This window comes from Ascaphus truei, chromosome 1 (genome assembly GCF_040206685.1).
Source record: "Ascaphus truei isolate aAscTru1 chromosome 1, aAscTru1.hap1, whole genome shotgun sequence".
NCBI lineage: Eukaryota > Metazoa > Chordata > Amphibia > Anura > Ascaphidae > Ascaphus > Ascaphus truei.
Genome location: NC_134483.1, coordinates 46,691,568 through 46,763,656, shown reverse-complemented (window position 1 = coordinate 46,763,656; position 72,089 = coordinate 46,691,568). Strand labels below are relative to the sequence as shown.

Sequence of the window (72,089 nt, the reverse complement as noted above, 5' to 3'; positions counted from 1 at the left end):
AAGTATTTTACTGCGTATTTTTGTCATATTGGATGTAGCATTGGGCTTCTCTGTCGCTTGTTGTGTGTGTGTGTGTGTGTGTGTGTAAATATACATTTATAAAGTGCCCACAGCTCGCACAAATAAAAGCATTTCGTTAGTCACAGAACGGTATTGTCTATTTGTTTTTGATTATTAAGGTCGGCTAACACGGTACAGATACCACTACATCAATATATACACGTGTGTGTGTGTGTGTGTGTGTGTGTGTGTGTGTGTGTGTGTGTGTGTGTGTGTATTGTAAATATGAGCATAACCAGGTGTGTGAAATCGGAGCCTACCCGGAACCTTACATTCCAAAACACAAATCCTTAAGATTTTTAGAACCAAAACCTAAGAAATATTTAGAGCCAAAAACAGAACCCACAGCCAAGTGCCCATTTCTAGGTGTTTCTTGCCTTATCTTTTTTTAATATTTAAATGTTTCCGTTATTTTTTAGTTTCTTATTTTTTTTTAAATAAGTTGATACTTATTTTAAGCATTTTCCATGTGTTATTATGCGATTTCAGCATTTTCCTCCTCGTTTTGAAATATTTTCCATAATCTGGTACAAATCCCAAATCAAAATCAAGCAAATCTGGTTCTGGTTCTGGTTTTGTCAAAACTTGAACTAGAACCAAAATCCAACCCCACATTTGTTTTAGAAACAAAACACGAGTGAAAGTGCCCCCTCTTGTGGTCACATATATAAATGGCATATATGTTTAGCATCTACAATTACAGTCCTTTCATCTTTACAGCTGTTACGTAATAATGTAAAACAGCACAGCATGGTTTCAAAACTGCCTAGCTTTATATGTTGTTTGACAGAACTAACTCAGACCTTTCGGCAAGAACACACACAAAAACAATATTTGTTATGTTTTGCAGTTCTGGTTGTCTTTCTACTTCCTTTCATACAAGTAAATGAATTAATATGCAATATGTGTCAAGGTTTCATAGCTTCATACAGTACACGCATGAATGCAGTTAAACTGTTTTCACTTAATAACAAAAAAAAAAAAACTAACATACACATCAGCCCTCTATCTATTTGTTACCATGTAATGCGTGATCAGCCAGTGACAAGTACTATGTAACACTAGAAAATAACAATTATATACAGTGCAACAGTCAATCAAGGAAGTCTCTGTGAAAGCTTGCAGCTTAGGGAACCTGTACATTGTCCCAGACCCCCATTTTCTATTTACGGAGAGCATCAAGAGGCTTAATATGAAGAACTAAAGTGACCCGAGACAGAGGGTAGAAGCCTACGTACCTTCCTAGTGTAGGAGTGATAGCTACCAGGGGAAGAAGCACAGAGTAACTATATTGTTTGACACCAGTTCATGTCTATGTGATACCTGCCCTTGTATGTGGAGCATTATCAACGGATGGGAATAAAGCTCTTTGTTTGTACTATAAAGAATCCTGGCGCCCATCATTCTAACATGTACATATCTACTCCCAGCCTGCATGGATCCAACACCCTGCAAAGGTGTGAGACACTGAGCACAGCCATGCTAATAGTCTCTCTGATGCAAACTCCTTAAGAGCCGGGCAAAGAGGGTTACACTAGCAAATTGAAAGGTACTCTGTATTTGGCGCAAATTGCACTATTTCTGATACGAATCCCACATAGTGCCCTATACACATTAAACTTCAACACACTCAGGCACACTGATACGTATCCACTAACTTTGGGGCACAAATGCACACACATTACTGCTATAGCTCAGTAACCACACACTTTTGAAAAAGAACAGTAGACGCAAATGTCTATATGTGTTAATCAGTATTGGCCGCACACACTGGCACTGCCAATAATGTAAAACAGCACAGCATGGTTTCAAAACTGCCTGCATATTTGGCATGCTGTCGCCCCATTACTGATCTGCAAATGTTATATTTTCATTACCAGACTCCCTGAATAATGTTTGGCCTTGAACTACCTGATTTGTGGTCATGTGTTCTGAAATTTACTGTGCTGTAGATGCAAGGGAGAGAAAGTGTCGTGGACAGGACAGTGTTATGTGTTACAGAGATGTCTGGGGCGATGTCATGAGCTCATTATAGATGTTAAGGAGTTCAACTCAACTCAAGCTGGCGTGCAGTATACTGGAGCCAACGAGCAGAAAATATTAGTCCATACGCTAAGCTAAGCTGAGAATGATGGTGATGATGGAGACCCATATCTGGGATGAGGTAGGGGATTGCTGCTGCAGGCAGGTGGAGGAGTTTCCATGCTTTGTTGGACCCATACAGGTGCGTGGCCTTTGGCGGCCGCCTCTGCGTTGCAGAGCTGTACCAGTCCCCAGAATTCTGTGCATTCCGGTGAGGTCGGATTGATGGAATGTGAATCCAGGTGACTCATGGAAAAAAATCTGTGAGAGTTGAAAGGTTTGTAGAAGACGCCTTCATAGTTGGATGCAAAATATTGAGAAACCGTTTGCATGCCTCGTGATGGAAACTTTAGCCATTTCAGTCAACAATACAGACACAATGGTAATCAGGAAATGTAATGATCACACAGAGCTCGTTTCACAACTGTACACACGTGTTCCTATTAACCTGTAAAATTAAAAACAATACTGCATTTCTTCATTTATTGATGCTAAAGGATAATACATATACCACACGGATCCCTTTGCTGAATAACTGCTGTAGCTTTTTGATGATTTAGTACCATTCAAAAGCAAACATTTTAAAACTAACACAAAGGGGAATATTTTAAATGGAGTGTCATCCTACTAAAACAGGGAGCACTGTTTATAATAGGCTCATTGTAAATCTGTGATAAAACAGCAGAATGTCAGCTACTGAAAGAAAATAAAGAAAGAAGAAGCCCCTTTGGAGAATGAGTGCAGGATTATATTTTGACTAAAAAGCAAGTGTTATTCATCGCCACCTAATTTTAAGGGACCCCCTTAAAATTAGAGGTGCACGATTGAGGGATTACTTGTACAGTATCAAGGAGATTTTAGGACATGAAAACAAACCGATATATTTAGGTACTGTTTCCAATGGGGAATGGTGGCCGCCAACGGAATTACATACAGTTGCTCAAATGTTTTTACAACATCTTCGCATTTGAATATTCATCTGCATATTACATTTTGCCTAATACTCCGCAAATAATTTGACACATTCACCCATCTCTAATTACTAGTGTAGAAAGCGAGGATCTGGTGCTCAAACAAACATCTGTCCAATGTAAATGTGGGAAGAATAATGAAGATAAGGCACCTCCTTCTAATTCCTTAGGAAACGACAATGTCCTTTATGTAGTGTGGGGAGAATGGTGCCTAGTGTCTCCCGTGGGGTTAACACATATATCTAAGTACTAGTGAGCTGATGATATACAACCCTGGGACCACCTGCAGTCCAGCCCCACGGTCTCCAGGACCCAGGTACTGTACCACAAACCCTAGGAATCCATCCAAAATACAATAAGGACTACAAGACCATGGGACTGAATGATCAGGTGAAACCCTGTTACTGTAGGCCAGTTATTGAATAAACCCTCAAATGGATAAGCTGGAGTACAGTTGTAACCAGGTACCCCCTGGGCTACTAATTTCCCTGCCTAACATATAAACCCTGGTACCAGCACAGGCACTGTTAGGGTTAATCGATGCCCTGCTGCAGTAAACAGCTCCCTATAGTGACAGGGGGTGTGTGCCTAAGGCCTAGGTACTGCCCACACCGGGGATAAGACCCGGAACCCTGGTAACAAAAAGTCGCTGCAGCTCCAAATTTAGGTTCTCTGTCTCTCTCACTCCTCAGTGAGAGAGGTGTGTTCTCTCTTCCTTCCACCTTTGGGGGAGGAGGTGTGTTATTCTGTGCTGGACCAGCGACCTGGTTTCAGGCCTTCCCTCCCGCTGGGGAGTGGAAGCTTCTACCCCATACTCAACAAGGGAGTGTGGGAGTCAAGGAGACGCGTGGGGACTCAAGCTCATGGTGTTGACTCCAGGGACACAGAAGAAGAAAGTGTGCTGATGTATGCTGTAGGATGTCAGTGTGGATTTCAAGAATGAAGATGGACAAAGTGTTGTAGCACGGTTCAGCCCTTTATTATTCCCACCGTTCTGCAGCCCGGAGTTTCTGTGCTGTGAAGAATAAAGATCACCGTTATGTTTTACTCCTGCCTGAGTCTGCAGTCTTTCAGGGGAGGGAGAGGTTTTTCCTGCAGCGACTGCACCTATCTCTGATAGGCCCTGTTTGAATGGAGGCGCTGCACCAAAGATGAGAGCTACAGATCCAAAAGCCAGTGCTGTCTATCCCTACTAACACCGGCGGACACTCAGAATCCTGTAAGCCTAAGGCCTCGGGCTAAGCGCTGACCCGTGCTCAGGTGCGCTGCTGCTCAGCAGTGAGCCCCTGCAGCCGCAATGAGAGCGGCTTTAGCCGGGGCTCCCGCACGCTTCCGCAAGCGTGTGTCTTATTACATTTTTAGATTTGGCGCTCACGGGAGCGCAGGGCCGGTCCACGAGCGGTTCTCCCAATGAGGGCGAACCAGCTCCGTGATGTCATAGCCCCCCCCCCCCGACACACCCCCGGACGGCGCGCGGACCAAGGCCAGGGAAAGCAGCCTAACAGGTGAGCAGCACTACACCGGTAACCAGAACCGAATCTCCCTTCGGGTGGGGAAAAGGGGTTACACAGTCATTCTGCATCGCATCCTGGTCTGAATCCTGAGCAAGTACCAATCCTGACACCATAGTGTCCACAATTAGGCTACATACACATGCACACACAGGTGTACAGGGTTAAATATATATAAAATATATTGTTTAGACTGCGCCTAGGAGTGTATTGTAATATACCCAAATGTGCCCCAATGTTATAGGGGTTTTCAAAAGTGAATCAATATGTTGAAAGATAACAAATAAATCAATAAATAATTATCAGTACCAGAGACTAGAAACAGATGTTTATATAAAATATATTGCTACTAAGCTTATAAAGTATATAAAAAATCAATATAAAAAAATGTGATAAATAAATAAAAAGTCTAAAAAAACGTAAAAATAGTTCGGTACCACTGTGACCCCAATGGGTCAATCTTCATAAATGTTTAGGATGTTGGCAGCCTTCTTCATGGGTACAACTACCTCCCATCATGTAACCTAAAGAGAAGATAAAACGCCCGATCCCAGTGTAATACCAGTGAGTAAAATGTGATATTCTTGGACAATAACAATTTAAAACTCACAAGTAGTGTCAATTTAGAGCGTTGTATGAGAACTCAGGCCACAACATGTTTTCCAGGACGCCGCCCCGCTCGATCCGTCATGGAATATCCTCCCCGGGAATCCATTCAGTGAGTGTTGCCCTTCAGAAAGTCCACCGGCAACCCGCAGTGATTGGACAGCGTTCCGAGTTTAGAGTTCCTGATACTCTAAGGCAGAGCGTTACCTCCTTCTCCGAAATCTTCACACACAGCTATTTGCAGCACGTGACCCTACGCGTTTCATCAGACCAGGCTGATTTCATCAGGGGATCCTCAGGTAAAAAATAATTCAGGGCCCCATTAATATTAATAACGACTGCAATTTCCCCCCCTCCTCCACATCCTCTATCTCATCATCCCTCCTCATCTTTCCCCACCCCTCCTCGTCATCATCCATCATCATCATCTCTCCCCCTCCTCATCTATCCCCCTCCTCCTCATCTCTCCCCCTCCTCAGCTCTCTGCCACTCCTCTTCGGCTCTCTCCCACTCATCATCATCATCATCCTCTCTCCTCCTCCTTAGGGTGACCAGATTTTCAAATGTAAAACCCCCTTCCCCTTTCTTGCTTTCCTCCCTCTCCCCTATCCTCTCTCTTTCCCCCCCCATCCTCACTCTCTTCCCCATCCTCTCCTCTCCCCTCATCCTCTCCTCCCTCCCATCCTCTCTCCTCCCTCAACCAACCCCCATCCTCTCTTCTAACTCTGCCCCATTCTTTCTCCTCCCTCTCCCCCTCCTCTGTCCTCCCTTCCCCATCTTCTCTATGTCCTCCCTTCCCCCATTTTCTCTCTCTCCTCCCTCCACCCTCTCCTCCCTTTCCCCCATCCTCTCCTTCCCTCCTCCATCCTCTCTCTCCTCCCCATCCTCTCTCTTCTCCCTCCCCCATCCTCTCTCCTCACTCTCCCCCATCCTCTCTCTTCTCCCTCCACCCATCCACTTTCTCCCCAATCTTCTATCCTTCCTCTCTGCTAATTCTCCCCCCCCATCCACTCTTCTCCCTTCCATCCTCTCTCCTCCCTTCCATCCTCTCTCCTCCCTCAACCCCCATCCTCTCCTACCTAACTCCCATCCTCTCTCCTCCCAATCCCCCCTCCTCTCTCCTTCCTCACCCCCTGCTCTCTCCTCCCTTCCCCACCTTCTTTCTCCTCCCTCCATCCTCTCTCCCTCTCCTCCCTCTCCCTCCTCATCTCTCCTCCCTCTCCGTCCTCCTCTCTTGTACCTTCCCCATTCTCTCCCCTCCATCCCCCCCATCCTCTCCCTCCTCCCTCCTCCCCCATTCTCTCTGCTGCAGTGGTTAACCAGACAGCCCTGTTCTCCTCCTCCCTCCTACCGGCTACAGCTATTCTGTGATCAGCACCGCATACCGCATCCGGCATCTGCCTCTGATCTCCTCCAACCTCCACTCTCCTCCTACCCACCCAAACCTGTCTCTATCTGAAGAGAGACACATGGGCCACCGACAGGGGGGGAGGGAGCGAGGCCCCCAAGAGTGGGGGCCCCCGGGCTTAGCCAGGGCTGCCCAGGCTATAGCTATGCCCCTGTATGTATGTATGTATGTCTTTATTCATACGCAGTAGCACCATTAATAGACATAGCGCTTCACAGTAGTAATACATGTGACAATCATATAAATAACAAATAATACAAATAACACATAATGGGAATAAGTGCTTCAGACATAAAAGTAACATTTAGCAAAAGGAGTCCCTGCTCCTCAGAGCTTACAATCTAATTATAATGCCACATCCACGATTAGATTACATGAAGATATAGTACAAGCAAGATAAGCATCTGCAAGGGTATGTGATAGGGTGACACTATGTCAGCAAAGCTTTCACAGCAACACTAGAAGAATTATTCAAGACATTGAATTGGGTAGAAAAATTAATCAAAATCAATGATGAATACTTGAGTCACCTACAATTTGCAGACATCATTATTATTATTATAAGTCCAGAAGATCACCAGCAACAAACTAGAGAACTCGCCAGAGCAAGTAAGGAGTGGAGGTGGGCCTCCATATGAATCTCAGCAAGGCGCCAGTGATGTTGAACAAGTATGTGAATAGAACTAGAAGAAGTTGAAAACGATACCTTGGCCAGCAAGTATCAATGGAAGGGAACCTTTTTGAATGAAATCAAGATAGTCTATTAAGGAAACATTTCACTGTGCCTCAAGAGGAAAGTGTTCAGCCAGTTTAGTCTTCCTATGCCCACATAAGATCTTGGACCCTAAATGAAAGATAATTCAGACTCTTCAGGCAACTCAGAGAAGTATGGAGATGTATGGTATGCTGGGTTTTACCAGAAGTGACAGGGGAAAAAATTAATGGGTTCAAAAGCAAACAAAAGTCATCACAAAGGTGAAGGAATTAAAAGAACAGTGGGCCAGACATATCATAAGAAAATATTACAATAGTTGGATGAAGATGATACTCAACTGGATTTCAAGAGATATCAAGAGACCAAGGCGATGACCACAATTAAAATGGAAGCATGAAAGTAGAATATTTGCTGGAACAAAGTGAAAAGGTGAGGCTTGAAGATAATTGGGGAAGGCTGTTGTGACAGGGTAAATAAAAGCCACCAGCTATATGCCTGGCAGACATATGTTTAGTCTGCAGTGCAGCAGTGATGGGGTTAACTTCAGCTGGGAAGCTCATGGCAATTAGTTGAATCCCAGCTGCCTAATCAAGGTGTGTTAAAAACCCCAGGATGTGCACACATGCCTGGCTGGTCAGCAGACAGAAGTGAGTTACTGTAGAAATTACTGAATCAAGGTCTGTCTTCTTGTATGCTGTCTGAAGGAGGGAAATACCCTGAAAACTCTGGAGAGAGAACAGCTTGATTTAAGGTCTGTTTGCAAAGTACATTTTGATGAACTGTTGTGTCCTGCACGGTGAAGAAAACCTGTTTTGTTTACATGCTGAAGATAAGCTATCTTTCTTTTGTTTGCTGAAGAAAAGCTATTTTTGTTATGTGTGCTGTATAATTTAAGGCTAAATAAATAAGCCTTATCAAGAAAACCCCGCATGTGTAGTTGCATGTACCCTGCAACAGCTGTCTAAAGATGATGATGAAATATATACACACGTGTTTGTAAGTATGTGCATATATGAATAATATGCAAATAAACCATCTTGAGGAGAGGAGTACCCTCCTGCCACCTGAACCATCTGATATACGACTTGTGTTTTTGGGGGGAGGGGTTGGATGCAGGTCAGTGGTGGTCTGGTGGTCTGGGGCAGTATTATACTGGGACATGAAGGGCCTATAGGGGGAACCAATTGGAAGGACATAACAAATATATGATATGAGTGGGAAGATAGTGGGTGACATGGGGTGAGGAGAGTGGGAGATGAGGGGGCGGAGAAAGGGGTAAATGGAAAGGTGAAAGATTGACATGGAGAGAGAGTGACATAGAGGGAAGCTTCCTCTCTCAAGCCTCAGTTGGAAATAGAAATAAGGTTTTCCCTTGTTTCAGATTCAGACTTTGGCACATTGATCTGAGCCGCAGTTCGGTTTGACCCGAACCTCAGAACATCCGGGAGCGTAAGGACTTTGCTCCCTTGTTCTTGTCCATCCTTGAAAATGATAGCTTGCCTAATTATTTAATTAAGTGTTTGTTAGAGAAATCTTGAAAGCCTGGCCTGTTGGTTGCTGTTGAGTATAGAAGGTTGGGGAGCCATGTGTTACAAGAACCACTAGCCATGGTCGGTGCAACCACTAGGTAACCTAGGTGGTCGCCTAGGGTGGCACATTTTGGTGGAGCTGTGGAGGGTGAAGATGATGGCGGTGGAAGCGAGTCTCGCAGGAGCTGAGCAGATGCAGAGGAGGCAGCATGGTGAGGAGGAGGGCGGAGGCATCTGTGTGGAAGAAAGTGACAAATACCGGTGCCAGTGAGATCCTCCACAGCCAGGTAAGGAATTTTAATTGGAGGGGGGTGAGAAAGGATGAACAGGGGTGAGAGAGGATGACCAGGGGTGAGAGAGGATGACAGGAGGTTGAGAGATACAGTAATGAAGGGGGGTTGAGAGAGGATGAGGTGGGCTGAGAGCAGATGAGGGGGGGTGAGAGAGGATGACAGGAGGTTGAGAGAAGATGAGATGGGCTGAGAGAGGATGAGGGGGGTTGAGAGAGGATGAGGGGGGTGAGAGAGGATGAGTGGCGTTGAGAGAATGATGGGGCGTTAAGCAAGGATGAAGGGTTGAGAATGGATGGAGGGGGCGAGAGAGGATGAAGGGGGGTTGAGAGAGAATGAGGGGTGGTTGAGAGAGAATGAGGGGTGGTTGAGAGAGAATGAGGGGTGGTTGAGAGAGAATGAGGGGTGGTTGAGAGAGAATGAGGGGTGTTATGAGAGGATAAAGGGGGTTGAGAGAGGATTAGGTGGTGAGAGAGGTTGAGGAGGTGATAGAGAGTGAGTGAGAGTATGAGGAGAAAGGGTGAACGAGAGGATGAGGAGGAAGAGAAAATGGGGGGTGGGAGAGGGGAGGAAAAGAGAAAATGGGGGTATAACGAATACCCTTGCACTGGCCCTGCCAAAAACACATATTTTCTAGGTCAATTGTGGACTGTTCTAATACTACAGATGGAGCGGCCATTATTTTAACAAATCACGGTGCCGTTTTCGTGTTTGCTGCAGTACTCCACGCGACATGAATGCAGCTAATCGCCCCAGGCACACGTGTTTATCGCGGTTGCTTTGTTTGAATTTCATGGATTGTGTGCAATTATATGCAATGAAATGAATGAATTGTAATGTGTACAGTACTGTGCTACTGTGTCAATTTCAGGTGTTTAAAAGCCAGAACACTAAAATGCCATTTTCTACACTCGCCTGCACTCGCATGTAAAGGTGGTATGGTTGGAAGAAATCCCGCGCCATGACATGGGTATTCTGAGGTATACACCGCGTGATTTGTTAAAATAATGGCCGCTGGATCTGTAGAACTGTCTAAATCCCTGTTACATGGCAACTGTCTTGAATTATAATTTCACTAGGAAGATCTGCTTTGAGTGAGACACATAGTAATCCTATGCTGGGGAGCAGCCTACATGTAAAGCAGCCCATATTTAAAGTAGCCCTTTTTAAGTGGCATACAGTGTGGAGTTTAACAGGGAAGATTATTGGACTCATCTCTTATCCTAACCGACTTCATCTCTCTCTTGTCTTGTCAGGTAAAAATCATCTTTATATCCTTTGTCCAAGTTACTCTCTGCACTACATATTCTAGAAATTCCAACAGTTAACACCTGTTTAGAAATACCATTTGTTTTAATGTGCCTCACATGTGCTAATTGAGCTGTCTGGGTGAACTTTATTCATTCAGGTGAATTGTTTGACCTATATAGCTAGAGACAGGCTGGGGGGTGGGCAGCCTCTGCTGGGGAGCAGCTAGCATGTAAAGCAGCTCATCTTTAAAGTGGCCCTTTTTACCTGACATACAGTGTGGAGTTTAACAGGGCGTTAAGTAGCCCTTTTTAAGTGTCATACAGTGTGATGTTTAACAGGGAGTTCAACAGGAGTGAACAAGTGGACAACACAACACCTACTGACCCTGAATACTGGATTTTAACTACGCTGGAAAGGAGGGCATTATCTATCTCAGACTGCAAATCTCGGCACTAAACTATCGCTGCCATGTCGCCCTCTACTATTTATATTTGCTCTGACCTAGCTTCTTTTCAAAATACGCATTTATTTCTACCATCTTCATTACTGTATGTCTCTAACTCTTCATACATATATCTCCATATCTCCATCTCTCCTTTCTTTGCCACTTCTCAGTTCACATGAACTGTCTTACCTGAGCCCTCTGACACTACACTGATATACCCCCTGCATTAAAACCCACCCCTACAGATCATCCTCACACATTCTCTTTCTTTCCATGTGTGACGCGAGGGAGTAACTAGGCTACACAATAAAGGTTAAGCCCATCTGGTTACCCCTGAGACTGTGGGGGTTCCTGGCAGCTACATAGCACCATAAGCCAGGGGCCAGGGACTATACATGTAAAAATAAAGTGACCCCTGCTTTTCCTGTTTACATGTTCCCTTTGCCCTAGAAACGTGAAACTTCTTACATGTAAGTTTTATGTGGGATATTTGGGTCGAAATACAATTATTTGTTTGCAGGAGGTCGGGGGTTAAAGATACCGGTAGTCCCCTATTTCTCCCCGGCGTGCAGGCACCATTTGCCAGTACACGGGTGGAATTACACCGGGGCTGCCCAGTGTCCCCCAGAGTCCTGGTTTTCGAGCCCAGATAGCCCTGTCATATGTCCCACATACAAATGGGTCTCCCCAAGTTATAACATGTATTAAAATATGTTTTACAAAGGTTTTGTGCTTTTACTATAAATGTCTGAATAGACATCGTGGTTCAAAGAGGAGAGGGGATGTTGAGAGGTGTCGGGGTGCTAAGTGGCCAAGGCAGGGCGGAGTACTGAGTCTGGAGAACAGAGCCCCCTGCAGGGAGGACCCTCTGGTCTGCCAGACTCAGTGGAGCCGGCAGAATGTCGGTGCGTTTTTCATTGGTCAATTTGTATGTCCCGCCCACAGGGCATCCCGAACCGGCTTGGTACGACCTCTCCTCTGATGTCAGCCAAAGGACAAGTTCCTATTCCTATTGGTTGATGGGGAGGAATTCCCACGCTCTGATTATTCGCTCCTCCTAGTTTCATGATGAACATAGAACAGTGGCAGGTATGTAAGGAGAACGAGACAATCTCGTGTCTTGGGCTGGTGATTAAAAGGTGGGCTTTTCAAAGATGCTCTGTTGTGAATAACAGAGCAACCAGCTTCATTTTTGGAGCTAAGAAAGTCTGCCTAGATGAGGCTAAGTCAGATGCGAATTCAAAGTTCTTGATTTAGAACGTAGCGGTCGCGGCTAAGATTTTTAGCCGAAAAGAGGACTAGGAGAGCCGGGAGGATTTCCCGGTCAGGGTAAGCCTTCCGAAGCAGGCGCCCTGCACCTATTTCAGCCTAGATTTCACCCCAGACCCAAAGTAAGTGTGTATTTTACCTGTATCTTTGTATTTCACTGTGTGTTCGCGTGTTAACCCGCATAAACCTCATTTTATTCCACTACTGTGTTTTGCCTAGTGAATTATCCCGGTATAAAAGTGTTAAAAGTCCTGGTCTCCCGTGACACCATGCTTTTCCTCCTTGCTTCTGGGATATCTCTCCCAATCCTGGTCCCTGCTTTATTTCTACATGTTCTCAGAATGCACACTCCCTTTCTAACAAGGTCCTCTCTTTGCATGACTTCCTTTTCTCTCACTCTCTGCTCCTCTTTGCTATAACTGAGACTTGGCTCACTCAGTTTGACTCTGCACTGGAAGCTGCCCTCTCTTATGGTGGCCTTTCCTTCTCCCACACTCCGCGCACTGATGGCAGGGGTGGAGGCGTGGGCCTCCTCCTCTTCTCTCTCTTCTGTTACCGAACCCTTCCTATTCCTCCCTCTCTTTCTTTTCCCTCCTTCGAGGCTCACACTGTCCAGATCTTCTCCCCTCTTCCTGTCCATGTGGCGGTCATCTATCGCCCACCTACCTCTACTCATCCCCCTTCTGCCTTTCTCACTTTTAATCCTGGCTCTCTTTCTTTTTCTCCTCAGACTCCCGTGTTCTTCTCCTTGGGGACTTCAATTGCCATATTGATGACCCCTCTCTCCCCTGGGCTTCCCGCTTTCTCTCTCTAACTCTTCATTTGGCCTTCAACAGTGGACTGCAGCCAGCACCCACAAGAATGGCACTACCTAGACCTGGTTTTCACACAAAAAAAATTCCCTCTCTGATTTCTCCATTTCTCACTTTGACGTACCGTTCCCATGGCAACTCGACGTCATTTGACGCCGCCGGGTCATGTGGAGTGACGTCACATGACCCGCTGCGTCATTTGATGTCGCGTTGCCATGGGGACTCGTCCTGAGACGGCTGAATCTCGGTAAGTAGAGGTTGCAGAAGCCTCACACGGTACCCCAGCATTTAATTTAAATAGCAAAAACAATGGTACCGGGCGCTACTAATAGTGACTAATGGTTGCTATACATGCAAGGCATGTACCCATAAAGATAAAGATAAAATCAGTTTTAAATCAAATGTCACCGGAGAAGTATTTAAAATAGAAAATTATATCAATTGCAAAACGGAATACGTGATCTATGTTTTGGAGTGCCCTTGTGGCCTCCAATACATAGGACGGACCTCAAGAGCTGTGAAAGTACGGATTTTAGAACATCTGCTAAATATTAAAAAAAATGTTTTAACGCACAATGTCTCTAAACATTTTAGTATGTACCATAATTCGGATCCTAAAACTCTAATTTTTAAAGGTATAGAACATGTTCCTGTACATTGGAGAGGTAGGAACAGACTGAATAATTGAGCAAAAAGAGAGACCTTTTGGATCCATAAGATGCAAACCCTCCATCCAAAAGGTCTAAATGTGGACATAGACATTGGTGCATTTTTAATATGAAGATGTTCTGTTTTTATCTGTTGTTCTTACCTTCTGTTTTTATCTATATGGAAAACATTTTTTACAATTTTTTTTTACATTTTTACATTATATATTTATATATTTTTTATGTATATTTAATATTTCATTAATGATTGTTCTTTTTATTATCCTCCTCTTAGATATCCTTGAAACGTTTGCATCTTTGCGTCGTTTTTTAATAATATATCATATATTTAATAAATTTCATATGTATATTAGGGTTTTTAGTAATATTTGTTTGTTTTTAAGACTGTCTATCTTTATATGTTATATATTTATACACTTATTTTGATTATATTATGTATATCACATCCATCTGTATTATGTAAGCAATATTGTGCTCATTAGAGTAGCCAATAGTTCAATTGTCTACACTATATATATGAGAGACCACTGGGGTTAACATCCATGATTCCTGACGAAGTGGCAAGCAGCTACGAAACGCGTAGAATCTATCCTAAACAATTGTGGAGGACACTGTCTTGGGGCCGATTGATGAGCTGACGTAAGGAGGTGCTGGCAAACGGACCAGAGAGACTACAGCGGGAGACAGAATCTTCCGTCCTGACCGCTACGTCACAGGAAGTGACGTCACCGGACGTGACATATGCGGAAGGATCACCAAGGGCCTGTATGAGCGGCATCCCCCCACGAGTCACCTACGGCTCTCTCCAACGATTGTAACTACTGTACAAATGTGAGTGTATTACCTGTGTGTATTTATGCCATAATATACCCTTATGCACTACACTATTGTGTGCTCTCTCTCTTTTTTACATCCTCGGGAGGTACACTCCAATGCACGGACGTCCTTAGCCCATCAGATGTACTGATCTGACTTTTGTAACATCAGAAGGCATCCTTTATACCAGGGCTCCAGTCAGAGAGAGAAGGGTCTCTGACACGTCTGTCATTCACCTATATATTGTGAGTGTGATCTTTTGAGAGATATTGTTTGCACCTATTGTATCTGGTCTGCACTATTATCTCTTCCATTTTCCATATCCCAAGAATTGAGCGCTCCTCCCACCTGGAAGAAAACGCATTTAATTTAAATGCCTTGGGGAAGAGGGCGGGACCTCTGCAACCGCCCGTGACACCCCAAAAAAGCTCATCAGTTTGTGCACCCCATGCTCTAGGTGACCTAATCACAACTCTTGGGTTAAAATATCACATCTCTGCTGATGACACAAACATTTACTTTTCAACCCCATACCTTACACCTGCTGTACAGACCAAAGTTTCTGAATGTCTCTCTGCTATATCATCCTCGATAGCCCTCCGTCGCCTTAAACTCAACATGGCAAAAACAGAGCTCCTCATACTTCCTCCCAAACCTGTCTCTACTACCTCCTCCCACATTACTGTTGGAAGTACTATCATACAACCAGTAGCACAAGAATGCTGCCTAGGGGTCACACGACTCCTCTCTCACGTTCAAAAGGTAGCTAAAACCTGACGTTTATTACAAAGATACGTCCTTTCTTCTGTTGCTTGACTGCTAAAACTCTGACACAGGCCCTCATTCTCTCCCATCTCTATTACTGTAACCTCCTGCTGTCCGGCCTTCCTGCCACTCACCACCCCTACAATCTATCCTAAACGCTGCTGCTACTGTTTCCTAAATCTGTCTCAGCGTCTCCCCTGCTCAAATCACTCTCCAGGCTTCCTTATCAAATCCCGCATCTCACACTCTTCTGCTCCTTCTTACATCTCAGCCCTAATTTCTCGCTATGCACCATCCTGACTCTTGTGTTCTGCTCAAGGATGTCTTTTTCTCTACTCCTTTTGTATCTAAAGCCCTCTCCTGCCTTAAACCCTTCTCACTGACTGCCCCACACCTCTGGAATGCCCTTCACCTCAATATCCGACTAGCACCCTCTATATCCACCTTTAAGACCTACCTTAAACACACCTGCTAAAGGAAGCACATGAGTAGCTCCACTAATACTTTACACCTCATACGTAAACCTTGGCCCCTTGCAAACGCACTTACTAGAACATCCTTCTACTGTTTCTGTACATTCTTCCTACCTACCAATTAGATTGTAAGCTCTTCGGAGCAGGGGCTCCTTTTCCTAAATGTTAGTTTTATGTCTGAAGCAATTCTTCTTGAAGCAATGTGTTATTTGTATTATTTGTTATTTATATGATTGTGACGTGTATTACTGCTGTAAAGCACTATGTACATTAATGGCGCTATAAAATAAAGATAATTAGATTGTAAGCTCCTCGGGGCAGGGACTCCTCTTCCTTAATGTTATGTTTGTCTAAAGCACTTATTCCCATGATCTGTTATTTATATTATCTGTTATTTATTCGATTACCACATGTATTACTACTGTGAAGCGCTATGTACATTAATGGCGCTATATAAATAAAGACATACAATACAATACAATACATACTGGACATACATCCTACACAAAATAATATATGTGATTAAAACATTTCCTTCTTTGCAATGCATTGCAGGCTTCTCTGAGAGGGACAAAATGTACTACTGTCTACTATTGAAATGTAAAGTATTCTTTATACAGAATAATTAATTACCAACTTCTTGGAAAAGGAGTTGATGACAGAAAATGAAAGTTACTTTCATAACAGATGAAGGCAACTTTCTTATGTTCTAGGATAAGTCAACAGCGACCTCCAGTGGTCACACTCAGAAATGCATGCCACATAATGGGCAAATTACTGTACATGGTAATATGAAAAAAATGGAAACAAATGCTGCTCCATGCACCAGAGTATAAATGTGCTAAAGATCTAAAAATAGGCGCCTGAAATGGTGCAGCCCATGGGAAGACGCATATCTACGTAGTATGGGCCTTCTAATTTGCACCCCATGAGCCTAAAGTTGCTAGGTACAGCGGCAACAGCCGGACAGCTGACTTTATGGCTATGTTTCCCATCAGTGCCCCTCTGCCCTGTGTCCTGATTATGTCAATAGTCCTATGGAATGATTGGTATTGTACATGACATGTTCCTGGTCAATCGTGTCATTAACAAACTTGCACCTGGGATATGCTAGGTGCTGCATTAGCTGTTGGGGTAGCCCTGCCAATTGGAAATAGGGCTGGAGGCCTTTTTGTGACTTGGTCCACACACACACATGCAGCACCACTTCGCTGACTTCCCGGGAAGCTTTGGATTCACGTCCTGGCACCGCTAGCTCCAATCTGATCAAACGTACGAGCTCGGAAGACGAACGAAATGAAACGACATGCAGGCAGCGTTTCAAAACCTTTGTCTTAGTTTATTAAGCATAGGGTAAAAGGATTTATACAGAAATAAGAAAACATTTGGTTAGAGGCGTAACTTATGTTAAAGGCGTGATTTTGGGGCAAGACTTGTTTGTGGGGTGATCAAATGGGCGTAATTCTCCCAGGACAGACACTATCTGGAATACATAACATGCTCACCTCCGTCATTTACAACCTTGGTTCTCATGGAACTTATGTGGGATGATTTTAGCTTCCCAGGGGGCTAACCTCCTATTACAGATAAGACAGTAAAAACTAGCTCCATGAGTGAATATATGTTAGCAAAAACTGACTACATGAAGAAATATATTCCAGCTATCATAACCAGACAAAATGGAAGGCATACGCTTCTGGCCTTCTCTCATTGTCCCTAACATTAGCCTTAATTTTCCTTGTGCCTTTTTGGAGACCACCGCTAGTGGTGAGATGACGAGGTTAAGTAGTGCTGGGTTCTCAAAGAGGCCAACCATGAATCCTAACTTAACTTCTTTGTCAATTTTTAAGTAAGGGCTGAATTTAAATGACGACTGGCACCGTGTTTTGTATGTTAATTGGTGTTGCTGCCCTTTTTAGGACTGCCGTGAGCGTGCTGGTTGGGGACCCCTGTTTTAAAAAAACCCCAAACATTTAGTCACTGCGTGGTTCCTCCACAATTTGTACAACAAAACGTACATTCCCCTCAACCATAATTTCTGGTTAAAATCCCAGCATTCCCCTTTTCTGACGTTTCCCGGTGGTTGACTGGAAGGCCACCCACCCGGCCCTTTTAGCAAAGGGGGCCAATTTCTGTGGCGCGACCATGCACAGCCACAGGTCAATGTCTTTTGTCCCAAAGTTTCCCATGCAACCTGCGCTTGAACTACATTCCATGCTGATCCCCCGTATGTTTTGTAAGTGTCATGTATTAGCTCAATGTAATTTAACATGTTTAACCCTTGATCTTGTTTCTCTAAAATCTAGATAGCAAATACAACAAAACCTCTCAACCAGTTATCCATGGTCTTATGCTTGTTACTGGCTCTATCACCTACCACTTGTGTTTTCTTTTTATCTAGCATCCCGTCTCTAGACAATTTGCAAAGGTCTATGAACTTCCGCTGTAAGGGCGCTTTCTTAACTTTGGACGGTACATGGCTGCACAGTGAGTTTGAGGCGCAGGCATAGGTGCCGCTCCCTACGATTTTCCTCACTAACTTCGCTTTCTTTGGTGGCCTTGCTTATTGCTGCTGCTTCCTGCATGCCCCAGCCTTGCCTGGCTTTATTAGATCGGCTAATTGCTGTAAGCTTGTCAGTGATCCGGAGGGCCATGAGCTAGGCGGTATACCGCGCAGATGCCGAGCTGACCCGAGGTACCTCTGCAGCAGCTGCAGGGGCGGAAGTTCCACGGTGAGGTGGGCCTTGTCGCAAGTCTCCACAGTTGACTGCATGACAACTTGAGGATCTGGAAGAGAAAGGTAAAAGTGAAAAACTTTCTGGCCCCCTAGCCATGCGTGCTCTCTTTAAAACCCTCTACGATCCCTCCCTCTTGCCCCAAGGCCACGGGGGAGAGGGTGGGCTGCCATCAAACCAGCATGGTCCGGCCATCTCAGCCCTTATGGAGCAGACGGACCCATGCTGAGACCTCTGGCTCATCTGAGAAGAAGGCGACACTTGTATAGGAGAGATTACAGGGACTAACCATTGGTAGGTAGCAGTACATGCAGATTTTAATGGGGAACTGAGGGGTACATTCTATACACGCCAAATCAACCATTGTAGCAATTTTCGGACACAAATCCCCATTAATGTCTGTGTGGATTTTTGTCCAAAAGGGCCCAATCAGATGCTTTGGCAGGTATATAAAAAGCCCCTGAGGGTAATATCCATCAAGAAGGTGTCATTTGCCTAACAATGTGCTACGATATTTTTTCATTTATGTACATTTGTGCCAGTAGTCTCCTATATTGCCTCTGAAGGAGATCTCATAGGTGCAGAGGGTAAAGACACCTGAACCTGTTTGATTTAGCTGACACAAAGAGAAAGGAATAATGCACCTGCTTTAGGTGCATAGTTTAACCAGAAAGGTTTGAAAAGGATCAATAGTAAATCACGGACTGCTTGAGAAAACAGCAATCGGTGCGAAACGCGTGGCAGTCTTTTTTGTCTGTTTTGTTGTCACTTGTTTTTAACCATGATCCAATAAAGTACTTCTATTTTTGCAATCATCTGGTGCATTCCACTTCCACTTGGGGGTCAGCGATTTAACACTGATCCTTTTCAAATCCTTCTGTTTGATTGACGGGCTATCCAGGCATTTAAAAAGCTGAGCAACTCCACTGATACCAGACGGAGATGCGGTGAACAGCAGGAGCAGGTACAGCTCCACACCGGTCAGAGAGTCGATGACTAGAGCTATGATCCCGGCTTCTACGGGAAAGCCCCTGCCTTTTTCAAGTTTGCCGGGTAGGTGCAGGAACCACAGGACTCTCTATGATTCTCTCAAATCATCAATGAATCTGCCATTTAACCTTATCCCAGTTATGAAGTACCCTGCTAAAAGATGTATATATTGAGAGACTATTCACAGTGCCCCTCGTTGAGCTTGCAGAATGGCTGATACAGTATATACGTATATTCTAACCACTTCCCTGTCAAAGGAACCAGCAACGCAATGCATCCGGGGCATTTCCTTTTGCCCTATTTGTATTGTATTGTATTGTATGTCTTTATTTATATAGCGCCATTAATGTACATAGCGCTTCACAGCAGTAATACACGTGGTAATCCAATAAATAACAGATAATATAAATAACAGATCATGGGAATAAGTGCTTTAGACATTAAGGAAGAGGAGTCCCTGCTCCGAGGAGCTTACAGTCTAATTGTTTTTTAGTTTTTGGTCTTGTTTGAATAAATGCCACAATTCCTTGTCTTTACGGCAATGTACTTATCAAAGCTGCTGGTCAGTCCGATCTCCCGTGATCGATCAGAAAAGATCCTGCATCCCAGGGCACGCAATATGGCTGCCTGTTTCTAAAGAGGACGTGCTGTTACATAATTACATAGTAGGTGAGGTTGAAAAAAGATATATGTCCATCGAGTTCAACCTATGCTAGATTTAGACAACATATACTTCTCCTATATTTGTTTAGCCCCCTTTCCCCATGTCGGAGGGAAACTACCTGTGCTGCTGTTACCTGCATGGCTTATAAGAATCCTGTTCCTCCGCCGCTGGAAACCTGGGGTGGTCACCTCATTGGTATACAGTGCCTCCACCTGAGAGAGATCCTATTGCAGTACGATAACCCCTCACAGGAACCCACCAGTAAAGAAATAAGGATACACACACATAGTATGGCTAACTGATATTTACTGGCATATAACTGGCATATAACTGATAACGCAATAATATACAGGCCCCCATAAGGCCGTACCCACACAGTACCCCCACTGTCTGACCACCACCTTGCCCACACCCCAGTGAGGTTCCCCCAAAGTTATGAGGGTGCCCTACCCACCCGGTGTCCACAAAACAGGCCTACCCCAAAGTGTGTGAGGAGTAGCGCTACCCCTGTGTATGGCCAGTGGTGCACATGGAGTACCTTCCTGGTCTTAGGCCAGACCAGGCCAAACTATAGCGTGGATCTGTCATACCACAGAGTGAGCCCACACTGCGATTTATCCACTCCTTCCACGAAGGTGTCCGCCTCTGAGGGAGCTCCAACTGGAGTGTGTCCCTATGAGTGTCTATAGTGGTCGTGGCCTGGTCCCAGACCACAGGCCGCAGATTGCTGCATGGCTCCGTCACTGATGTAGCAGCACTAACAGCACACTAAAGGGGGTGTCCTTAGCTGAAAGGGCTTTCCCCATACATGCGCGGGGACTAGCTGGGGCCTACAGGGGAAAGCTGGCCTAGTCCCAGGGCTACTGACAGCTGGGACTCTACCTCTCTCCTCTGCATCCTGCTCCCGACTGGCGTGGTCCCAGATTCGTGCCAAACCTTACTTCTCCCTTCCCATGGATAAGGGATCCCTATTGGTTAAACCTGCCCATGTGATGATGCAGCTCCTGAGGCTGCTGGGATTTGTAGTCCCTAGGTCTCCTGTGTAATGGCCGCCGCTCGTGCCCGTGCTGCGCATGCACACGCTTCTCCTCTTGCAAGCGCAGGCAAAACGAAATGGTGGCCCCCACTGTCGGGTGCGCCGCGGAGTTCTGCGACTCGGTCGGCCACCTGCAGGCTCTACCTGGTGCTCCCTGCAGTGCCTACCCCGCCCGCAGCCCCGGCAGAGCAGCCTTAGCCTCCCCCTTCCCTGCACCCACATCGGAGGTAAGGGCTCGGCTACATCTGTTTTTACAGTTTATAGATCCAGAGGAAGGCAAACAAAAACACCAGTGTTTCTTCCTAAATAGTTGCTATAGCAACCCAAGGAAGCCTAAAGCATTACAAATTATGACAAAGGGTGAAAAGAAACTGCAGTAAGTATTATCTAATACCCCACAACTGACACACACACACACATATATATATATATATATATAAAGCAAGCACTCCAAGTAAAAAAATCCGTAAGGCAAAGTGCTAGTCCCATAAAAAATGTAGAGTATACTTTTACCATTCAGCAGAACAGCAAATAAAGAGGCAGCACTCACAGGTAAATATCCAGAAAAGTGTATTAGAACAGACACATAAAGAACCAATCCAATCCACACAATGATAAGTAATTAGCTAAGTTGTTGATTGATCCATTCTCCTGTGATCGATCGATGAAGATTCGGCTCGGGGGTTCACTAAATGGGTCTTATTTTGAAAGCAGATCGCACGGTTCAGCGCTATCGGAGTTTACAGAATAAGCCCCAATGGCTTGTCATGTGTAACAGAAGAGGACAAAGGATGCAAAGTTCTCTGGGGGAAGATCATGTGACCAGTCAGTCACTAGATACAATTTGTGCACTGCTAGAGAGAGGGAATGGCTCAAAAGGGGTGTGCCAGAGCCTGTTTCAGAAGAGGAAGGGATGTGACTTTGTAAATGGTTGCTATAGAAACAAAAAAAATGCTTGTTACAGTACATTATAATACAGTAAAAATTTATTTCAGAGTGTTTTAAAAAAATTATACAACTATCTCATAGGACAGAACTGATATATATTTTTTAAATAAAAACATGGAGGATATTGCTGCGTCTGCAGCTTTAAGGTACAGTCATTCAGGTTTTTTGAGTAAGGCTATGAGGGACTTGCAATGTATTTCAATGTCCAGCATTTGGCCGTGAGTATAATGATTAGATTTTTCAGTAGCAATCAATATCCCTGAAAGCTCCATCTCAATCTGCTATTCTACGCAGAATATGAGTACGGGGGGGGGAGGGGGGGACCACCTTATGTGGGTTACAAACGACCTTATAGTGCTCTACCATTTCAGGGATGTCTTGTGGAAAAGCTACAAAGTATCTGGCACTACCAAGGATCTCAATCACTACAGATGCCGGTGGAATATGTGCACAAGGCAAACAAGGCACACAAAACCACAATATTATTCTGACAATCTCCTCCAGAATACATCAAACCCAGCTAATTTCTGGAAGGTTATCAACAATATATTCCAGCCTTCTAGCCATCAACACCCATGTAATATCATTAAGGATGAAATTACTCTGACAAATCCCACTGACATTGCAAATGCATTCAATGATTACTTTGTGGGGTGTGCTACTAACTTATTAGCAAGACGTAACCCAAACCACAAACATGAACCTCACTCAGAGTACCCTATAGCCCCACCCTCTCCCAACACTGCTCACAATTTTCAATTTGTCCCAGTATCTAAAGAGGAGATTACACAAGCGCGCCTCAAACTAAAACTAAGCAGCCAATGTGGACCTGATTTACTGCAATCTAAGTTCCCCAGCCATTGCCATACCAATTGCCATATTCCTAAAACCTGGAAAACTGCCAGAGTTGTCCCAATCTTCAAAAGTGGGGACAAAAATAGTCTCAAACTACAGGCCAATCTCTCTTCTCCCAATACTACCCAAAGTCATGGAAAAATATGTTCACTCCCAATTAAGCGATTACTATACCAAGACAAATTTCCCTAGCCAATTCCAATCTGGCTTAACCCCAAACACTCCACGGTAACTACCCTGCTAAAAGTTTGCAATGAAATCCAGTGTGGAATGGAACGGGGACAACTCACTGGTGCAATATTCCTAGATTTTGCAAAGGCATTTGATACTGTTGACGTCAACACTATAAGTCCTGAAAGGAATAGGCAGTGTTGGGGTTAAACTCCTGCGCAGGGCCTAGCCTGCAGTTGCAGCCTGGATAGCTACAATGTTGTCATATCCAGGGGTTGGCCTACCGGCAGTTTGGAGTGTCATATCTGGGAATGGTACTTATTGGGTCCCATGCAGATGGTGTGATGCCTGTCAGTACCTGGACCTGCCCTGTTATGGGGCACGGTTACAACCCCCTCCCCCGGGTATAAAAGCTGGCACTCCACCAAATTGTGTGCGTGTCTTCCCCCCCTCAGTGGAGTGGGAGTGATTCCCTTTTCCCCATCAGGGTGTGAGGGAGCTAAGGAGGGGCTCTTGGGGCCTCAAACCCTTGGGGTCTGCTCCAGGGAAAGTGGAAGACGAATAAAGACCATTTGTACCATCAAGAATCTCGGTGTCTTGCTGGAGAGAGTATGTGCCTCTGGGGAACAATCCTGCCCCTTCCAGGACCCTCATGGGATGGAGGCGCTGCACGATAAGAAGGAATCTCTGTCCTGTCGCTGTTCCCATATTCCATTAGCGGAGCCCTCAGACCTCTTGGACTACAGGTGAGACAAACAGCACCAGAGCACACCCTGTAGATACCAGATCTTCCATAGGTTGGGGGGAGAGTGGGAGGGAGAAGGTGCTACAACATCTTATCTTGCTTAAAAAACTCCAGTGCTCTGGAATAGGGAAGCATGCTTTAAACTGGGCTCATTCCTACCTATCAGGTAGATCCCAACATGTGTCTCTCTCCGTCTCTAACTCCAACCCCTTGGATATCACCTGTTGTGTCCCGCTAGACTCTGTTCTGGGGCCCCTACTCTTCTCAGTGTTCATTAATGATCTTCATACAGCTTGTAAGGGAGCTTCAATACACATGTATGCATATGACACAATCTTGTGTGCACACAGCCCTAGCCTCTCCAACCTTGAACACATACTTCAATCTGACTTTTTGAGACTTGAAAATTGGATTTCCCAAAACAAACTGTTTTTAAACACTGACAAGACTGTAACAATGGTATTTGGGACCAAGCCTACATTTTTAAAGCTTCCAATGACTGAGCTCCAGATCAGAACCAACGCTAATACCACTGTAGCACATGTACCCCACCCTCTTGGAGATACTGCTTCAGCAACAGGTGTTTTGTGGTACGGCATACCTGTGAGGGCTCAGGAGAGCTGAGTTGATCTGCGATGGGTTGGAGATCAGGACAGGCTTGTGATATCTTCTGGGTTCCAACTTCAGTGGGTATCCAATAGTCCTGAAGATAGGTCCTACTGTAGCACAGTCACTCATACCCCTGCCCAATTACTGCAGACTCAGGCAGGAATATATAAAACAAGGGCTTTATTCTGCAGTCACTGCATAGATAGAATTACAGCGGTGCAGATGTTGATCAGAGGTTTCCAGGCATCAGGATGGTGCATAAACAGGTAGTATTGAGGCCTAAGTGTCAGTCTTGAAGCCTTTGTGGCAGCAGGTGTTCTCCAGCCCCATAGGGGCACGCTCATCCCTCATGGGAGAGACTCACAGCCCTTCCTCCAGTTTCCAACTCCAGACTGGTCTGCCCCACTCACTTTTAGTACTTCCCCCTGATATCAAGAAGCGGAGGGCATAGTGTATGTATCATCATTGGCTACACACACACACACACACACACACACACACACACACACACACACACACACACACACACACACACACACACACACACACACACACACACACACACACACACACACACACACACACCATGTCACCTCCTCTCCTGTCAATCAGAGGATAGCAGAAGGGGGATCAATAGCCCTAGATCATCCTGTCACAGCCTGCAATACCTATCAGGGCTTGGGTGACAAGAGGCAGAAAAGCAACAGGACTAGCCATGTTACACCACCTAACTCCTATTACTAGTTTTAAATACTTGGGCATATGGCTTGACTCCCATTTAACATTTGGGATGCACATTGATACCCTGACATCCAAAACCTATACCAAACTAGATGTACTTTATACAGTAGGAACAAATCCTCCCTAAGTCTGCTGGTCAGAAAGTGTATCGCACAGCAGATGCTAATGCCAATTATCGACTATGGGGACATACTGTAGTATACAGCTCGGCACCCCAAACCCACTTTACCAAACTTGATACCCTCTATAATTCACTATTTCATTTTGTTCAACCAATGCAACTACAGCACACATTACAGCGAGATGCTCAAAGAACTAGATTGGTCATCACATGAGTCTAGGCGCAAAGTTCACCTTTCCTGTCTTGCCTTCAAATACTTTCTGGGCAGACTACCCGTCCACCTGAACAAGCTCCTCACCCCTACCACATGCAGCACTTATCACCTGAGATCTGACTCCAAAAGACTGCTCATGGTCCCAAGGTTCAGCAAAGTATCCGGCCGCTCCTCCTTCTCTTACCGTGCACCCCAAAACTGGAACAACCTACCGGAGACTCTCACATCCACCACCAGTTTAAGTTCTTTCAAAACTAAGGCTGTCTCACATTTTAATCTGGTCTGTAACTGTTACATGTGCATGCAATGTCTTGTATATAATGTATACTCTGTTCAATTATGTAACTATGTATTGTAACCATTTGTCATCATAACTCTGTGCCCAGGACATACTTGAAAACGAGAGGTAACTCTCAATGTATTACTTTCTGGAAAACATTTTAGAAATAAATACATTCTCAATTCTACTCTCCCCCCCCCCCCCTTTTACTGTTTGAATCATGCTGCTTATATTTTGCATCTCAGCCACAAGAGGGCGACATTGATGGTTATTTATTCAACTGTGATAGTGCAGAGCAGGGGCCTCGACTTTCCATTGACTTCAATTAAGGGTGCTAGTAGCTGTATTGGTGCTAGAGAGAGTAAGATATTTTGTAGGCTGTCATACCCTTTAATAGACCAACATATCAATTGTATAAGGTTATCTTGTGCATAAGCTTTCGAGTTTTGTGATGAAGAGGCCTCAGCAGTCCCATCATTAATCATTAACTTCAATGGGAGTTTCCGTGTGACAGTGCCCCGAGCAGCACTATTGTAGGTGAATAACCCCCATTGACTTACACTATATACTTGCACATACAGTACTCATAGCTACTGGAAAACAAAAGAAACAAAAGCGCAAACGCACATAGTGAAGTAGTAAAATTAAATGAATATATATTTAAATAGGTAATATATCTGCGTACATCAGATTATTAAATAGACAGCATTTTATGTACATTGACATGTGTTACCAAGCATCACAGCGTAACTACTGGATCGAGGGACATCCACCTCACTGCCAGAAGTTCTTGCTCCACTCCTGGACGGACCGTCTCGGCACTTCAGGACGCAGCTTCTGCTTGGGGCTGTAGTTTTGAAGTTAAAGCCTCGCTGGTTAACTGGCTCTCCAAATCACCTCTCCGTCCGGCTGCTTGCCAGTATAGGCGCTGACGGAAGTCAGAGGGGTTACAGCCTCCGTTCTGCTGTTAGTCCATGTGTCCCGTGTGAGCTTTGCGACGGCCGCAAAGTGCGGATGGCCGTGAGTGATGATTTACGGCACTTAAAGGTATACACAAAATGATCGAGGTATGCCACAGAAATAGGTACAAGTAATGGGTAAAAAATCACCATGTCATGGAACAGGAATACCCCTGTCCGCACTTCTGTTTCACCCCCCCCTTTCCTCGCAGCCCTGCTTGCCAGCTTATTAGTGCCAGCTGTATGTGTTTGGCTCTGTACACAAACACAGTGCTTGTGTGATAATACAGTGCCCTTTCCCCTCTCCCAGCAGCTTGCTGTATTAAAGATGCAACATTATTGCTACATGTTGTAGCTCCCCCAGACACTCCTGTGAGTTGCCATAGCAGCCCCAGATTTTCTCTCAAATGGGCTAGTCTGCTTTCTCCCCCTCTGCTCTGCCCACAGATGGTTTGTCCCCAGACTATCTTACTACCCAGCATACATTGCCATTTCCTTTCCACCACACCACTGGACGAGTGAGTACCTTGCTGTAACCCCTGTAATGGTGCTGCAGGATTATCTTTTCACCTCCCTTTACTACTAAGCACACACAGAGATATTTAGACCTACACCTCTACACAAGAAACTGTTTTTTCCCTGCTTTCTCCAAAATAAAGTAAGAAAAGAAACAGACCTTGTCGTGCTTGGAAAAGAGGGCCGAGTTGACACTATCTGAGCTAAGTCAACCTATACATGACCCTCTGGCTTCCAGAATAGTGAAAAGATATCGTGTGCCTTACAGACACTTACAGGAGCTGCTACTCCAGACTCCATGATAAACAGAGCAGTCTCTGCAGACAAAGGAAGCACCAAGTAGCTCAAACTGCACACAGCCTGCAGCCTTAACAGACAAGCAGCAGCCTACACTGAACAGCAGCTTTGCAACAAACAGTGCTTCTCACACAAAACCTAACTGCCTTTTCTCTGTCTGAGTTCACCCTCTGCACAGCCCCATAGTGAGGAGCCACCAACTCACCTACCCCTGCGCACGTCCCCACGGCCAGCGCCACCAAGGGCCACGCCACCGGACACCCGCCAGGACACGGGTCAGAGCCACCGGACACCTGTGAGTACAGCTACCCCTACGCTGCACGCTACAGGACACAGCTCGGCATCATCTGAGACAGACGCCCATCGCTGACAAGGTAAAAGACCGCACACCACACGCACTGGCAAAAGGCCTACACACACCTACAGCATGGCAGAACTCAGAGCCTCACCAGACATCACGCAGGAAAGCGATCACTAAGACACAGAGAACGCCGCGCAACCGCAACCGGCGCAGGCAGGCGCAAGGCCCAAACGGACAGTCACACTGACACAAAAGGCCCGCGAAAAATATGAGACTGACATTGAAGCGCACCGTGCTAAATTAGAGTTGGCCTGGGAAACAACCACACTTGGGATAAGCAATGCCGCCGGCGCTGGTAACTATATACAACAGCTTGAGCAGGCAATAACTCAATTGAAGATAGATCACTCGCGCTATCAAGCACTATCACAGGCATATTTCACCTATCTAACAAGAACTAACATGGAAGATAGCCTCCGAGAACGCGACCTACAAAAGGCGATCGACCTAGAACGTGATGGCATCGTGCAGGCCGCCATCACGGATGCCCAAAGCGAAAGAAAAGGGCTCCTCCTGGAGACCGCGTCGCAGCGCTCCAGCACATCAAGGTCTGCAAAATCAGCGCAATCCAACATGTCCAGCGCAAGCGCTACCAACGCGCGAGCCACTGCAGAGGCCGCACGTGCCAGGGCCGAATATGGTCAGAGAGAGGCAGCCGTAAGGATAGAAAGAGCGCGCATAGAAGAGGAGGAGCAGAATGCTGCCAATGCCGCTGCTACCGCCGCCGCTGCCAATGCCGCCGCGCGAAAAAAGGCCGAATTGGACGCGGATCTAGAAGCTCTAAGCAAAGAGAAGGACGCCGCTGCCGCCATAGCCCAAGCCGAAGTCTTAGAAGCAGCTGCGAGACAGGACGGCGGGGAGCAACCGTACAGACGGATAGCCTCAGAGGATCCAGCCCAACGCACTGAAGACTACGTAAGGAGCCTCTTCAGTGTAAACACCAGCGCACCATCTCAACACGGATGGAGCGACTCCACAGACACCAAAGACTTGCTAATCCCACGAGGAGAAGACGCTGTTCCTTCAATGGTACATGCTGCCTGGGATAGCCACAGCCGCAACAGTGATCCACACGCCAGCGCGCACACGGATGCACTACAACAGGCTCGCCATCCAGGTACACCCACACGGGAAAACACAGCCCCTCGCACCGACCAGCAGTCATCACGCGTCCACGCCAAGGAAGAGGCGACCGCACAGACCGTCCCAGCAACCACCTCAGAACGGGACAAACACGCCGATGCCTCAGGTCTGACAGACATAGCCAAGTACATGATCCGGCGTGACCTGGTGCACGCAGGACTCATCTGCTTCGACGACCGCCCTGAGAACTACCGGACGTGGAAGTTCACGTTCAAAGACGCAACCAACAGCTTGGACTTCTCAGCAAGAGAAGAGCTCAACCTGCTATCCAAGTTCCTGGGGAACGAATCCAGAGAACACGTGAATCGACTGCGGGCGGCAAACGTGCATCAACCCCAAGTAGGTCTTGACCTAGTGTGGGAAAGGCTAGAAGAGTCCTACGGCAGCCCCGAAGCAGTCGAGGATTCGCTCTTCAAAAGAGTCAACAGCTTCCCCAAGATCACAACTAAGGACTACTCGAAGTTACGAGAGCTTGGAGACCTGCTGCAAGAACTGGAGTTCGCAAGGAAAGACCATTCCTTAATAGGTCTCAACGTCCTAGACTCAGCTCGTGGAGTGAGACCCATCCTGGAGAAGCTACCCTTCAACCTCCAAGAAAAATGGATCTCACAAGGCTCCAAATACAAAAGGGAGAAGCAAGTCGTCTACCCCCCATTCTCAGTTTTCTTGAGCTTCATTCGCGAAGCAGCAAGGACGAGGAACGACCCCAGCTTCTTCTTAGGTGCGCAAACCACATACAGTGCAAGCAGTCTGAGGAACGATAGACCAGCGACGAGATATGGTAACACCCAAACACCCATCTCAGTCCGCAGGACGGACGTGCCTCCCACGACCCAAACTACTCCCGATCAGTCGGTCGCCGGAGACAAGGAACCAAGGGCCCCAAACAGGGAATGTCCCATACACAAAAAGCCACACCCACTCAACAAGTGCTTTGGGTTCAGGATGAAGTCCCTAGAGGAACGCAAGAGGTTACTTGGAGAATTCAGAGTTTGCTTCAGGTGCTGCATTTCCACGACTCACCTAGCCAGGGACTGTAAAGAAGAGATCAAATGCACAGTGTGCGAAAGTGACAAGCACGGGACAGCGTTACACCCAGACGTGCTGACACTCCACCAACTCAAGAACCCATCCTCCGTAGCGGAGCATGGCGGGGAGAAAGAAGAAGGAGAGTCAACATCCGTCACATCTCAGCGCACTGAGGTTTGCGGAAAAGAAGGAGACAAAATGTCCTGCTCCAAAATATGCCTCGTCGCAGTGCACCCCCAGGGACAACCTGAGAAGGCTATTCGGATGTACGCAATCCTCGACGACCAGAGCAACTGATCGCTGGTCAGGTCAGAGTTCTTCGACATGTTTAACATACAAGACGGTGATTCTCCTTACACTCTCAAAACGTGCGCAGGGCGAATGGAGACCACAGGGAGAAGAGTAAATGGCTACACCATATGCTCAATAGACGGCAAAGTGAACATGCCCCTTCCCACACTCATCGAGTGCAACCACATGGCCACAAACAGGGACGAGATTCCCACACCAGACGTGGCACTCCATTACCCCCACCTCAAAGGAATAGCCAACCACATCTGGCCGGTAGAACAAGGCGCCAAGATCTTGCTGCTGCTCGGTAGGGACATCATGAGGGTACATAAAGTCCGTAAACAGCATAACGGACCCCACAACGCGCCATACGCCCAAAGACTTGACCTAGGATGGGTGATAGTGGGCAACGCGTGCACCAACAAAGAGCACGGGCAAGACTACGTTGATGCCCGCAGAACGGTGGTGACAGAATGTGGACACACATCTCTCTCTGAACCATGTCTTGGCCATCTCCAAGTGACCGAAGGGCCAAGTGAAGAGAAAAGACAAGGTCATACCCCTGAGATCAACAAAGACGTCCTCACGTCGAGGGGATGCGACAATGGCCTAGGATGCTCAGCAGTCCAGACAGCTAAGGATGACGAGTCGATTCCACCGAAGGAAGAAAGTAACCTCCCAAAGGTGACCGACAAAGGGATCGTCCAAAAGACAATAAACGATCAAACAGTCCTCTCGCGAGCAATGGCACGACTAAGATATGCAGTTGTTCCTCGCCACAGAGTATCAAGTGACAAAGCACCCAGCTGCCACGGCTGGCACAGCCGCAAAAGATTGCGCCCTACAGGTGAAGTTCCAGTGTCAAAAAGACTGTCCTCTCACACGTCTAAAAAGAGACAGCCACAGAGACATTTCATAAAGAGACTGTTCTTCGTTACGTCCAGGGAGAAAATAACCTCCCGATGGCAGTTAACAAAGAAACACAAAAGCGTTTCACCAAACTACGCGAAGATGTTCTCGTGCAAGAGAAATGTACAGATGAACTACGGTGCACAGCGTTCCAGACAACAAGGAACGATGACAAGCAAACACCATCAAGGGAAGATAGAGGATTCCCGAAGTTAACAGTCAAGGAGCTCTCTAAAGACGGACTAAGCAGTTGGGTGACTCCGCTACCATTCCGTTCACCAAGAAGGCGCTTCCCAAACAATGGAGAACATGCCATCTCTAGGTTCACTTCGCACCTCTGCGACCTAAAAAGGGAACCAGAGACCAAAACCAACTTTGTGGCCTTCATCCAAAAGATATTCCTTACCGGCCACGCAAAGCCAGCACCTCTAATGAAGAAAGGTGAAGAATGCCGGTACCTCCAATCACCTGGGGCCTACCAACCTCAGGAACCCGATCAAATCCGGGTAATGTTCAACCCCAGCACTCAGCTTCAGGGAGTCTCTCTGAGAGACGCCCTCTTTACTGGACTAGATTCGACAACCAGTCTTCCAGAAGTGTTGTTCCGCTTCCACAAGGAACCAAAAGCCATCTCCTTCTGCCGAACGCCAGGTGATAGGGCGACACCTACCACGACTGGCACACTTACAAGGGGATGTACTCTGTGGATAAAACTACAGAGACAAAAGGACTGTTTTCTCACAAGGCTAAAAGGAAACAGTGCCAGAGACCCTTACAAAAGACATTGTGGTGCATCAAGCTAACCAAGAGCTGTGCACCCACCTGGCTTCCCTTACTGGAAGGTTGGCCAAAGGACTTTGACGCCAGTGGTACCGGCCGGTATCACCTTGCTATGGGAATATGGACCTTTGCATTGTTATGTTATGTTTGCATTGCACATATGTTCCACATAGCCTGTCATATAGTGGTATCTACAGATACCAGACGGGGAGTGTCATGGAACAGGAATACCCCTGTCCGCACTTCTGTTTCACCCCCCCCCCCCCCCTTTCCTCGCAGCCCTGCTTGCCAGATTATTAGTGCCAGCTGTATGTGTTTGGCTCTGTACACAAACACAGTGCTTGTGTGATAATACAGTGCCCTTTCCCCTCTCCCAGCAGCTTGCTGTATTAAAGATGCAACATTATTGCTACATGTTGTAGCTCCCCCAGACACTCCTGTGAGTTGCCATAGCAGCCCCAGCTTTTCTCTCAAATGGGCTTGTCTGCTTTCTCCCCCTCTGCTCTGCCCACAGATGGTCTGTCCCCAGACTATCTTACTACCCAGCATACATTTCCATTTCCTTTCCACCACACCACTGGACAAGTGAGTACCTTGCTGTAACCCCTGTAATGGTGCTGCAGGATTATCTTTTCACCTCCCTTTACTACTAAGCACACACAGAGATATTTAGACCTACACCTCTACACAAGAAACTGTTTTTTCCCTGCTTTCTCCAAAATAAAGTAAGAAAAGAAACAGACCTTGTCGTGCTTGGAAAAGAGGGCAGAGTTGACACTATCTGAGCTAAGTCATCCTACACGTGACCCTCTGGCTTCCAGAATACACCAATTGGGCTTATTAAAAACTAACAATCTATCCAATTTTACTACTTCACTATGTGCGGTTGCGCTTTTGTTTCTTTTGTTTTCCAGTTGCTCTAGGGGTAATCTTATCCCTATACATACAGCTCCAGATGCCAGTTCCTAACACAGAGGTTGTTTATTTAACTTAACACATAGGTGATTAAGGGGTTAAAACAGTAGAGGTCTTTTGTTGCGCACTTGTATCTCGTCTTTTCCACAGAACTCATAGCTACACTGCAGTAAGGGCTTAAAGCGGCAGTCCAAGCTACATGTGTTTTAATTTTTATTATTGGTTTGAGGCAGGGGGTCTCCGGAGCTGAACCGCATTGATTTCAGCACCGGGGACACCCTGCTTCCCGCGATGCAGCCCGCAGTAGTGGGCGCCGGTATCTGTGTGCAGTTTAAATGTCCTGGTCGAGCGGGCTGACAGGAAGTCGCAAGGGATGATGTCACGGCTTCCTATTGTGACGCGGGACATTTAAGCCGTCGTTTCGACATTCACAACTGGCCCAGCTGGAGCTGCTACTGGCACTGCCCTACAGAGGTACATATCTCGGGAAGCAGAGGGTCCCCGGAGCTGAAGTCAAGGCAGTACAGCTCCGGAGACCCCCTGCTTCAAACATTACAAAATGTAAATAAAAACACGAAGCTTGGACTGCTGCATTAAGGGCCATATTAACTATGCAGCTTTTTGCAAAGGGACGTTTCTTGTGGCATTACACTACTTAGTAAATACCGCCCTAAATATCTTGAAAATTGAAAGTTTTTCTTTTTTAATTCTTTAAAAGATGAGTATGTTTACCTGTTCAGCTTGGGCTCTCAGTGCTGACATAATCAGGCTGCCATCCCTCTCTCTGACCCCTTCCCATTTCACAGACAACATGTCACTTCTTGCACTCCAATATTTGCATTTCTCGACTCCTAAATAACCTTCATCTGCCTTTTGCAGCATTTCTTTCCGAAGGCTCCTCAGTATTACAACCTCACCGCTCCCGAAGATGATTCCCTCTCTCACTGGAAGCCCATGTCTGCAGTATTCTCTTACACTTGTAGAGCGATTTTTCATCAAGTCACGCGTTCATTATCCCATCTGCAAGATCCTTAGTGATTCATCCTCCGGGGTTTCTTGTTGGATTCCTTGCAGTTGGTGTATGCATTAGCTACATGGATTGACCTTACAATTAGATTAACATAAGCGTGCATCTCTGTTTCGGAGGGGTTCTCGTTGTGTATTGCTGGGGCCAGTGCTTTGGAAAGTGCACCCGCTGTAAACATGAGTCTACCTGGCATATAGATTGCAACTAGAGCATACTATGTTACCATCATTGTTTTAATCCTTAGAGCAGGGGTGCGCAAATTTTTTCTCATGCACCCCCCTGCCTCTTGTCCTTGGGGCTCGCCGTCCCCCCCTTCGCTCAGTGCGGCGTCAAATGACGTGTGGGGTTATGTGACGTCACGTGACCTGCGGCGTCATTTGACACCGCGTTGCTATGGCAATGTGTGTGTGACATCACGCTGCATGACCCCGCGTTGCAATGGAGACGCTTCCAGGCACCGGCTGAAGCAAGGTAAGTATAGGTTCCAGAGGCCTCACGCAATCCCCAGCATTTAATTTTCATGCCTTGGAGAAGAGCACAGAGCCTCTGCAACCGCCTGCGCCCCCCCAGAAAAATCTCCCAGGGTGGGCACGCCCCCCAGTTTGCACACCCCTGCCTTACAGTGCAGTCATTTATGGTTTTACCGAATAAGGCTATCAGGGGCTTGTAATCTGTTTCAATTTCCACCTTCTGGCCATGAATCTATTGAATAAATTCAACAACATTCATAAAAGCTCCGCCTTAATCTGTGCATACCTGGTTTCCGTATGTAACCCTCAGACCCCCCCCCCCCCCGGTCGCAGATCGGACCCCCTAGGGTATACTAAGGTCTGGCTACATGTGTCTAGGTGGTGCATATCTGTGAGGAACAGGAGGGCCTGAGTCTCCCGCGATGGTATGGGGGACAACAGGGACAGGTTTCTATGGTACATGCCTTCATCTGGTTCTAGTGGTGCAACGCCTCCATCTCTGGCAAGCCCTATCAGGGTAGGGTTAAATCCTTCCAGAGAACCTCACGCTGGGGCGAGAGATTTCAGTCTCACACAGTCTCTTATAAAACAGCAGCAGCTTCTTTATTGCTCACAGCACCCAGCAGAGTAGCAACAGCAACAACATCAGCATAGGGTACAGCAGGTCTTCTCTCTCTCTCCAGACTGCCCCCCTTCAGGATGGTCTGTGGGATCTCACTGTTCCCTGCCACCACCCCAAGTCGCGGGCACTCAGGGTCGGGCTAGTTCTTCCCTCACCCCCTAAGCAGGGTGAGGGCCACTGGTCCACCGCAGCTCTATCAGCTCTACTCAGGGCCTGCCTGAGCTCCTCCAAATGTAATACATAACTCCACTCTCCAACTCATTACTCATAACTGACACTCTCCTTTCTAAATTGACTGTGCACTGCCCTTTATGACTTTGGCAGGCCCCTCCCCTATGTCTCTTGCCTTAGACACAGAGTCAGGGGGCCTACCTCCACCAATCAGGGCAGGGCTTGAAGTGGGGGAAACCCATGATAACTACTGGCAGCCTGCCCTTAGTAAGACTTACACCAGTAGGAGGATAGACATATAGCCCAATTTCTTACCAGGGCTACACGTATATATATTAATAACCGGGCATAAATCCCGACTGCAAACAATCATTGTGCTTTTGAAGAATTACTGCACCCAGTCCGAATTGTGATGCATCTGCTTACATTTAAATGCGCCTTTCTGGTGCATAAAACTTAAACACTGACTCCTGCACCAATTGTTGTTTAATTCACTTTTAGTTTACAGAAGTGTTCTCAGTTGTGTTGTCTTTGTTTATAGATTAGGAATAACCTTTCCAATGAAGTTCACCACGCCTGGAAACCACTGAACATCCTTTTTTGACTGCAGACGAGGCATCATTTCAATGGCTGACATTTTTATTTTGTTAGGTTTTTCTAACTTTATGGGAATCAATGTCACTGAGAAACTTTCATTCTTTACCCACAAAATGTATGTCTCCTTATTTAATTTCAGGTTTGCTTGAATACCTTTTCAAAACCTATAATAATGATCTTCTTTAGTTGAATTTGAAATAATAATCCATGGAAGTGTTGATACCCTCAATATGTTCATAATTCATATGTATAGTTCTGTGAAATACCACTGGTGTTGGAGCTATGCCTAAAGGTATTAAATGTAAATAGTTGTGAACTTTGCTCTGTTAATTTCAGCTGCCAAAATTCATTAAAAGCATCTAAATTACTCAAAAATATTGTATTTGAAAACTGCACCATAATCTCTTCTCTGGCTGGTCATTTTCAGTGTTCCTTTTTATGTCTTAATTAAGATCTCTAGAATTTAGGCATACTGTATGCATAATTGACTATTGTTCCCCCCCCCCCCTCCCCCCTGTTACTACTAGAGAGCTCACCCAGTCTTTTGGATCCTCAATCTCGTGCATCACTTGTAATGCTTCCATTCTTGATAACTCTGTTTTAAGTTTATCACATGGAGCAAAAGACACTTTTCAAAAGTAAAGTATGACGTGAAGGACTTGCCTATTTATCTGAATTGTAAGCTCACCTGGCAAGCATCCAACCCCTGGGAATAAGTCCTAGAATAATAAAAAAACAAAAACGCTTCAGTGCAATCTGGTAATGAGAGTGCTCACTTCACGTAATGTTCTCACAGTTAGCAAGACCTAAAATTGGTGTAACATTCTTAGGTGCCATAATAAATGGAAACTCATATGTGGGGTTTTTATTATTACATCTTCTCTTTGCTGGTATACCTGTTCCAGAATAACCTGTTCCTTTTATTTTTGCTGGTCTTAGTTCGAACTTTGATGTCAGTGTCTTATATTCTTTTTCAAGCAGAACATTAACCTGAGCTCTAGTATTTGTAATTATTTATTTATAAAATGCTTTACCAGGAAGTAATGCATTGAGAGTTACCTCTCGTTTTCAAGTATGTCCTGGGTACAGAGTTATGTTGACAATACATGGTCGTGTTCACGGAAAAGAGGTTAAAAGTTATGTTTACATACATTACATGGACAGTTAAAGACAAGTTATGTTATGGGCGTATGTAACAGTTACAGACAAGATTAGAATGTGTGACAGCTGAAGTCTTGAAAGAACTTAGACTGATGGCAGCTTTGAGAGTCTCTGTTAGGTTGTACCAGATGTGAGGTGCACGGTAACAAAAGAGAAGCAACCAGATTCTTTGTTGAACCTTAGGACTGTGAATAGTCTTTAAGAGTCAGATCTACAGTGATAAGTGCTGCATGTGGTATGGCGTGAGGAGCTTGTTCAGAAAGTATTTGAAGACAGGAAAAATGTACCTTGCATCTGGACTCGAGGGATAGCCAATCTAGTTCTTGGAGCATTTCACAGTGGGGTGTTGTAATTACATTGTAGTAGAAAGTGGCATATGGATTTCTAGAGGCTGTCTAGTTTGCTAAGGTGAGTTTGGGGTGATGTACCATATACTATGTTCCTATAGTCTATAATTGGTATTAGCATCTGCTGTGTGATGCGCTTTCTGACCAGCGGGCTTAGGGAGGGTACCCAGTTTGGCATAGGTGTTGGATGTCAGAATATCAATATGCAACCCAAATGTTAAATGGGAGTCAGACCATATGCCCAGATATTTAAAAGTAGTGACAGGGGCTAGGATGGTGTTAGAGTTAGTTCTGATCTGTAGCTCTGTCATTGTCATTGGTAAATTCAGTATTTAAGTCTTGAAAAATTAGATTGACATACGTGTCCAAGGTCAGTGAGGCTAGGGCTGTGTGTATATAAGATTGTGTCATCTGCATACATGTGTATTGAAGCTGCCTTACAAGCTGTAGGTGTGACCTATGGGCAGAGAAACACACGCAGGAGCCGAAGGAGAATACACATAGTGGACCAGAAGCAAGGTCCCACTCCCTCTATTTTATACATACGTGGGTGGAGACTGGTTCCCGGGATGAGCATAGATGTACAGTAAGAGGAATGGAGCATAGATAGGTCCGAGGAATGGGATTTGAATATTGCTACGGGAACATAGGGAGGGACCAGTAGCAAGGAGGGTTAAAGCAATGGGAATGATCCAGCAGAGAGGAAAGGTTCAGTAGCAGAAAAATGTTCATACTATGAGTAGGTGTCCAGGTAACAACCAAGAGTACAGGTAAAAAGCAAGAGTCCAGGAAAGGAATGAGTGTCAGGCAAAGCAAGAGCATCCAACAAGACAAGCAGGATAACCTAGTTGCACAGGCCAGGATGAGAAGTAACTTTCTGTAGGGCATAACTAGGATGTAACCCTGGAAAACAGAGAGGGACAATGAGGTCCTAACCCTGAGAAACATCAGCTGGAGTAATTGGTTTTCTCCGCCTTGGGCGCAGTTGAGACATGAACATAGGTAGATAATTTATGAAGACAGTAGGGGCCCCAAAACAGAGACTTACGAGTTGGTCCAGCTTAATGGTGGTGCCATTGGTGCGACTGCACATGACTCCACGCTTACAGAGGCCCCATGCTCTTCCTTGCCCCAACTTCCGTAATAACAGCTTAATGTTGTGGTGGTTAAATGATCCCCCACCATAACATTTAAACAATGATTGCCGGGTTCAGGAAAGAGCACAGGGCCTCTGTAAGTGCCGGCATCTTCTCCTGCTATCGTGATGCCACATCGCCATGCCAACGCAACGTAACATGATGCGAGGGCAGGCAAGAGGCCCTTGCGTATCATGCAAAGTCATCACGTGATGTTGCATCATCAAGGCGATGTATTGCAGCAGGAGGAAATGCCAGCTCCAGAGCAGGTAGTTGGCTCCACCAAACTCCCTCTGCACCGAGCCCTGCGAACCCATCAGGTGACATTGAAGGGGTTGGAGTTATAGCCCAAGATAGACACATATTGGCATCTACCGGATTGGAAGGAGTGGAACCAGTTTAAAGCGTGTTCACCTATTCCAGAGCACCGAAGCTTGTTTCACAAGATAAAATGGTCAACAGTATCAAAAGCCTTTTCAAAATCTAGGAATATTGCACAAGTGAGTTGTCCCTGTCCATTCCACACAGGAACTCATTACAAACTTTTAAGAGGGTAGTTACCATGGAGTGGTTAGGGCAAAAGATGGATTGGAGTTGGTAAATGAGATTTGTCTTGTTATTGTAATTATTTAATTGGGATTAAACACATTTCTCCATGACTTTGGATGGTATTGGAAGAAGACAGCTTGACCTGTTGTTGGAGACAATGTTTTTGTCCCCACTTTTGAAAACTGGGACAACTCTGACAGTTTTCCAGGTCTGTGGGATATGGCCTTGTAAGAGATGTGTGCAGATGTATGCAAAATGGAGACCGTTTTTAGGGTGAAATTAATATAAGGCTTTATTGCCTGCTCCTTTAAATAACACAATATGTTTCTATACATAAAACAACAAACACCTATCCCTGTGTAAGTGCTAAGTCACTTCCCAGTCCCTATCTGTAAGACTGGGGGCAGAAGCCCCTTACCAGTATACCACCCCCAAAGTCTCAGCCATACCTTAAAGCAGGTGGCCCTTCAGGTCAGTGGTGTCGAGGTGTCTTGGTGTGTTGGAGGGTCCAGCCTATGGTAGGTTCCTGGGTCCTGTGTCCAGGAAAAGAGGTCTGGTCCCCATCTGTTTTGCTTTCAATGCCCAGTCCTTCGGTGCACTCAAGACCTCTTTCCTCTTGTCGTATGTACTGAAGAAAATCTCTTTCCTGTGTCTCACTTGACACTCTTTCACATAGCTCTCATTAGGCAGGTGGAGTCTGGTCAATTGCCTGGCTGCACTTAATCTAACCACCATGCTGGATTTAGAGGCAGTTTTCCCGTTACAGGCCTGAAGACAAAATAGAGTTGATTAGGGAGGCAAGTGTACGGCAATGACTGGGGCACTAAGTCATAGGAACTTTTATTTCAGTGGGTCATACTGTACCTGACCGATTAGCTGTTTCGTTTTAATATTAGGAGCGCCTGTAAAATGTCCTCTTCAGATACTGGGACAAATTGAAAATTGTAAGTACTGTGGAGGGGTGGGGGGAGGCTTTAGGGGTTTTCACAGATTGAGCTTCTTGTTTGTAGTTAGGGCTGTGCTTTGATAGTAGGAAAGTAGCACACCCCACTAAGTATTAATTGAATGCGTTTGCAATGTCAGTGTGATTTGTCAGGGTAGTATCATCCTTTCTGATATTCGATGGTTTTGGTGGCTAGAAGGCTGACATATATGGTTGTATGACCTTCCAGAAGTTTGCTGGATTTTATGTATTTTGAATATTGGGCTTTTGCTTGTATTGTTTGCCTTGTGCATATTTTCCGCAGGCATCTGTAGTTATTAATATTCTTGGTGGAGCCAGTTACTTTGTATCTTTTCCACATGGCATCCCTAAAAAGGTCAAGCTTGATAAGGTAGGTTGTGACCCATGGAGGGTGGGCCCCTGTACTCTTATTCTGTGTAGTGGACCATGAGTATCACAGAGTTTTAAGAATTCGGTTAATGGAAATAATCAAGCACAGAATATGGGTCAAGTATCAAGTTGATTCTGTACGAAGAGCAGCTCCTACTGTACAATCAGCTAGAAATTGTTGTGGGTTAAAGTTTCTAAATGTTGCAGTAAGTAGAGCTTTAGGGCTTGATTGGGGTGGTCTGATTTCGTTACACAGTACACTGTTGCATGGTTACTGAAAATGTCAGGTAGGATACCAGAGGATTGGATTTTGTTGGGACAAGAAGATAAGATCCAATATAGCAAGGAATGGTTGAAGATTTTAGGTTTGTCCGCGTGGGTTGGGAAATTAGTTGGGTTACATTAAATTACTTCAATTGCGTCCAGATTGTGTTGTTTTTAGGGTCAATCCAATAGAGGTTGAAATCACCAAGAATTAACAGCTCTCTCTTCACATTCAGAGACGAAATTGTGCCAAGAAAATGAGTCGTAACAGTCAGGGATTGTAGTGTCACTGTGCACTTTCAAGGGAATGAGTGTTTAATTAAGTGTCATTGGCAGTATCCAGTATCTCAGCTGCACTCTTTTCCAGCACATCTACATTACATTCCGAGACAGATCGTGTCTAACTGCATGCAATTGACTTTTCTGCATCTGCATCTGCGATTTATAGTACTTTGCAAACTCAATATTTTTTGCCACATTTATGACAGAGCTTCCCAAACGGTAAACATTGTTTGCGGCCATGCTGCCACCCGCACTTAATATTTTTCCCAAAACTGGAACAACCTACCAGAGACTTTTACATCCACCACCAGTTTAAGTTCTTTCAAATCTAAGGCTGTCACACATTTTAATCTGGTCTGTAACTGTTTCATACGCCCATAATATATATTATCTTTAACTGTGCATGGCAGTGCTTGGCCACATTGGATGGGTGAACCATGTTAAAAATGGTTTTGAAGCAAAAGGTGACAGTGTGTGTCCATTTGCATGTCATTTCCCAGAATCCCTTGCTGCAGTGGAAGTGCTGTGTGCTGGGTGATAATGGTGAAAGGCGGGGTTGCAGACCTGTCTAAGACATGCAAATGAGCATACAGTAATCTTTCCATTTGCTATATGCTTTGCTGTTGAGGGTTTTTGTCACTTTTTTTTACCCACCATAACTTAACTACGTATATATATATATATATAAAACCAACTTTTCCATCCAGAAATGATAATAATTGTGTTAATTATTCCTGTAGGTTGGCGTTCAAGTTGCTGTGTGAGTAACATATTCTTGTTTGGCAGCATCTAGTGACATTTGTTATTTTCGCATCCTCGTTGCCCACTCCGAATGTGTGAAGCTGCTGCGAATGTACGTAACCAGTGGTGGGATTCTGCCGGTTCGTGTGAACCTTTTACTAAAATTTCACAAGTTCGCCGAGCCGGTGCTTAATTCTCTTACCTTTATTCACCTGTCCGGGCGGTGGGCGGTGTCTGACAACATCTCCCTGCATCTATTTCCCTGCAAATCCTCTCAATATGGCCACACGGCGTCAAATGGCGCAGCCCTGCCATGCCAATGGGAACGCCACGTGATGTAACCGCATCACGTGATGTCTGTTGCTATGGGACGCGTGGCAACGCGGCACCATGCGACGCCGCACACCCATATTTAGAATGGAAATAGATGCCGGGAGATGCTGTTAGACGCCGCCCGCCTCCCCCCATCCCCCAGGTAAGAACCGGTTGTTACATTTTTTTAATCCCACCACTGTGCGTAACTGTGGCACACATTCTGTGTCATGATCAGAGAACACTGACACAAAACAGAGCAGCTAATGTTTACTTTCCTTGTGCGCAACCTAACACAACGTTTATGCGGCTGTGTTATGCAGCAGGCATACGCTTATAGGTTCCATGTTAATGTAGCCATGCCATTTGTGGCTACTAGTTGCTTCCCTCCTGGCAGTAAGCCCTGGTATAAGCAGGCCTTGCCAGTTGTTGATATGGGGTATTCCCCTCCTTGTTACTGCAATTGAGTGATAGCAGGTGGTGTGACATCAGGCCTGGGCATGACCAATCATGAGACAGACCTGCTGGCCTCCCCCTGGCAGTACTTAAGAGCAGTACCACCCCAAATTCAGGAGTGCCTTTCCGCATTTGAGGAAGGCAGGTCACACATTGGAGAAGCTCAGTATTGAGCCTTCTCCAGTCCTCTTTCCTCTGGGGGAGAGTGAGTGTGGACCATACCTCTGCCCCTGCTTGGGAGATAGGGAAAAGCTAGGATGGCCGAGGCCTGTAGTAACGGTCCAGGGACCATCCTTCAGTGGTAGCTGAAAGAGACTGAATCGAGCAGAAGCCTGCTTGTTACTGTGCTGTACAGAAGAGATAATAAACCGTTCCTGTTGTTATACCTCCTGCCTGGTGCGTGATCTTACTGGGGGGGTAGAGGTAATAGTTCTACCGTGGGAGATCACCTTCAGTTCCCTGGAGTCTATGGCAGATGGAGACGCTGCACTGCTAAAGAGATATGTAGGCTATGAACCAAAGAAGCCCAGTCTTGTGTCCCCACTACCACCAGCGGACGACTCAGCCCTGCTGTTACCAGCAGGTATCATGCATCAAATGACCAGTAATGGCCAAATTTCCCACCGGATGCGGGAAACACTGTTACATTAAAATGGATAAGAAGCAAAAGGTGCCACTTTGTGCTCATTTGTATGTCGTTTCCCAGAATCCTTGGCGGCAGTGGAAGCATTGTATGCTAAGATAATAAGGAAAAGCAGGGTTGCAGACGTGTCTGAGATATTTGAATGTGCTCACAAGTGAAATTTTTATTTGCCGTTTTATGCCGAAATTCTTACAGTTGTTTGATGGAAAAATTAGGTTGTAAATGAGGGATATTATCCCAATATTCAGGGCTCAGCTGTCCTATGAACAACTATAGGTACTCAGGATAGTGGTAGTATGTAACCAAGATATCATAGCATATATGAGTGCTATTGGAGACTCACAAAATGATAAAGACATGAGAGTGTACTAGTGATACTGGAGAACAAACACAGATCTCTATATATACCATAAAGGTCTAATATACAGTCCCAGTAAAACAAGGGTACATTGTCATAATGCAAAGTCAATGGGAGAACTCACTTGTAGACCGCAGCTCAGTCCTTGGTAAATGCGTGCATCACGCCCAGGGTGTATGAAGAAATCGTAGTTCCGTTGGGTCCAATGGCGGAGCACAGCTGTACAAACAATGGGGGCTGCAAACCAGTATTCAACTAATAAAAACGCGTTTCGGGACCTGCGTCCCTTTGTCAAAGAGTCTCTTTGACAAAGGGACGCAGGTCCCGAAACGCGTCAGAGTTACTATGTACTTCGATTGAACACTCAATAAACAATTTTATTAGTTGAATACTGGTTTGCAGCCCCCATTGTTTGTACAGCTGTGCTCCGCCATTGGACCCCACGGGACTACGATTTCTGATGGAAAAATTACATCAATCATCTAGCTTAAACCCTAAATATATAACTGTCATTTATTGATTTTGGTGCAAAGGAGAAACTTGTGACATCTTTTTTTCTGTTTATTTTGTACATTCTTAAAGAAACGCTTTTATATCTCGGCCCTGATTGCAATGACATTGCCTAAGCATTTATTCATCAACCACATACCATCCCCTAATAAAAGCAGAATATAGTTAATATGCTGTAACATTTGCTGTTTATCTATCTGGAATAGACTTGGAGGGCTTTTAACATTTTAATCTCATTTTCAAACGACTCTGATAAAAAGGTACATAAACACATCATAAAACATAAAATGACATCACAGTTGTGAAGGAATATTCCCATAAACCCACAGTGTATTAAACTCTCCGAATACACCCTCATCACTGCTTCATTTGGCATCTGCGCTAATCTCTTGTGTCTCTGATCGCTAAAAATATAGCAGGCAAAAGGATGCCAGTAATCTTTTCATAACATGCAAATTCCCATTTGAGAGGCATCATTCAACGGGGAAAACTGATTCACTGTCAGAAACTGGAATGTAGTCTCAAAACAATGGAAAGATCCCTTTTCATGTAATTAAATGCACACACATTTGTGCAATAACAGGGCTTCGTTTGTGAACTCCATAAATAAGGCTTCTTTCCATTTGGATTTACTCTTTAACAAGTGAAGACCTCATTGTTTTTGACAAATGGGCAATAATATATGATTTAAAATCACGTTTCCCAAATCAACATATTACTTTATGAAATAAATGTCAAAGTCATGTTTTTGCACCGTGTGTACATAATTCTGTTATAAAGGGAAAACATGCAAGCAGCATTTTAAGTTAACATTAGAGTTTAAAAGTACACAGCAATGCATATTTTCTGCTACGGTCCTTGAAGCGTTGGGGAAAATCTGCCACGTTGCAGAGCCAGCAACCAACCTCCCACTTTTGAGACCCTATAGGTGGAAATAGCTGTCTGTGAGCAGGTTTACTGGCTAAGCCCTTCTTAACCCAGATTGTGCTGAAAAGCTGTGTAATAGGACAGGCACAAGCTTATAGGGGTCCATGTGAAAATGGATGAGAAGAAAAGAGTGACGCACTGTGCTCATTTGCATGTCATTACCCAGCATCCCTAGCTGCAGTTTAAGCATTGTTTGCCAAGCGATAATGGGGTTAGACAGGGTTGCAGACCTGTCCGAGACATGCAAAATGCACCGCAAGTTGTATTTGTATTTACTGTATACTGGTGGTTTACATATTTTAGCTTTTCCGGAAAGTAGAAAGTCACCTCATTGCTTTTTTTGCAGGAGTTTCAGTTGTGGTTTTTTTTGTAAATATTGCAGAATATTTTCCAAAATTGTGAGGATTTTTTTTTTAAAACATATTAAATGGCAATTTTCTTAAACTGTATTAAAGATAATCAAAGTCAGATACAAAATTAAGGTTAAAAGAAAAAAATTCTGACGACTTTTTTCATGACCCGTGAAATATAAATCCCAGAATTAGAAAAAGAACTGAGACCGAAAGAGCACACGGCGAGGGATTATCATAAACCCCAAAAATACATTCTTCAGAATTAGATTAAAAAACCTAAACTTTTACAGCACATACAGTACAGTATCTATGAACCAGCTCTAATACCATCCTAGCCCCTGTTACTTGTTTTAAATACCTGGGCACATGGTTTGACTCCCATTTAACATTTGGGTTACACATTAATACCCTGACAACCAAAACCTATGCCAAATTAGGTGTACTTTATTGGAACAAATCCTCCCTAAACCCAATGGTCAGAAAGTGCATCACACAGCAGATGCTAGTACTGTACCAATTATAGACTATGGGGACATAGTACAGTAAGTATATGGTTCTACTCACTACAGCTAATACTATAGTTTCCACTATTGGTGATTGGTGATAGATTTTTTTTCTCTCCCTGATTTCTCCATTTCCCCTTTCACTCTCTGAACATCACCTCATCTCATTTTCTCTCTCTCGCTTCTCCCCTTCTCCATCGCCATCTACCCTTGTTTCTGCAGAAACCTGTGCTCTATAAACCTACCAGCCTTTGAGTCCCATTTACGCTCCTCTCCTCTCTCAGTTCTGGTTCAGACCCTGACAACCTGCTCAGGAACTACAACTCTGACTTATTCTCATCTCTCGATCTACATTCCCCGCTTTCTCTCTGCCATCCTCGCCCTTCTAACCCCAGACCCTGGCTAAATTCCCACACGCACATGCTGCGTTCCTCTGAATGCCTAAGGAGGAAATCTCACACTCTCGCATACATCCTTCACTACAAATGTATGCTATCCTGTTTCAACTCTGCCCTCTCTCAAGCTAAACAAACCTACTTTATTTCACTAATTAACACGAACAAATCTAACCCACGCCGACTCTTTTCTATCTTTGACTCCCTACTCAAACCACCCTCAGCTGCATCTTCTTCTGCCTCCATCTCAACTCAGGACTTTGCTGACTATTTTAAGGAAAAAGTGGAATCCATACGTTAGAACATCCCCTCTGTTACCTCCTCCAATCCTACACCGCTTCCCAACTCCCCTCCTGCCTTCCTTTGCTCTTTTTTTGTTGTCTCGGAGGAAGATATGTCACTGCTGATCTCCTCCTCTCTCTACCACTTGCCCTCTTGACCCCTTTCCCTCCCATCTCCTTAAACCTCTTGTTCCTACTATAACCCCTACCATCACACACATTTTTAACTCCTCTCTCTATTCTGGTACCTTTCCCTCTTCCTTCAAACATGCAACAGTTATACCATTACTCAAAAACAGAAAGCTTGACCCTACCTGTCTTTCTAACGTTCGACCTGTCTCCCTCCTGCCTTTTGCCTCTAAACTCCTTTATCGTCTTGTATTCTCTCGCTTGCTCCACTTTCTCAACACCCATTCTCTCCTAGACCTCTACAATCTGGCTTCCACACTGCTCATTCGACTGAAACAGCCCTCACTAAAATAAATTATGACCTCCATGCTGCCAGAGACAGAGGTCATTACACTCTGCTCATATTACTCAACCTCTCTGCAGCATTTGATACCGTGGACCACCCTCTTCTCCTTCACATTCTCTATACTCTTGGTATTCGGAACAAAGCTCTATCCTGGATCTCTTCTTACCTCTCCTATCGTACTTTTAGTGTCTCTTCTGCTAACACCTCCTCCTCTATTGATTTCTCTCTCGGGGTACCCCACTGCTCTGTCCTGGAACCTCTTCTCTTTTCTCTGTACACACTTTCTCTAGGTGACCTAATTACATTTCTTGGGTTCAAATATCACCTCTATGCTGATGACACTCAAATTTACTTTTCAACCCCTGACGTTACACATTCTGTACAGACCAAAGTTTCTGAATATCTCTCTTCAATATCATCCTGGATGGCCCTACGTCGATTTAACCTTAACATGACAAAAAACAGAGCTCCTCATACATCCTCCCAAACCTGGCCCTACTACCTCCTTACACATTACTGTTGGTAGTGCTATCATTCACCCAAGCACGCTGCCTAGGGATCACACTCGACTCCTCTCTCACATTCAAAACGTTTCCAAAACCTGTCGCTTTTTCCTCCGCAATATTACAAAGATATGCCCTTCCCTCTGTTGCTCGATTGCTAAAACTCTGACTCAGGCCCTAATTCTCTCCCATCTCGATTACTGCAACCTCCTGCTGTCCGGCGTTCCTGCCTCTCACCTGTCTCCCCTACAATCTATCCTAAACGCTGCTGCCAGAATCACTCTACTCTTTTTTAAATCTGTCTCAGCGTCTCCCCTGCTCAAATCACTCTCCTGGCTTCCCATCAAATACCTCATCTCACACTCAATTCTCCTCCTCACTTTTAAAGCATTACACTCTTCTGCTCCTCCTTACATCTCAGCCCTAATTTCTCGCATTGCTCCATCCCGACTCTTGTGTTCTGCTCAAAGATGTCTTCTCTCTATCCCCTTTGTATCTAAAGCCCTCTCCTGCCTTAAACAACCTTATTTTGTTGTAATGGTCCTCCCTGCCATTGTGCTATCCTATACCTTCCCCCCCCTCCACACCTCCAGCATCCTCTTCCCCCTCTGAGCTGCTGTGGATGTACACCCCCGATCCCCAATTCTCACCATCCTTATCTCTGTTTTAACACCCTTCTAGTGCCTTTTAACATTCCTCCCCCACCTCATATACATCTCTGTTCTTTTTTCTTCCTTTTTGTTTCTTCCAATCCCTGTCTAAGTCGTAGAAACCTTTGTATATCAGTATTGCTAACCTGAGGAAGAGAGGAAAACTCTTGAAAGCTTGTCCTATGACATAAATTGTTAGTCCAAATTAAAAAGGTTTCACCTAATACTGAAGAACTCATTTATTCTGCACTATCGCAACTGGACTAACACGGCTTTTCCCGTTATGTGTGTGTGTGTGTGTGTACAGAAGTACTCTTAGCTTTAAAAAAGCCTTATATTATCCATCAGCTTTTGTGATTAGTCACTTAATAATATATATATTAAAATCAATCTTTTTGTTCTCTATTGTTATAATAGTGATTAACTCTCTGCTCCTACTAAAACCCCCATTAAAATAGTGACCACTGTTGTCATTAAAATTTAGTATAACATTTGGACACTTGATTTTAGTAAATGATATCCTTTGCAGCATCTTGCAGATATATTTACATTTTATATATAAATTGTCATTTATCTGGTTCATTAGTTTCTGATTCTCCACATTGTTCCCTTGGTGATACTAGTATAACACCATTGATAGGTGTCCGAATAAACTGCATAGATCATATGTGTTTTTAATTTACATTAATAAGACTTGCAATTATACATGTTATTTATATATTTCAAGATGTGAGGAGGGTGGTACAATCCTGATGAAGCCGTATCCTAATTGGCAGAATGCGTAGAGTAGGAGTTCCCCATTTTTGCTGAGCACTCGTAGACACGCTCCCAAGTGTCTGCAAGCTGCATAAACCGAAACTGGAAGTGATGCGGTACCCTCCAGGAAGTGACGTAGCTGAGCCTGCGAGTGTCAACAGCAGGGAAGCTACCGGCTGAGGAGGATTCCCACTATCGACTGGGTGTCCCAACAGAAGCAGAGGCGGTGAGCGGCAGCATCTAGCGACGTTCTCAACACCTATACTTGTGTTATGTGCCTTTTTATATTGGCAAAATTGTAAGTGCGATTTTTACTTTTTTACTATAAAACATATCTTGCTTAATTGATCTGTGCTATGGACACCTTTCTTCTCCCTTGCTGAAGTACATCTCTCCTGACATCCCCCACTGAGGCACACCCTGCCCTGGTATACAAGAACAGATTTTGCCACAGTTTTGATGTTGCTTTATTACATCATACACACGGTGAGTAGGCTGCCCACAGGAGCCAAGAATTAAGCTGAAACACATTTTCATCATTGCACTACCATCTGCACTTAGATTTTCTTTGTTGATTTTATCCCTCTGCTCCCCCTGGATTGTGAGAGAACATTTCTACATTTTGGGACCAGTGAAGACAGGCCCTACCAGAGGGTTTGAGCAGGGAGTCACAACTTTATTTTGCACATATTCATGCACAATATTTTAAGTTGCACAATTGTATATTATATTATACACTTTGTTTCACAGCACTTTTATTGCATATTTGCTATTTACTTATCACTTTATTAATAGTGGTCACTCTTTGTGTTAATCGCCTATTAGATCACTTATACCTTGTTTCGAAATGCCCTTTGAAATGTTGCCTCGATGCTCCAAAAATCTTTTTTAAGGCTGCATTTCGTCATGCCAACATATTGTAGGCAACATTCACATTCCACAAAGGGACCAACCCCACACTGATAAGACCCATTAAGGTCGAAATGGCTGTCTGTGGGTGGGCTTTCTGGCTATGCATCTTAACCCTGGCTGTGCTTAAAGCTGTGACCATGCAGCAAGCTTAAGTCTATAGGGAACCATGTTAAAAATGGTTTTGAAGCAAAAGGTGACACTTTATTTCCATTTGCATGTCATTTCCCAGAATCCCTTGCTGCAGTGGAAGTGCTGTGTGCTGGGTGATAATGGTGAAAGGCGGGGTTGCAGACCTGCCTAAGACATGCAAATGAGCATACAGGAATATTTCCATTTGCTATATGCTTTGCTGTGGAGGGTTTTTGTCACTTTTTTTACCCACCGTAACTTAACTAAGTATATATATATATATATATATATATATATATATATATATATATATATATATATATATATATATATATATCTAATCTTGAAAAAAGAGTCTTTTAGTTTAACCCTTTTGGCCAAAGCATTATAAGCCTGCGAGCCACTTCAAAGCAAGACCATAATATTGCAGGTCCTACCACTAACTGATTAAAATTCGTATTTACCTGTATAATTAAAGGAATAATGATCTGCATTGGATCTGTCACAAACAGCTGCATGAAAAGACCTGTACATATGGAAAGTGGGGAGGGGCGAGCTTAAAACCTGGGGAGGAGGGGACACTAACCTCCAAAACAGCTATGGAAAGTGGGGAGGGGCGAGCTTAAAACCTGGGGAGGAGGGGACACTAACCTCCAAAACAGCTCAGACCAGCTGGACAAAGTTAATAACACACAGATACTCCGTAAGCTCATATAAACCCCCAAAATGACCACTATATATATTGTGACATAGTCCAAAGATGTTAGGCAGCTTTCTGCCCCATTTTAGAGCAGAAAGTGCAGGAATAGCTAAAAATGATCCGTTCCACAGCTTCACATTAACTCAGGCAGCTGGATGGAAAATCCAGACCACAGATTACAATGGCTCTAGTTCTCCCTCACCTGCTCTTCTAATCACATGCACAGGTATTTAGAGCAGAGAGGTTTTGCATTTCACTCTCTCTCCTTGGAGCCTGGAGGCTGGGGGTATCGCTGCTCCCCTGCATCCAGTATCGGGGTTGACGGCCCCTCCACGTATCACAGTACCAGAGGATTTGCCTGGACTCCACGAACAGATAAGACAAAACAAATGGTTACTGCTGTTGCTAAAAGACTGTGCTGTATCTTGTGTCCCTAAATGAAAGAGCATTGTTTTAAGCTGGGGAACCAGTTTAGTTGGCCAGCAGCTGTTAGAGAGACTAATTCTGATGTGTAGTTAGATCCCTGAAAGGGATAGGATTTTGCTTATATGATTTTGGTTTTATTTCTTGAAATAACAGTGTGGGAAATATGGTAACACTGAAATATGTGAACTGCTGAATGAAAGTATCTGAGTACCTCTAACCTTCACATGTTAAAGCTGCAGTACCTTACTTGGATGAAAATAAAGCAGGCAGAAGCCTGAGTTAAGCAGCATAATACTTTGCCTGATCCTGTTTGTTGTATAATTAACCCTAGAAGACTGTGTCGGGAAGAACCCAGACAGACGTCAGCACTACAAAAGAGGGGCGTTTGTCACAATATATATATATATATATATGTATGTCATTTCCCAGAATCCCTTGCTGCAGTGGAAGTGCTGTATGCTGGGTGATAATGGGGAAAGGCGGGGTTGCAGACCTGCCTAAGACATGCAGATGAGCATACAGCTATATTTGCATATTTGCTTTCCTGTGGAGGGTTTTTGTCACTTTTTTTACTCACCATAACTTAACTATATATATATATATATATATATATATATATATATATATATATATATATATATATATATATATATATATATATATATATATATATATATAGATAATTGGATAATTGGTCATATAGTGGTCATTTCATTTTGGGGATTTATATGAGTTTACGGGGTATATATATATATATATATATATATATATATATATATATATATATATATATATATATATATATATAAAAAAATATATATATATAAACAAAAACAAAGAAAAAAGAATCCCAAATTAGCACTCTAGCGTACAAAAATATCATAATTTAGTAGACTCATAAAACATATATGAAGGATCCACAATGTCCCCAAGGCTGACTAATCTAGAACACTGATAAAAAACCTAAGCTACACAATGGAATAAAGAACAAACAGCAAATATAAATCAAATTGGTTGATAATAAAAAACTAGTAAATTGAAACCAGAGTATGAACAAGCTGAATAAACCATGAAATAGCTAAGTGTAAAAAATCAGAAATACCCAGTAAATTAGCAGACAGACAAACCCTATAGTGTGGAGGCAGATAAATAGCCTCTTAACACTAGGACCGGCCGGTCAAGGAGTACTGAATGTAATAACCCATAAATTAATGGCATGTGAGAGTCAGAGCAAAAGCATACATGAATAAAATCATACACATGTTGTAAATGCACACACAGTATTGCAGCAGAGCTATAGACAGAGGTCAACACACATAGCCAAATAGTACTTAGCACTGGTCCAAGGATAAGTTAGCAGAAAACTGTATGTCTGCGTCATAGACAAGGAGAGTCTGTTCAGAGAAATCGAGCCGCCACAGTGCGCATGCTCCGTGAGCAATGTAGGCGCCAAATTGAAAACTGCAGCAGGAAACAGTGAAACAGCCTGGGGCACCACCGGATCCAAGACAAACAGAGGAGCCCCGACCGCACGTTTAGCCACCTTATATATATTTATATATATATATATATATATATATATATATATATATATAGATATACAGTGTTCGACAAACCTATACATTTGCAAGCCCCGGGCGAGTGGATTTAACATTGTTGCGAGCTCCTATTGGCCCACGCAGCACATGTGTGGTACTAGGTGGCGAGTAGATTTTTTTGTTCGGCGAGTAGATTTTTTGGTGATTTGTCGACCACTGTTTATATATATATATGATACCCATCAAGGTTGAAACATGTATGTGAGTGGGTCTAATGGCTTTGCATCTCATCCCAGCCTCTGTTTAAAAGCTGTGTTTAAAACGGCATGCATGCATTGGCTTGAGGATTGGCTTGTGTAATACGAGCTTGAGACAAAAGGTGGCACTGAGTGCTCATTTGCATGTCATTTCCCAGAATCCCTTGCTGCAGTGGAAGCGCTGTATGCTGGGTGACAATGGGGAAAGACAGGGTTGCAGACCTGTCTAAGACATGCAAATGAGCATACAGTAATATTTACAGTTGCTTTATGCTTTACTGTGGAGGGTTTTTGTCACTTTTTTTACCCACCATAACCTTAATGACAGTGGTGATTACCTAGTCTAGTCTCAAACCTGCTCTAGCCATTAAGACCAGCCTCACACTGATGATACCCATCAAGGTTGAAACATGTATGTGAGTGGGTCTAATGGCTTTGCATCTCATCCCAGCCTCTGTTTAAAAGCTGTGTTTAAAACGGCATGCATTGGCTTGAGGATTGGCTTGTGTAATACGAGCTTGAGACAAAAGGTGGCACTGAGTGCTCATTTGCATGTCATTTCCCAGAATCCCTTGCTGCAGTGGAAGCGCTGTATGCTGGGTGACAATGGGGAAAGACAGGGTTGCAGACCTGTCTAAGACATGCAAATGAGCATACAGTAATATTTACAGTTGCTATATATATATATATATATATATATATATATATATATATATATATATATATATATATATATATATATATATATATATATATATATAATGTGTGTGTGTGTGTGTGTGTCAAAAGGAGTGCTACAGGAGTTTATATGAGCTTACTGGGTATCTGTGTGTTTATTAACATTCACATTCCAAAAGGTAAACCGCAAATAGTATTACAATTGATAAAACTCTTAATAGGATATGAGATATTGGAATGTTTGCACTGCAAAGAGGTTGCTCCATCATGAGCAAATTTGCACGTGATACATCTAGCCCCACATCTAAATCTACGTAAAATCTGCCTAGCTATGCTTTTGGCAGTACCAGAAGCATCTCCGATTTTCCTTATCAATGAAGGAACTAAAGCATTTTTAAATGTGCAGCACTTCTATAAACTATTTGTGTTTTTTTCTTACTGAATATTATTCAAAACTGGGTCACATTGTAATATAACCCAATGTTTTTTTCATCATTCCATCAATATGGTTTGAGGCTGCATTGTATTTAGTGATAAAAAGGACGTCCTCTGTGGGGTTATTATTGGTAATCTTCCCTCTTAACAACATCGCTCTACCCAGAGATAATGCTTTTTCGTATGCTTGTGTAACATTTGATCATTTATGTCCTTTGTTTAAAAAATGTTCTTTCAATAAAACTGACTGACTCATAAAATCTTCATCTTTCATACAATTCCTTCTTAATCTTTGGAACTGACTAAAAGGGATATTGGATAGCCAAAGGATGATGATTACTTTTGAAGTCAAGATATTTATTACAATCAACATCTTTGTAATGAGTTTTGTTAATGACTGTGTTTTGATCAGAACTAGAAATTACTATATTCGATAAAGTAATGCTCACATTGTTAAAAACATATGTGAATTTGAGATTAAATCAATTGGAATTGATATACTTTAGAAAACAATCAAAACCTATTTAATTTCCATTCCATACTATTAAAGTATCATCTATAAATCTTTTGTAAAGGCCTAGTTGGTTTGAAAATGGGTTATTTTTCCAAATAAACAAATGCTCCCAGTACCCCCATCATGAGGTTTGCGTAGCTGGGAGCAAAAGTGATACCCATTGCCGCCCCTCTTTTTTTGTAAGTAAAAATATTCCTCAAATTTTAAATAATTGTGAGTTAATATAAAGTCGACACATGATAGAATGAATTCTCTCTGTTGTATTTTTTCATCTGCTTTAAGAAAACCTTCCACTGCTTGGATTCCTATATTACTGTATGTAAAATACTAGTATATAAGGACTCGACATCACAAGACACCCATATATATCTGGGGTGCCAATTAAAATCCTTTATAAAATGTAAAACATTAGTGGTATCTTTAATATGAGAGGGAAGGGTAATAACATATTTTTGTAAAAAGGTATCTACATACAGTATTTTGACAGATTTGCTCTCAGGGAATCTATCCCTGACACAATGGGTCTACCGGGAGGCTTGGAACTATCCTTATGAATTTTGGGCAGATGATATACATGTGGGATTCTGGGATGTTCTATATTTAAAAATGTAAATTCCTTTTTGTTTAAGATCCCCAAAGTAAATGCTTCCTTTGACATACAATTTAAATCTACCTTGAAATCCATTGTGGGATCTCTCCTTAGCTGTTCATAAGATAGGGTATCACTTAGTAACCTGGCAGCTTCTTCTAAATAGTCACTTCTATTCTAAACCACTATCCCTCCGCCCTTGTCTGCTTGTCTGATTATAATATTTGAATCTTTCTTCAGATCTTGAATGACTTTAAATTTCTCAATCTAACAAGTTCTGATTGTACTTATTATAACCTTGTTGGTCACACAAAACTTTAAAATTCTTATACACTAATTCGTAAAATGTGTCGATAATGTTGCCCTTTGAATGTACCGGATAAAAAAACAGATTTTGGTTTAAATTTGGTATGCATGATACCTGGTTCTTGACTGGATGAAAAATTGGATAAATCCACATTATCGTATTGGCACAATGGCAGCTGGTTGTTACCTCCAAGTGATATTTCTTAAATCTCATTTTCATTCAATAGTGAAATCATACACTCCAACGTTTCCGTATCTTTTATTGTTAAATTGGTTTGATCATCATATTAGCTCTAAATTCATTGCATTTTGAAAAATGCTTTTCAAGGTAATTTCCAATAAATTTGTTCAAATCAATGAATAAATCAAAGCGTTTTGGCCCACTGGTGGGAGCAAAAGACAGTCCTTTCTTGAGGACACACATATGTGTGAGATATACCTGTGAGGCATCACATGGTACACCCCCAATTGGATTGGTTGAAGTACTATGTGACAGCTTTCATTTTTTTAAAATGATGTGACATCATCTTAAAGGGATGATTTCACATCCTTTTAAAAAAAAAATGGTTGGAAATAACTATGCTTTTCCTTCTCTCCATCTTCATTCTCCCAACCAGTTCCATCTCATGGCAACCAATCAAATACTAGCAACATTTCAAATGAAGCCCCTGTTAGTCGGGTAGTTTGTGCCACCTGAGCTATTCTGAGAAAAAGGCAGGAAACAGTACACTATATTATAATATATCAATTAAGTATAATATTATATACAGTATTATTATAATATATGCAACTCTTGCTCCATATAAAAACATCTCCAAAATCTTGTTGAATCTAAGAGATTCCTCAATGTAATAAAAAAACGTTAATGTCCTAGAGCTGGATAGTTCACTATGTGAACAAATAGCTAAATGTATTTGTACATCATGGTTATTACTTATCCAGACAGATGTAGCCTGAGTAGCTTCCTCAAGGACCATGGCTGGACACGGTCCCAGTCTCCTAAAATACTGTGCCATTATACTGTGACAGATTATAATTTATAACAAGTAAGATACTTGCTTGAGTCCAAGCAAAACACTTTTCGGCAATAATAACATCTCTTAGCTTTAGAGCAGCAAGGTACATTGTTAATCCATGGACAATTACTGAAAGGTACAGTATCATGGATTAAAACAAGTAGAGTAACAGATACGAGGATTAACAGGTATGAACAATACTAGCAAGGATTAACAGCAAATATAAGGTCTGTAGAAGATATGCATTTCTCAGGGATAGTGCAGTATCTCGTATGAGCAAAATCAGTTAATGACAGCAATATTATTCATGGGTTATGGCGAGAACAGTATCTGAGGGAGTACCTTAGTGAGAAGAACACTGACCTTTGAAGTGGAGCCTGGTTCAAATGCTCAGTATCAGCTCTCCTCGGACAACCCATGTTATTTTTCCATTGCTCCAAAATGAGATTATAAGGTCTTTGGGGCAAGGGCTTGTTATGCCTGCAAATCTCTATGTGCAGTACTGCCTACGTTTTCAGTTCTATATAGGTTAAAAAAAAAAAAAAATATATATATATATATATATATATAAAATGGAAATATTACTGTATGCTCATTTGCATGTCTTAGACAGGTCTGCAACCCCACCTTTCACAATTATCACCCAGCACACAGCACTTCCACTGCAGCAATGGATTCTGGGGAATGACATGCAAATGAGCACACAGTGCCACCTTTTGCTTCAAAACAATTTTAACATGGTTCCCTATAGGCTTAAGCTTGCTGCATGGTCACAGCTTTGAGCACAGCCAGGGTTAAGATGCATAGCCAGTAAACCCACCCACAGACAGTCGTTTCGACCTTAATGGGTCTCATCAGTGTGGGGTTGGTTACACTGGCTATGCAAAGCTGAAGCAATGAGGATGGGTTTTACCATATTTAGTTAAGTTACATATTCTTTGTACATTGAAGTAGTTTGTGAGTTTATTTTCTGCCATTTGTTTGCCTAACTCTTGCTACATGCTAAATATCCTCAACCTTTGCTAGGTTAATAATGGAAAGGAAGTATTCATAAATGTGATTACATTAGTGTTGAAGTGTAGAAAACATTGTAAACATTAACTCCAATTCCTAAAAGTCGCCCGCTGAAAATTACATTTAAAATCAAAATGTGTTTAAATACTTCTACTTATCTGATTTTGTACCCCTACCAGTACTAGACAGGACTTAAAATATCCAATCCTGAAGAAGTGTCTTGTTTAGTCATGTTATCTGCTTTTTCAGGTCAACCACTTACATTTCCCCTGGCACTGTGGTCTGCCAAGTGCCTTCCTTGTCAGTAACAGATGAATTTTAACTAGAGAACTGCACAGCATCCAACTCATGTGGAGAATGTGCTGACCTGTTTCTAGGTTGCACACTTTTGTGTTTATCAGACGTGCCAGGATTGCTATTGAATGATGACAGGGTTCAATGTGTCAGTCCCTCTAATAGTGTTGTTGGTGTTACATTAGGTTTAGAAAAATAGTTTAGTGAACGTAACGTAAGATTGGCCCTTTTAAAAGGGATGTCTAACTTAGCTTGCAAAAAGAAATAGTCAATTACTGTATTTACCAGTGTGCAGTAAGTTTTTTTTTTTTCATGAACAAATGTTATCATCTTTGAAGGGAAAATTCAGAATTTATATTTAGCTTAAATATTTAGGAAATATTTTTCACTCGGACCAATTCATTGAAAGATGTCATTGTACTTATGTATGTTCCTCCGTTAGAAACCAAACAGAAAAGGGGAAACAGGATACAGGCCCTTTGGGGTAATATTTACTATCAAGTACGGCTGGATGGCAGTGCCGTCAGTGCCACTGCACCGAGCCCAGCGCTTACAGAGGCCCTGTGATTTTCCCCACAATCATTTCACTGATTTCTGGGGGAGAGTGCAGGGCCCCTCTAAGTGTCTCTTATCTTTTCTCTGGAGCTGGCATCTCCTCCTGCAATCATGTGACGATGCGTCGCCATGACAACGTGACATGGCGACACATTGCCAAGACAACGTAACGTCACATGACACCGCATTGCCATATGACTCCACATCGCCATGACAACGTGACATAGCAGGAGGAGATTACCCTCTGGAGAAGGTTAGAGGCCCCGCAAACCCCAGCTGGCCCTGCCTTAAAAGAACCGTAATATACTGCACTTGCAGACATCACACAAAAAAGCGGGACTGAAGGAAACGAAACACTAGCAATTTCAATTTACCGTGTTTCAAAAAATAATAATTGTAGCCAGGTCCCCTCTGGCTCCCCGGTCCTCCGTTTTCCCCCCCTTACCTTCGCTGCTGTGGGGGGCTGTTGCGGGTGGCGACAGGCTTGTCGGTGGCGCACTCTGCAGGGCGCCGCCATGTTTGTTATGCGTGTGCACGCGCGCAGGGCTCGCGCATGCACAGATGCGCGGGATGACTCGCGGTGGCCATGTTATGATTGGCCACGCATGCGCAGAACGGATAGCATGCGCTAGGGCCATTATGGAGCTTCGCGCATGCGCAAAAGGTGAGGTGCTGCCGGGGGGGGGGAAGCAATCAGGTGCGCGACAGTTGCGGCCCATGGATAGGGCGAGCGGTCGCCGGAGGCTCCGGCGGCTCCCTTTGCAGGGTGCCGCCATTTTGTAGTTGATTGCGAGTGCGCAGAACTCGCGCAAGTGCAGTAGGACCCCACGAGGGCAGCTAATAGGGAAAGGCTCAAGACAGGGACTAAAAGTCCCATGAGCCTCAGGGGAATGTCACATGCTGCGGCTCAGCCAATAGGGCGGCTGCATTTGCAGTTAAGGCCTTTTTAGTGCAAGGGGAGAGCTCGCATTGGCAGTTTTGAATAGGGACAGTAAAGAGAGGCTGCAGTCACATGTTGTTGCTAGGCTACCAGTGAAGCTGTGAGAGATGACAGTTTTAGTCAGTTAAGATTAGGACAGTTAAAGGAGATGAGAGTTATAACTGTGGAGAGACACAGTTAGCACAGTTAAAAAACAGTTAAAAAGGGATAATATTATTACAGTATTATTATTTATTAGTTCAGGCAGTAAGGGAGAGACAGTTGAGGAGTTAGGAGTGAATTATTGAGCTAGAAGATAGTGAGTCAGTGAGCTAGGAGATAGGAAGCCAAAAGATGTGTGGTGGACTAGAGGCAAATACTGACCCAGAAGTACTTACCTGAATGGGAAGGGGCACAGAGGGAACTTGCCCTGAAGAGAGCATTATACAGGGAACCTGTCTAATGAAGTATTGTGCTCTATATGAGAACAATTGATCCTGTGCAAGGCTGGAACTGTTGTGCCTGACAATAAAATACCTGTGAGTTGCAAAAGATCCTGGCGCCCTATTTCTTGTCCTGTTCTTCCAACCACCAACTATCCTCCTTTACAGCCAAGGCCTGAACCCACCAGAGAGAACCCTGAGATCACAGGTAACTGACCAAGGAGCTGACACTCTAATCCCATCGGGAGCGGAGCAGGACTTTGTTCACACATGTACACCCTACCTCTGCTGCCGGGCGGGGGGGGGGGGAGGGGCGGTAGGGGTGTTACATAATAATTTAAAAAAATGATATTTTACTTAATATTGTTTTTAAACACAGAAGATCGCTTGTAGAAATATTACTAATTTAATCCTAATAACTATTATATCATGCTAATTTGCTGGAAAGCATTAATTCATTTCCGTCTCTGACCACGACTCTGGTAAACAGCAGACAGGTACTGGTGACATATGCTGGGCCCTCCATGCAGCAAAGAAATACATGACACATTTTCTTGAAAAGACGCTTGGCCCAATTAAAGCTGACTATTCCACATTTGTTTTACATCGTTAAATACATCAGACCTGTCTTTCCACACTCAAGTAATCCAAATCACTGAAAATAAACAACATATGTCTTGGAATAGATCATTTATTTACACTAAATGTAAAATTAATGACGACTTCAAATGAGAGAAATAGTAAAGACAGCCAAAGTGTAATTCTTTATCACAGAGTGCGGATAATGTATCCAACCTTTCTTTGAAAGAAATGGAGATGGTATTGGCCTTAAATGGCTGGAGATGCGGATAGTAAATCACATTGAGCGTGGCATAGTCCCTACAACAAAAAAACACACTGCTTAGTTTGTCAACTTGCGGACGATAAAGTCAGATAGATGTATTCCCGGACATTGAAAACAAGGGGTTCTGCAATGTTGTGGATAACGGTATATACCTTGACATAGTAACTTTGCAGGAACAATGATTGCCCAGCTTTCTTTGGGACTATAGATTGTTCTTTTACTCTGGGTATAAATCATTGCAAATCAGTTGAGTGGGGGTTACACTAGATAAGCTTTGGTCTCAGAGAGTAAATTGACATTTAATTTATCCACTTACGGAGGAAGGGGGTTGGCAACGTTTCACATTTAGGTGAAAAGATCGCAAGTGTTGTCAATGAACAGCTCACATTTTCTTTGATGTTAGATGTGCCGGTAAAAAAAATAAAAAAATCTATGCTGGCGCGATACCAGGGGAAACTCTCGGATCATTTTTCTCCGCTGACCTGCAGGTTGAAGATAGAATCTTAACACAAACTTTACAAACTGTTTCAGTTTAAGAAATCTCTATGAGGCTGCGTTCTGTAAGCAGAGCGGCTGAAAAATACAGGCATACCCCGCATTAACGTACGCAATGGGACCGGAGCATGTATGTAAAGCGAAAATGTACTTAAAATGAAGCACAACCTTTTCCCCACTTATCGATGCATGTACTGTACTGCAATCATCATATACGTGCAATAACTGATGTAAATAATGCATGTGTAACAGGCTCTATAGTCTCCCTGCTTGCGCACAGCTTCGGTACAGGTAGGGAGTCGGTATTGCTGTTCAGGATGTGCTGACAGGCGCATGCGTGAGCTGCCGTTTGCCTATTGGGCGAGATTTACTTACTCGCGAGTGTACTTAAAGAGAGTGTCCTTAAACCGGGGTATGCCTGTACTTGGTTTTGTTACCGATTCTTAACCTGGATCCAATCAACTATGCAAATAAATTGTACTGCTAGCTGATACAAACATTAGTGAGTGCCACCCAAAGTTGCATTACATTTTTAGGACTATGTTACTAAGTGCTGCTTAGTCATAAGACACCATAAGGTCAACTTACTTGAATGTACTGTAAAGTATCTAATGGCTTAGCAGTAGATAACATGGCCTATATGAAAATGTGACATTGTGAAAGTGACCTCCGTGTCAGGGCCGTGAGTGATGGCGGTGCCGTCGGTGCCACTGCACTGAGCCCCATGGTCACAGATTCCCACGCTCTTCCCAGCAAACAATAAAGCTGCTGGGGTAGAGCGGGGCCTCTGTAACTGTATCTCACCTGTCTGGTGGCATCTCCTCAATCAGCGTCCCGTTATCATAGTGCTGCGACATCACATGGTGTTGCGTTGCCATAGCAATGTGACACCGCATGGCACTGCGTCATTTGAGGAGGAGATGCCACGCCGGACCAGGTAAGGGGCCCCGTGAAGTCCCTCCAAAGAACAACCCGGCCCTCTGATGCTAAAAACCTTTTCTGTAATTTTTTTTCCTAGCTGTCTGTTTTTTTTGTTTAAATTGTTTATTTTCAGATTTTATGGGGTACATAAATAAAGACGAGGGAACATAATATCACAATAACAATTGGGGGAACAGGAAAGAACGTTAATATTGAAATTTCAAAGAACATATCACACCATAGCAATAGAGAAGGGAGAGAAAGGAAGAAAAAAAGATGGACGGGAAAGGCCTGTCTCCGCCCTCGAGTTTCGGCATCGACAAGAAAAATACATGTTCAGCCATGTTAGCTTCCCTCAGTGCGCTAACTAAATCACCACGACTGTCAGGATGTAGTAGAGCCCTCTTGTTTGTTTGTTAATGGCCCAGCTGCTGGAGTACAGTGTTCACATGGCAGCGCACACAGTTTTTCACACATTCTCCACTCCACCAGGCAGAACACAGCTTTCTTCCATGCAGACAAACAAAGGGTCTTCTCTTAATCTTCTCTGATAACGTTCTTTGAGGTCAACTGATGTCACTAAGTGAGAGGGGTTTAGCCGCCATTTTAATTTAGGTTTTGGGTTAATTTTTAGGAGTGTAGCCCCTCAGAATTACAACTAATGCTGGGGTTTGAGTCCCTTGTTACTTACTGGGCCATGCGTGGCCTAAGGTCAAACGGCAGGACTAATACAAACACAGTATAGGTAATTCACTTAGTTTACTATACACATTAAACTAAGGCACCTTGTGATCCTGTGAATACATATACAACCCAAATAGCATTGCGCGGGTGTGAGTCAGTGTCAGTGGTGTGGCAGCCACCCGATCCCGGGTATGTTGGCTTATGATGGTGCCAGCAAACCGTGGGAGCTCGTGTTGTACTGAATCTGTTGCAGGCCTGTTCCTCATAAAGGTGCTTCGGTGTCTTTATAGCTGTTGAGTGTCCCCTCCAGCAGCCCGTGATCTCTTTTCCACTCTGTAACTGTAGCTCTCAGCTCCTGCCACCAGGACACGTGCACTCTCTCTGCAGACCTCAGACAAACCTGCTGTGCTCAGGTCCACCAAGATTTCTCCCTCATAGTCCCACCTCTTCCACAGCCGTTATTATTGGCTGCTCTCATGTCCATACCAGTCACGTTGGAGAGGAACCTGCCAGGGGGCAGTGTGACAGTGTGTGAGCACATACACACACACACACACACTTTAAAAAATGAGTGAGCAGGGAAAAAACTAGAAAGGTGAAAACAGACAACTTTATTGTACAGCATTGTGAAGAAATCTCACTTCAAAACAATAGACACATTGGAGAAATGCCACTTTCAGCTCTCATTCTTAATCCTATTGCCATTTTAAAGGTGAGTAAAGGCCACGCGTTATACCAGCAAACATTTCTAGCTTGTTAACACATGAGCAAATGAAAGGTAAACATTACACTACAGATAATTAAAACAAGCTTTATTAAAATGTTACATCATTCAATACAAATTCTATTTTAAAATGAAGTTGCTCCTTCACGATCAGTTGAGCTGTACATCAAAGGGTGCAGATGGCTGCAGAGATATCTCAATCCAATCAGTACAGAATTGTCAGTGAAATATGACAGTATTTGGACAATGCATGCGTTTTTACCAGCAAGTTGTAGTCTCTTAGTATCGCTGCCAACAGCCTTTTCGCTATGTTTTAAAACTCCTGTGACAAGGAAACTATATCAGATTGCCATCAGCATCTGCAATTGTTCTTTTCTATTTCAATTCTTGGGCAATACAAACTGCAGCAGATGTATGAAAGAAAGAACAAATATTAGTATAGGTTTGTTTTCTTTTTTACATACAGAACAGTGCAGACGGTTTCACCTCAGAATTGCACTTTTGCCTTGATACATATGCCTCGGTATCTGTTGCAAAGCTTTAACCTTAAATATCCCTGTCTTTGAAACTGGGGGGGTAGGAGGGAATAAAAAGTAGAATAAAATAAATGAAGATGCCAGGATTGCTGTTTTCATTTTCATTAACTATAGTGATAAAAGAACAAATGTAGTTATGTACATTTCTCGGTAAATCAATTTTTTGGTGCTTTAACATCTACATTGATAGAAGAACAGTGGACAATGTTAATTTTAAAGCAGACTGTGTTTTAAGTAGCATTTACTCCACACTATCTATCTATCCATCGATCTATTTTTCTACCTACCTATCTATCCATCTATCTTTAATGGCATCAATAACTTAGTTCAGGGGTGTGCAAACTGGGGGTCGCAAGACTTTTTTTGGGGGGTGCAGCTCACTTACAGTCCACTTCATTCCATGCTTCAGTCCACACATCTCCATGGCAATGCGACATCAAATGACGCTGTGAGGGTCATGTGATGTGATGTCACATGATCCGCTGCGTCATTTGACGCCCATTGCCATGGAGACGTGGCGTCAAATTACGTTGCGGGTCACGTGACGGGATGTCACATGACCCCGCAGCATCATTTGATGCCGCATTAGAGGTAAGGCGGGGGCGCCACACAGGGGGAGAGCAGGCCGGGGTGGGGGGGGTTACAGCGCAGGAAGTTTGTGCATCCCTGAGTTAGTTTAACCATTAAAACAATCCTTGTGTTCTGCAGAATTGCTGCACCCAGCCCCGATTGTGATGCATCTGCTGAAATGGAAAGGGGCCTTTCTGGTGCATAAAACGTCAACACTGGCTCCTGCACCAATTGTTGTTTCACAATTTCCCATGATTCCTCCTGCTCTGGACCCCATCAAATTCCTTTCTAGTTTCCAAGAGTGTCCTCAGTGGGGCTGTCTTTGTTGACAGATTTGGAATAACGCTCATGAGGAATGTCAGGTTTTATACCTTCATTGAAAGCAAATGTCACCGATAAACATTCATTCTTTGACCCACCTTATCTAATTTCAAGTTTGCAGCTCTGTTTTTCCCCACCATTTTTTAAAGACTGCAATCATACTCTTTTTCTTGTTGACCCCCAAATAACGATGTCAACCATGGAGGTATTGACACGCTGAATCCTATGTATAGTTTTGTGATATACTGTACCCCTGGTGCTGAAGCCATGCCAATATGTAAGCATAAGAATTAGTATCTTCCAAATGGTATATAGTAAATAAAAATATAACTTGTGAGCGTATTCACATGCCTCAGGTCTGCAACCCTGCTTTTCACCATTATCTCTTAGCATGCAGAGCTTACACTGCAGCCAGGGATTCTGGGAAATGACATGCAGATGAGCATACAGTCACCTAAAGGGATATAAAATGTATGGAACTTTCTTCTGCTAGTTTCAGCTGCCAAAGTGCAGAAGAAGCATCACATTTACTGACAAACTGCATTTGAAAACGGAGCTATAATCTCTTCTCTGGATGCCAATTTGAAGTGCTCCCTTTATTTACAGCCTTAGGCCTTGCCCCCGCTGCCTACTACAGCGCCTGCTGTGGCGGACGCTGCACGGACTAGAGCCCTCCCCTCAATGGCGCCGGGCCCGCTGCGAGGGGGGGCCGCAGCGCTGGGGCGAGAGTTGCTCCTGCTCTCAATAGAATTGAGAGCAGGACTCGCGACGAGCGATAAGGCACGCCCCCCGGCGGTTCAGCCAATGAGGGCGAAACTTCCGGGTGACGTCATGGCCGCGCCCCCGGCACTCCCCTGCCATGCCCCCCCTCCCCAGTCTCTCTTCTTGCAGTGAGCTGCAGACCGGGGAATCGGCTGCACGCGCCGCCAATCTCGCGGGCGCGCGTTGCAACGGAGTTACCGGGGCCTTAGCCTTATGAAGATCTCTAGAATTTAGGCATATGCATAATTTACTGTTGCTTTTTCCACAAAAACTAGAAAGCTCACACAGTCTATCAGTGCATCCAGTTTCTGTGTCCCTTGTAGTGCTTTCATAGTTGCTAACTCTACTGTACCTTAAGTTTATCACGAAGAGCAGTTTTCAGGCTATCCCGGCATCAGCACAGCGGGCTCAATCAGTGATTGAACTTGTGCTGATGCATGGATATCATGAAAATCTGACCTGTTGGTGGCCCTTGAGGACTGGATCTGGCCACCACTGATGTAGAGCAAACAACACTTCAGCATCTGAACATCTGAATTGAATGCTCACCTGGCAAGCCTCCAAGTCCCCGAGTCAAGTCCTGAAATTCCTAAAAATGTTTCTCATAACTAAAGTAGATTCAGTGCAATTTTGTAATGAGCGTACCCCCTTTACGGAATGGAGTCCCTTACATGCAGCCAGACCTAAAATCTTTAGGTACCACAATAAATAGAAGCGTGCATGTGGTGTTTAACGATACATCTGCCATTCATTGGTATGTCTGTTCCAGAATAACTTGTTACTTTTATTTCTGTTGGTCCCAGTTTTGGCTTTCTTTCCGTCTCTTATATTCTTTTTTAGGCAGAATGTTAACATGAACTCCAGTGTTCAATGTCAAAGGAATGCGTGTTTGATTCAGCGTTATTGGTAGTATCCATTTCGTCTCATCGACGGCACTAGTTTCCAGCATATCTACATAACATTCCTGAGACAGATTGTGCTCAACTGGATGTCCTTGGATTTTTCTCCATCTGCGTTTTACAGCACTTTGCAAAATTATTCGTTTTGCCACATTTATGACAAAGCTTCCCAAAGTCTACTAATTGTTTGTGGCCCTGCTGCATCCCACTCTTCCCACATAACCTTCTATGGCCATCTCTCTCCACCCATATTTTAATGTCTGGAGGGAGCTAATGCATCATGTAGTTATGCCATTCTGAACCCCTTCAGTCTACATCTGTGTCGCCCCAAAGGCGGACGCATGATGGGGTTCCCCAAGAGCTGCTCCCTTCTGCACATAACCAACCCTACCCTCTGAAATGCTAATGCCCTGGAGGACAAAAGGACTCTGAAATCACAGCTGCATTCACTCTGAGCCCCTTCTGTTTACATCTGCGTCACCCTAAAGGTGCACAGCCTTTGGCGCAGCTGAAGGGCAGCCAAAGGGTGTGAGCCGTTTGCTGCCATTCGCTGATGTTTGTTGGTGTTAAAATTGCTGTATTTCAATCTGAAACTCTCCAACCCTTTTATCCCCTGCACCCAATTGTCCAACTCTAACTGTCCATGAAATGTCTGTGAATTGACTGTATAATCCTGTTCATTTAATGTAAACATGTACTGTAATTTTATAACTCTGTGCCCAGGACATACCTGAAAACGAGAGGTAACTCTCGATATAATACTTCCTGGTAAAACATTTTATAAATAAATACATCTTCACGTATGACCTAAAGCAACGTTAAATCCCTGCTGTAACTATACCGGAGCTCTGTGGATACACATTTTTAGTGTGAACACCTCTTTTGCACAACATTAGCACTAACATCTGTTATAGTAACAGAAGGGATCGTTACTGCTAAAAACAGCACTTTACGGCAATAGTGAGCGTTGAAAATACCCGTTAGCACTTAACAAGTGATAACGCCTCATTAAGTCAATAATGGAGCTTTGTGCCCCTGGGCCTATAGGTGCTATCTTATGTATCAATGGCTTTCCTTATATGTGATTCTGATTTTTTTTTGCTGTGAGCATTTCTGACTGTCCTCTTTTGTACTTGGGTAACACCTTCTGGGGAATTTAGCTCTTTGGCTTATGCCTTCACAGCCCTGCAGATACAGTATGAAGAGTTTTATCTTAGGTTAGACCTGCTTCACTGAGAAGTCTCTCTCAACACATATTCTTTGATCCCACAAATTATTTCACCTCTGATCAGGGACGCTATCAGTTCACAAAAAGCACAGGTCTTATTGAGTTTCATAAATTCAGTGACATCTTGCTCCATGATGTCAGCCCTTTCTTGTATGCATCTTTTTTGACATACAATATTCTTCAAATGTTGTTAGTATATCACTTAATTTCATACTTGTACCTTCTGCAAACTTAAGGTTATTGTAAATATCTAATGCATGTAATAATATTGCTGATTTATTTTTTATTATCACTGGAAGTGCCTCTTTAATAACAAGCAACAGCCATCTTGTGGAGCACATCTTCTTCCTGGTTGTATCCCATGACACCGGCCCCCAACCCCCACCCACCCACCCACCCAAACCTCACTGCTAGGGATTCTCCCTAAATTACCTCATTAATAAAACCTTTTATAAATTATACTATCTTATGCAACGCGCATATTGCTCCATCTAATGCAATTTGTTGCTCCGCCGTTGCCCGAGTTTTGCAGCTGAGAGACTTTGATACATGACTCCCATTATTCCTATAATTGCTATATGATGTGTTCCTCATAGCCAGCAACACATGTTAATATTCTACAAATGATGCTTGTTTTTAATATTACGTAGGAATATTTGAATATACTTGGGTTAACCTTCTATTATCAAAAATTAAATTCCAGAGACCCATTTTTTAAGAGGGGGAGGATGAGGAAGGGGGATTTGAATGAAAGTAGCACAATTCTTTGAGATGCCATTGCGAGCATTACATTCTTTTGACAGAACCCATTGCATTGCCTCGGGCCTATCTGGTGTTGTTTTACACATTCTTTGCAGATTGCAATGTTAGGATCTTGTGAAACATCTCTGTAGGATGCCTTGTATCGTAGAACACAGACGTAACAACAAATACATTCCAGGCAGGATTATGTGTCTTGCAAAGGAGAAAGGAAGATTTCCCCTTTGTAAGGTATGTTTTTAAGGGCAATCTATCATAGGACCAAATTGAACTAATGACCGTAAAACGTTTAACAGTGTGATTGATGCCTCTATATGGAAAAAAAATGAAAACTTGTATTTTTATTTTTTTATGTTTGTCCTGAAAATGTTTCTAAACATTGTAACTTAAGCTATAGGGTGGGAGTACCCTTCTCATTTCTTTATCATTGTCCCTATTCCAAGTTGGTTCATATACATGGAGTGTAAATTTATCATACATTTGATTACTGTACCTTGTCACTAGGATGGCACAACCAAGATTGATGATCACTATCCGGTCCAGAACCCCCATTGTGACTGAAAACAAAAGCACACATTTGAAGGTTTCAAATAACTAGTTTTAACCTATTAAAGTTATCACTGCTATTAGTTCAGTTTGATCCCAAGTCAGACAGCATATTTAATAAGCATGGCCCTGGAGACTGCGAGGGAGCTCCCCTCCCCCTTTACTCCCAATGACACGCACCGCTTGGCCCCTTGCCTGTCCTGCACACCGCAGGCCCTGAACCAGCCCTTCCACCACTACTGTAGGTAGATGTACCCCAGGCCCAGAGCTCACCTCCTCTGGACCAGCCACAGGGGAAACCTTAAGGGAGCTGGGTGAGTCACATGTCGGCCAAAGCCTCCTCTACCCTCAACCATTCTCTGACCTGCTGCACTCCTTCTTAGGCCCGTCTGAGCTCTGTTGCCACTTGAAAGCATCCTCCTCACAGCTCTCCTCACAGCTGCATGCTCCAACTTGACCCGCATCTCGGGCGACATCACGTGATTACCACCATACCTTCCCTCCACTCGATAGCCGCACGGGTGACCTCGCCAGCCTGCCGACTCTGCCTCGACCTCGCCAGCCTGCCGACTCTGCCTCGGCCTTGCCAGCCAGCCCGCTCTGTCCTTTGCACCCTTCTGCCGTCTTTATCCACTTGTACCACTCACGGCTGGGCCCCGCAATCTCTTCCGCTCCCATTGGCCATCCGGTGATGCCGTGACCAAGCAACCCCCTCTCTTCTTCCGGTACTGCTGCTCCTAGCAGGCCAGAGAGCTGGCGCTGGCGCCACCCCTCCTTGTGGCCCAACACTTCGGCCTGCAGGCGGTCCACAAACTCAGCAATGGACATCTTTAATTAATGATATGGCGTAGATTGACCTCGCACCCCTGCCTCTGCCCTATATGTCTTTCCCCCAAGCCCCTCCCCCTGAACGCTTCACTCCCGCTGCCCGAGGGCTGGGAGGGGGGAAGGGAGGCCAGGGAGGACGCTACCTGCAAGGAAAGAGGGGAGTCTGGTCCCATGGTCATGATGCCCTGTTGCTAAGAGCTCAAGGCTGCTTTATATTGTGTGAACGGTCCATATGGGACCTGAAACGTTGTCTTTCCACTGCTCTTAGCTTCATATTAAATGGAGAACTTCATTATGAACTTGTGAGTAGAGCTCTACATTGTATCTCTGTACTAGACGTGACCTGCATCTTTGAAGAATTGGTTTGTCCATGTTGTATTGGCTGCACAAAAAGGACTCTCCTCGCCTGAAACAGTTTCCCCGCCCTTTGGAACTGTGCTTTACAGTGTCACATTTGTTTCCAGTTTTCCACAGTTGGTTGTCAGCATAGAAGTAACATTTTCTATAGTCTTCTCCTTTTGGCTGAATCTCAGTACCTGCAGTTAAAGGAAAAGTCCCACATAGTGGGCAAAAAAGAAACGTTTTATTTGTTAACAACAATGCTTTGTATAACTCTTCCATAAATATTTGGCACTACATGAATAAAAATATACACACCATTGTTTTTTTGTTTTTTTGTATATCGTGTGTGCGCAAATGAAATGCGGTGAGCAAGCCTTTGCAATTTGTAGAAACCAATTACTGTACATGGCAAAAATAGGAAAAGTAAATACACTTTGTAAATACACAAATGTTTACTGTTGGGACCTGCATTATTGGTTACAAATTGATGTTTTGGTATGCAGGCTTACGACGCTTTGGCCAAAGGGTTTAACTAAATAACCAAGTTATTACTATTATTATTGAATTATTTACACTTTATACTTATTACCATATATGTTTTGTCAATTGGATGTAGCATTGGGCAAACCTGTCTTTTATTGTTTACATTTGCCACGCTCAGTAGCACTCATTTTGGCATAAATATATATTCATGATGTGGTGGATGTAGGAGTTTGAGCTAACTGGGAATGTATGTGTGTTAATATTTGACATACCCACATTTCAATGATAAGGGAGAAGCTACATTTTATCAGCACAATTGTGTTGGAATAATGCTGGTTTGTCCAGCTGTTTCCTTTTATACTCCTATATTTAGTTCTTGTAGCTTTTGACCCATAAATGGAATTCAGCTGAAACCTGGTAATTTTTTCAAGAGCACCGTTTGATATATATATTTTTTTTTGTACTAGGAAGTAAGATTCAAATAGTTAGATTAAATTTTTTTAAAAAGACAACAAACTTGCACGAAAAAATGAATTTAATTTGCATTCCTGCAACCAAAAGTAAACCAAAACACAACTAAAACTCCCCAATGTTGTAGATAGCGATAACAACTGTAGACTGTTCTTATGGTTTCCTAAACTGAAAATGGGCAATATGTGAATTTGCTGTAATAGTTTTATGATCTACAATTCTATGACTCGCGTTTCTTCTGGTCATTAAAAAAAACTGGACAAAAGAATCTCGGCTTCAACAATGGCAATAAGAAACAGGTGCGCACAGCACGGCAATAACAAACAGGTGCACACAGCACGGCAGTAACAAACAGGTGTACACAGCACGGCAATAACAAACGGGTGTACACAGCACACCTTTCGGTTGTAAGGGAAGAAATCAATAGGAAAAAAGCCGGTGTCCAGCAATGAGGCAACGCTGGACGTGGTGACCAAAAAAGACGTTTTTGGGGTAAAATCCATATAGTTGAGGCTCGAGGATTTACTAGTACCTCAACTATATGGATTTTACCCAATAAACGTCTTTTTTGGTCACCACGCCCAGTGTTGTCTCATTGCTGTGCATCGGCTTTTTTCCTATTGGATTTCTTCCCTTGCTACACGCTTTACGCCTGGGAGCACGCCCTGCAGGAGTCGCCATTCAGACTGTGGATCGTGGAGGACTAAATCACCGCACCAGGGAGGACCGTTAGTTACTTCCAACAAAATATTGACTCAACATATTATGCTGTTTGACTTGCCTGTTGTTTATATTCAGTGTGCATACTCTTAAGGCTACGAGGATTGAGTGACACAGGTAGCCCCGCTATTGCGGGTCATCCGCGATCGCCTCGCATTCCCCTTCATAGAGTTCAGTCACACCACATGTATATGGACTCACGGTCACTCACCCATACTGAAGATCTTTTGATCCAGTAAAGACTCCTGTTGCTATATTACTTAAGTAATAATCCCGTCAGAACAGGGCATTATTGGCCAGTAATGCCCTGTTCTGAGGGGATTATTACTATTATTAAAGGCTAAATGTAGGCACTTAAAAAAAAAATTCATAAAAAAGATACACTTTTGTAGTCATATTGATTTTTATCACCATGATTGTCTGCATTCT

The 72,089-nt window shown here is 43.9% G+C and overlaps 1 long non-coding RNA gene across 1 annotated transcript; it reads right to left on the bottom strand.

The window, feature by feature from the left end:
- Nucleotides 1-17,019: 17,019 nt before the first annotated feature.
- On the bottom strand, nucleotides 17,020-59,011 carry LOC142468980 (uncharacterized). The gene is made up of 3 exons (XR_012788927.1): nucleotides 58,611-59,011; nucleotides 56,666-56,822; nucleotides 17,020-18,458 (listed from the first exon to the last, which is right to left on the bottom strand). It is a non-coding gene; the product is annotated as an uncharacterized LOC142468980 (long non-coding RNA).
- Between the last annotated feature and the right edge of the window lie 13,078 nt (nucleotides 59,012-72,089).